This window comes from Heptranchias perlo, chromosome 10 (assembly GCF_035084215.1).
Source record: "Heptranchias perlo isolate sHepPer1 chromosome 10, sHepPer1.hap1, whole genome shotgun sequence".
Classification (NCBI taxonomy): Eukaryota; Metazoa; Chordata; class Chondrichthyes; order Hexanchiformes; family Hexanchidae; genus Heptranchias; species Heptranchias perlo.
This window is the reverse complement of record NC_090334.1, coordinates 72,784,489-72,856,577: the sequence shown is the minus strand read 5'-3', so window position 1 is coordinate 72,856,577 and position 72,089 is coordinate 72,784,489. Positions and strand designations below refer to the sequence as shown.

At 47.0% G+C, this 72,089-nt stretch overlaps 2 protein-coding genes across 2 annotated transcripts in view; one reads left to right on the top strand and one right to left on the bottom strand.

The window, feature by feature from the left end:
- Positions 1 to 13,462, bottom strand: part of abcd4 (ATP-binding cassette, sub-family D (ALD), member 4) — a 30,293-nt gene extending 16,831 nt beyond the window's left edge. The window contains exons 1-8 of the mRNA XM_067992184.1: positions 13,389 to 13,462; positions 11,640 to 11,758; positions 10,705 to 10,832; positions 7,687 to 7,826; positions 5,370 to 5,486; positions 4,967 to 5,092; positions 3,427 to 3,477; positions 386 to 480 (exon numbers count right to left, since the gene is read on the bottom strand). Coding sequence (XP_067848285.1) covers positions 386 to 480; positions 3,427 to 3,477; positions 4,967 to 5,092; positions 5,370 to 5,486; positions 7,687 to 7,826; positions 10,705 to 10,832; positions 11,640 to 11,758; positions 13,389 to 13,438 — 826 coding nt within the window. The 5' untranslated portion in view covers positions 13,439 to 13,462. The remainder of the gene's footprint in view (positions 1 to 385; positions 481 to 3,426; positions 3,478 to 4,966; positions 5,093 to 5,369; positions 5,487 to 7,686; positions 7,827 to 10,704; positions 10,833 to 11,639; positions 11,759 to 13,388) is intronic.
- A 17,437-nt stretch (positions 13,463 to 30,899) lies between these two features.
- Positions 30,900 to 32,936, top strand: vrtn (vertebrae development associated). Its single transcript, XM_067992183.1, has one exon. The coding sequence runs from the start codon at positions 30,900 to 30,902 to the stop codon at positions 32,934 to 32,936; it is 2,037 nt and encodes a 678-aa protein (XP_067848284.1).
- Positions 32,937 to 72,089: the final 39,153 nt, after the last annotated feature.

Genomic DNA, 72,089 nt, shown 5'->3' with positions numbered 1-72,089 from the left:
ACGGTGCAATTCCGCACCTAGACTTTCTTCAGCATGACCCCGGATAGCGCCCCGTGTACTCAATATAAAACTACCGCGCCCCGTGCCCTCACCGCGGACCCGCGCGCCCCGCGCCCTCACCCCGGACCCCCGCGCCCTCACCCCGGACCCCCGCGCCCTCACCCCGGACCCCCGCGCCCTCACCCCGGACCCCCGCGCCCTCACCCCGGACCCCCGCGCCCTCACCCCGGACCCCCGCGCCCTCACCCCGGACCCCCGCGCCCTCACCCCGGACCCCCGCGCCCTCACCCCGGACCCCCGCGCCCTCACCCCGGACCCCCGCGCCCTCACCCCGGACCCCCGCGCCCTCACCCCGGACCCCCGCGCCCTCACCCCGTGTACTCACTGTACAGCCACAGCTCCCGGTTCATTAGCTCTCTCTGTGTTTGCAACAGGTCCTGCAGTCTCCAGTTGGTCCTCATGTGCTCCACTCTCCCTGCTCTGTAACCACACACACATCACAACAAATCATTTCAGAAGATATAACTTAAGGAGCCTCCTTCTCACATCTCAAGGGTTCGTAATCATCACCCCTCTCCCACACACCCCCTCCCCGTCCACACCCTCTCCCCATTTACACCTCCGACAGTGATGCTCCTCACTATGGTAAGATCAGCCGATCGTCCCTCTCACATGAAAACATTTTACCAGTTCCCGTGGAACTTCACAACAGGACAAGATCTAATTGGGGAATATGCGAACTCTAACAGCCCAGTCCAGGGGCAGAACCTGGACCTCCTGATCTGTGTGGCTCAGTTCCACACTGGTTGGCACATTTACCATGACAGCAATAGGGAGCCCTGCTGTCAGCCCCCCTTCATAAGGAGAGAACCCTTTGATCAGCCCCCTTTAAATGGGGAGAGCACTCCCATCTGCCCTCCTTTAAAAGGGGAGCCCTTCCATCCGCCCCCCCCCCTTTAAAACACTTAGAATGACATTATCTGCTAATTTTTAAAAATATTTTTGACTTTAGACCACTTAGGAGGGATGGGATAGTGTGAGGAGTTGATCTAACACTATATAAATGGTCTCACACTACGGACATTCCCCCCATGCATTCCCTTTAATCTCTCCACATCTCCTAACATATGCACATCTGCACTTGTACCACTAGAGGACAGTAGGCAGCCTCTCTGATCTCAGTACCAGTCGCTGCCACTGTTAAAGATACATCTCTGGTTATAAAATGTAATAGTCATTTTAAATAAATTCCCTATTGGATGCTCCCTCTCTGCTACAAAACACAAACCTAATAACTGACCAGGGTGTTCCCACCCCTAGATTTACTGTGCAAACTCAGTCACCTCACCCACAGCAACCGTCGTCCTATAAACAATGCCTCTGTGCACACACTCCCAAACTCCCCACTGCTGGACTATAAGATCAGATTAATAGGCAACAGAACAACGTACACCCCAAAAAACAATCCTCCTCGTCTAAATCGACAGAGAGTCAATACAGAGAAGCTTTGTTGCATAAACTTGGCTTCTATACCCTTGGAGTAGAGGAGATTGAGAGGTGATCTGATCGAGGTGTTTAAAATGTTAAAAAGATTCGATAGGGTCGATATAGAGAAACTATTTCCTCTGATGGGGGAAATCAAGAACGAGGGGGACATAATCTTAAAATTAGAGCCAGGCAGTTTAGGAAAGAAATCAGGAAGCATTTTTTTCCCACACAAAGGGAAGTGGAGATCTGGAAAACTCTCCCCCAAAAGGCTGTGGATGTTGGGACAGTCGGAGCTTTCAAGACTGGGAATGATAGACTTTTGTTGGGTGAGGGTATCAAGGGAAGCGGAGCTACGGCGGGTAAATGGAGTTGAGGTACAGACCAGCCATGATCTCACTGAATGGGGGAGCAGGCTCGAGGGGCTGAATGGCCTACCCCTGTTCCCATCTTCTTCAGCTAAACACTGCGACCAAAGTCCCTGCACTTCCAGAGTAATCCAGTGTGTGTGAAGTGCCGATGTTTGAGAGATGTGCTGTGGTGCTACCTCAGACGGTTTCATTTTTTAAATGGGCAATAAACGATTAGCACAGGAGATGGTGCAGCCAGAGCTGGGTGGGCACTGGCCCCAGTGAACGATAATGTGCCCACCATGGATACAAACAAGAGTTTTTCCGATTTCACAACTTTTTTCTTTTTGATATATAATTTGTTCTCGGGACACGGGTAACTGGAAAGGCCGCATTTATTCCCCACCGCTAGTTGTTCTGACCTAGGTGCTACCCACCGTGTACTTCACCCCCTCTGAAGATTTCAGCCCCCTCCCCCATTCCGATGAGGCAGATTTCTGCTCGTGCCCCCCCCCCCCAACCCCGCCCAAAAGAGCACTAAGCAGCAAGTCATGGATAGCATTCAATTCCACCCTCACCCACCCCCTCCGCCTTCCCTCCTCCCCACCAGCTGCAGTTCACCCACTGACTGCCGATCCCTTCTTTCCCAATCCCCCCCACCCACTGGCTGCATATCCCTCTCGTAGGCAACCCCTACCCTGCGTCAGTCCCCTTTTTAACAGTAATGTATTCCCCCCCCCACACAATGGCTGGCTGACCCATGCCTCAATTACCCCACCCCCATTGATCGGAATTCCCTTTCCTCAGTACTCCCTTCCTTTTTCCCCCCTCCCCTCCCCCACACGCCTTCCCACCCACCCTTATTTGCCTCCTCCTCTCGCTCGACCTGAAAATTTCACATTGGTCTCGACTACCCAAGTGCACTGCCAGAGGAGGTCGGCTAGTGCAAGTAAAAAAAAAACCTGCTCTTTGAGTGTGAGCCCACAGCAGCCACCTTCATCAGAAGAAAACGATGGTACTGCTGGTAGCACTCGCGCCTCTGGAGGTCATGGGTTCAAATCCCACTTCAGGGACTGGAGCCCAAAATCCAGGCTGACACTTCCAGTGCAGTACTGAGGGAGTGCTGCACTGTCAGAGGTGCCGTCTTCTGGATGAGACGTTAAACCGAGACCCCGCCTGCCCTCTCAGGTGGATGTAAAAGATCCCATGGCGCTATTCGAAGAAGAGCAGGGGAGTTCTCCCCGGTGTGGCGGCCGATATTTAATTGCTCAACCAACATCACTGAAACAGATTACCCGGTCATTTATCTCATTGCTGTTTGTGGGATCTTGCTGTGCGCAAATTGGCTGCCGCGTTTCCTACATTACAACCGTGACCACACTTCAACAAAGTACTTCATTGGCTGTAAAGCGCTTTGGAACGTCCTGAGGTGGTGAAAAGCCCGATATAAATGCAAGCTCTTTCTTTCTAACATCTCGTGTTTTCAAAACAGCATCCAAGCTCTTAAATACGCGCTGCAGGATGGAGTGACAGTGTACTTTTAAGGATAATGACTACAGAAACCCGCTGACTTACGGCCCTGTGCCCTTACCTGTAGAAAGCTGCTGACTCGGCATTAACGCGGATCTGCATGTGCTTGAACCTGTACGGGAGAGAGGCAGGAAGAGGTTAGAATGCTCCGTCCGTAGCCAGTTGCAAAATCCCCTCATTTGGAGACTCAAAACACCCATAGAAAACTCCCACTTCTTTTGGGCCATGTCCCATCCCCGACCAGAACGATGGGTGGGTTACCAGCTACATCTCCGATATCGCTGCATTTCTGCCAGCCTGAGCAGGGTATTAAAGGGGAAGTGCATTCCACCGTCAACTGAGGCAAAATCATTTACTATTAAAGGGGAAGTGCATTCCACTGTCAACTGAGGCCAAATCATTTACTATTAAAGGGGAAGTGCATTCCACTGTCAACTGAGGCCAAATCATTTACTATTAAAGGGGACGTGCATTCCACCGTCAACTGAGGCCAAATCATTTACTATTAAAGGGGAAGTGCATTCCACCGTCAACTGAGGCAAAATCATTTACTATTAAAGGGGAAGTGCATTCCACCGTCAACTGAGGCAAAATCATTTACTATTAAGGGGAAGTGCATTCCACCGTCAACTGAGGCAAAATCATTTACTATTAAAGGGGAAGTGCATTCCACCATCAACTGAGGCAAAATCATTTATTATTAAAGGGGAAGTGCATTCCACCATCAAATGAGGTAAAATCATTTACTATTAAAGGGTAAGTAAGACCAGCTAACTCAGCACAAACTGGGGCTTGAACCTGGGACTTCCTGTTCTGTAAGGTTCAGTACTAATCCGGCCTACGCCTTTACCCACTAGGTCATTAAGGAGCTCATGTTTTGTTTTTAATATCTTTTTTTTAAAAACAGGAACCATTGGCCTAAAGTTGAGTTATTTATGAACTACCCAGAAAAGGTCCAACTCAGATCCTTCATGCAACATCAACAACTGTAGCACCTTTAACGTAGTGAAAATTCCCAAGGCGCTTCACAGGAGCGGTTATCAAACAAAATTTAACACCAAGCCACATAAGGAGATATTAAGACAGGTGACCAAAAGCTTGGCCAGAGGTAGGTTTTAAGGAGCGTCTTATAGGAGGAGAGAGGTAGAGAGGCGGAGGGGTTTAGGGATGGAATTCCTGAGCTTAGGGCCTAGGCAGCTGGAAGCACGGCCACCAATAGTGGGGTGATGAAAATCAGGGATGCGCAAGAGGCCAAAACTGGAGGAGTGCAGAGGTCTTGGAGGGTCGTAGGGCTGGAGGAGGTCACGGAGATAGATCAGTGTTCAAGCCCATTAACTGAATTACACCAATTGAAAAAATCTCTCATTTTTATCACTAAGCGCTGGTGATTTTGTCTGGGGGGTTGGGGGGGGGGGGGGTGAGACACATTTCCCCTCCCCCGTCAACTCAGTCACAGGGCAGACTGGAAACATCCACTGAAAGTTTCTTAGTCTGCTCTGCCCTTTCCTCTCCCCACTGCCCCCAGCAGAGTTGGTAGCCGGGTTTGGGGGAGGGGGTAAGAAACCGAATGAGGGACAAAAGCAGAATTTTAAAATTCTCACCTGAAGTCTCCCTCCAGCTTCTCCTGTTGAACGAGGGTTGACACAATTGGCCCCATCAGAATCTTGTTGACTATGGAGCCGATTATGAAGTAAATGAAGATGCTGGTGGGGCCCAGCCAGCCTGTACTGAAAACAGACAAGACATTTCATTGGCTCAAAACCAGTGGCATTGAAAGAACTTCATAAAGAGGACCTGACACAAAACCTAGGAATAGAATAGGCCCAGGGCAAGAACTAAAAACCCATTTAAACACAGGGAGTCGAGCTTTACTTTCCCCAGAGCGAGTCATCTTAAGATAAGTTTTAAAGTCTCATTTGCAACGAGCGAGAATGGACAGGTCTGCCCAGTCCTGAAGGAGCCAAGACACAACTCTCTCATTCAGGCCCCCTCTCCCTGCGTTACCTGTAAAAACACTGGTAAGTGTAATAGGCCACGGTGAACGGTGAGATGATGAGGTTACTGGCCATTGTGCTCAACCCTCTGCAGAACCGCTCCACATCCTGGCTGATACGCTGGTCCCTGTAAAACACACCAACAGCTTCATGCAGGTAGGTCACAGCCAGCCCACTCAGGCTGTCATCCAAAGTCAGGGTTCGGAGGAGTGTTTAAACCCATTCATCGTTCTCTCATGGGTCGTGGAGTCCTTTGAACCCCTTGGTCAGATTCCAGCCTGTAATTCACTCACAGGTAACCATTATTCTATATATAAACAATCTGAACCCCTCGATTAGGTTCTAAACTCTAACTCACTGCTTGGTATCCATTATATTCGCTGTGTAAACCATTCACAAACTGGCTTCCTACCACAGTGAGACTTAAAACAGAAAGTATTCAATTGGCTGTAAACGCTTAGGGACGTCCAGACGTCATGAATGGTGCTATATAAATGCAAGTTCTTTCTTTCATCCCAAGTTGTTCCCCTGCTCCCCCCAAAAGGTACTGACTGCTGGGTGGAGCAATGGTTCAATTGGCACCAATTCAGTCATTTGCTCAAGTGGCCATTCTGCATTTGGGCCTGGCCACCCGAGCCAGCCAAGCTTGACATGGTCCCCACCCAATGTCTCGTACCCACCTTCCATCAGCCATGGGGAACCATGGGTGGTCGACACCCAAAACCAGGATAATTTATCTGTAACTATTCCATTTGTTAGTGCGGGGCAGCAGGTCAAAATATCAAATGACATTAAAAAGGATTAAATAAAATTGCTGTTTGAACAGACATGTGACCTCGTGAAGTCACAAGTCATTAAGCATTACTCTGGATTTATGAATTAACTTATTCCGGGGGGGGGGGGAGCAGGAGGGAGGCAAGAGACAGGATGTCACCACATGGGATTCTGATACATGTCACTTCAGAATTGGCCGATGTGGAGCCCAGAACAGACTGTCTACCAACAGGGAAGTGATGGATGGAACCCAGACACCCAGGGAGTGGGAGACCAAGCAGCTCATTTCTGCCAATTTATTCCTTTGTTCTGGCCAATATTTATCCCTCAATCAACATCACTAAAACAGATTATCTAGTCATTATCATGTTTCTGTTTGTGGGACGTTGCTGTGTGCAAATTGGTTGCTGCATTTCCTACATTACAACAATGGCTAAGCTTCAAAAGTACTTCATTGTCTGTAAAGCGTTTGGGAGTCCCGAGGTCCTGAAAGGCACGATATAAATGCCAATTCTTTCTTTTTTTCCCATCCGAGTGCAAAGAATGTACAGCACAGAAACAGGCCATTCGGCCCAACAGGTCCACGCTGGCATTTATGCTCCACGTGAGACCCCCCACTCTTCTTCATCTAACCCTATCAGCATATCCTTCAATTCCCTTCTCCCTCGTGTGTTTATCTAGCTTCCCCTTAAATGTATTTGTGCTAGTCGCCTCAACTACTCCTAGTGGTAGTGAGTTCCAAATTCTAACCACTCTTTGGGTAAAGAAGTTTCTCCTGAATTCCCTATTGGATTTATTAGTGACTATCTTATATTTATGGCCCCGAGCTCTGGTCTCTCCCGCAAGTGGAAACACCTTCTCCACGTCTACCCTATCAAACCCTTTCATAATCTTAAAGACCTCTATCAGGTCACCCCTCAGTCTTCGCTTTTCTAGAGAAAAGAGCCCCAGCCTGCTCAATCTTTCCTGGTAGGTATAACCTCTCAGATCTGGTATCAACCTGGTAAATCTCTTTTTTGGACTTTCTCCACTTGCTGGGATTAGAGTTCCACAAATGTCAAGCACCCTCCAGTACTTTGCCTAAGTGGTTATCCTTCACTTGAACCTAGACAGCGAGTCGTGGTCCCCAAATAGGGGAGGGGGTTGGGAAAAAAAGGAATAAATCACAGCCAATCCTGATTCACTCAACTGAGCCACTGGAGCAAACCCCCCCGCCGGCACCATCACCACCCGCCCGCCCCATCTCCCCCCGCAACATCACCACCCGCCCGCCCCATCTCCCCCCGCACCATCACCATCTCCCCCCGCGGCCCCCCCATCTCCCCCCGCACCATCACCATCACCATCTCCCCCCGCGGCCCCCCCATCTCCCCCCGCGACCCCACCACCCCGTTCCCCCCCGCACATCACCCCATACCCCATCCCTCCCTGAACCCCACCACCCCATCTCCCATGCATCCCCACATCCCCACCCCCCCCAGCGCTCCCACCCCCCCTTAAAATGAAAAATCTTGAAATTAGGGAAGAGCTAACACCAGGCTGATGCCACCTACGGGTTATCCAGGTCGTCGCGGAACACGTTTAGAGTGTAGTAAACTTTCCTCTTGAAGTAGGACTTGTGCAGGTCCATGGTCAGACTCTGCCTCCACCTTACGTACATCAAACTCGAGATGAACTGGTCAAAGCTCTTCAACTGAAAGAGAAAACCCATCACTGGAGTTTAAAAAAAAACCAAACAAACCTGTAACAGTCACTCCCTGACATCACAAGATGCACAGCCAAGGAACCATTTTCCTTGCACTTCCATTTTGTTCTGATGTTGTTGCCCACCCCGGTTGTCCCCTTGAAACCAGGAGGTGCACAGCTTCGGTAGGGGGTTGGGATGGGGGCGGCAGACAGGAGCTATATTTGTCAGCAACCAACCTGAAAGGAAATAGGTCTGAAAAATGATTGGGTAGTTGGAAAGGGGCAAGAAGAGAGCAGGTTGGACCTCTTGTACTTTGTGTCATTCACTCATAACGCAGCTTCGACACTGACTGTGCAAACACCTACAGCCAAGAACATCCCATCCTGATACATTAAAGAAGGAAGCAAGAGACGGCGGTAAAGAAAAAGCAGAACAAATAAAATATAGATATCGGCTGTTAAATGCCCTTTTGGCTGTCAGTGTGATGGATTTGGGCTCCATCCACAATCAAGTTATTTTGATCTCAGAAAAATGGTTTGAGTACTAGTAAAAAGTTAAGCACTGCATTTTCTTGTTCTGTTGATTTACTCTGCTTCTATACAAATTTATGTCTAGCAATAAATTTTACTTGTAGTTTTAGTCTGAACCACATTCTGTCAGCATGGTGTTTTACCATCTATCAGAGGGAACAGTTGGCATCCCAATAAATTTCCCAGTGTGTAACTCAAGGGTGGGGTGATAGTCAGTACTGTGGCACATTAACCCATTTACTCCACACGAAGTTCCATATTTTGTCCACGGAAACTGCCTTATTCCTAAAAGCATGAGTAAATGCAAGAAGCCTAAATTATAACCATCAATTCCTGATCCTTGTAGACTCTAAAACAATGTGACCTTAAGTATCAGTTTGGCTCAGTTGGGAGCACTTTGGTCCAAGTCAAAATGTTGTAGATTCAAGACCCACTCCAGGACTTGAACACGTAATCTGGGTGAACACTTCAGTGCAGTACTGAGGGAGTGCTGACTTGTTGGAGGTGACGTCTTTCAAGTGAAACGTTAAACCAAGGTCCCGTCTGTCTCTTCAGGGGGATGTAAAAGATCCCAAGGCATTATTTGAAGAGCACAGAGTTCTCCCGGTGACTTGGCCAAAAACTAACACGAGCAAAGTAGATCATCTCGTCTTCTATCTCACTTGCTGCTCATGGGACCTTGCTGTGCCTAAAATGGCTACCATGTTTACATTGCAAACACATTTGATTGGTTGTGAAGCACTTTCGGGTACCCTGAGGACATGAAAGGCACAATGTAAATATAAGTCCTTTCTTACAAAGAATATAAGTTGCGAAGGAATGTGATAGTTTAACAGAATAGGAGGAAGAATATATATTTTTTTCCCCTTCTCTTCTCCTCAAGGCGTTGACTCATTGCCGGGGTACAATTTCAGAGCACTGGGAGCCATCTGGTACCTAGCCCAAGTGGCCATTCTTCATGTATGAGTCTAGATAATCTGTGTCATCTCACTATTTGACCATGTGGAGAGGCGTAACAGAGGGTTGTTAAGATCTGGAATGCATTACCTGAAAGGGTGGTGGAAGCAGATTCAATAGGAACTTTCAAAAGGCAATTGGGCATGTACTTGAAGAGGGCTAATTTGCAGGGTTTGGGAAAAAAGCTGGTACGTGGGACTAAATTGGACAGCTCTTTCAAAGAGCTGGCACCAGGCATGACGGGCCGAATGGCCTCCTTCTGTGCTGTAAGACTCTATGATTATGGACAAGTGACCAGGTCAGCAGTGGGACCCTTGTCTGATTTTTCCCTTCTCTCACTCGAGCATATTGACACCAATTATAGCTCTGCTAATATTGTCCCAGCTGAGATTAGCAGTACAATGTGGATAAATGTGAAGTTATCCACTTCGGAAGGAAAAACAGAAAGGCAGAGTATTATTTAAATGGTGATAGATTGGGGAACGTTGATGTACAAAGGCACCTGGGTGTCCTTGTACACCAGTCACTGAAAGCAAACATGCAGGTGCAGCAAGCAGTTAGGAAGGCAAATGGTATGTTGGCCTTCATTGCAAGAGGATTTGAGTACAGGAGCAAGGATGTCTTACTGCAGTTATACAGGGCCTTGGTGAGACCTGGAATATTGTGCACAGTTTTGGTCTCCTTACCTAAGAAAGGATATACTTGCCATCGAGGGAGTGCAGCGAAGGTTCACCAGACTGATTCCTGAGATCGCAGGACTGTGGTATAAGGAGAGATTGGGTTGACTCGGCCTGTATTCACTCGAGTTTAGAAGAATGAGAGGGGATCTCATTGAAACGTATAAAATTCTGACAGGGCAAGACAGACTGGATGCAGGGAGGATGATTCTCTTGGCTGGGGGGGGTCCAGAACGAGGGATCACAGTCTCAGGATACGGGGTAGGACATTTAGAACTGAGATGAGGAGAAATTTCTTCACTCAGAGGGTGGTGAACCTGTGGAATTCTCTACCACAGAAGGCTGTGGAGGCCTAGTCACTAAATACATTTAAGAAGGAGCTAGATAGATTTCTAGACACAAAAGGCATCAAGGGGTATGGGGAGAGAGCGGGAATATGGTATTGAGATAGAGGATCAGCCATAATCATATTGAATGGGGGAGCAGGCTCAAAGGGCCGAATGGCCCACTCCTGCTCCTATTTTCTATGTTTCTAATAGCAGAGAGAAATGTGGGGCCTTTCTGGTCTGCATTGGTGTCGTTGCCACAAAGGGTGTGCATTAGCCACTGAGCCATCAGGGTCACCCCACAATGACCTTATATTTATTTATCGGGCCTCCCTGCTCTCTTTCAGGGTGGGTATGTCGCTTCACTTAGAAAATACCGACTTCAATCACTTACCACAGAGTTGGCCACGATCAGGCAGATGGCCACGATGGTGAGCTCTCTAAAACCAACCAGGTCTTTGTTACCCAGAACTTTGAAGAAGTGGCTTGGAACAATTCCCACCTGATAAATCACCAGCTGCTCTGTAAAGGAATAAACAAAACATTTATACCAGGTCCGCTCAGCCTACCCTCATCAGTCCGCTTGGCTGGATGACTCACCTCCAAAACTCGGTGATGAGACCACTCGGTCCATCGTGCCTGTGCCAGCTCTTTGAAAGAGCATTCCAATTAGTCCCATGGCCCTGCAAATTTTTCCGTTTCAAGTGAGTATCCAATTCCCTTTTGGGCTGGGCATTCAGACCAGGAAGGTACCAGCTATGATCCCAGGTCTGTCCTGAGTTAGCTGATCGGAGCCTGGACACGCTCAGGGCACCACAGCTTCCTACAGTTTACCTGGGTTAACAAAGAGGGAAACTGGATAGGGTCCCTACACCTGATCACTATCCAACGACCCTGATGGAAGAGAGTGGGTGAGAGTGTGGACATCACTCACTATCAAGGCTCAGTCATTAACAATAACGGTTTGAGGTACTGGAGACTACGTCAGTGTGAGGGAGGGGGAGAAAGTCGGAGGAAGAAAGTAAATGAGAAATATCACAGATCAGGCATTCCATACAACTGGAGGGCTGTGGAGGCGATTCTACAAACACAAACAGAATTACAGAAGCGAGGAAGCTTTGAAAAGCTTGTCGTAGTTTTACCGTCGTTCAGTCCCTGCGGGTGTGACCAGGATAAAATGCAGCCAACGATTCAGCCACACCCACATGACAGACTGCCAGCTTTGAAAGTTGGACTTCACGTGCTGCACTGACACGGGAAAACAGTTAGAAGTTAGCGATTGATTGCGACTCCCTGAAGTCAAGTGGGGCTGGGGCAGATCAGACTCACCAAGGAGGACGACAGATAGCAGCGTGGCGAACATCAGCACGCTCTGCGACGACCAGGAGGGGAAGAGGATCGCCTGGATGCGGCAGAATCGTCTCACGAACAGAAGGTCTAGCTTCGGCCTGCAAGCACAGAACGCTCTGCTCACAATCGCTGCCCATTAGCTTCTTTGGGTGCAGTTTCCTCCCTCCCGTGGCTCCCTGCACCTTTCCCACCTGCGAGGACAGGCTGGAGGCCTATTGCCAGGCTCCACCGACGTCACTCAGCAGCCACCTGCTGAGCCGGGAGGTTACACAGGGTGTCCGGCCCTCCACTCACTCCCTTCCCACCGCAGCACAGCAGAGATGAGGAAGTGAATGGGAGGTGACCAACCTGACCCGGCTTCTCGTTACTCCATGGGGCAGGGTATTGGGAGTGCCATCATCACCATGCCAGTCTAATTGGCATTTCTTTCTTCTAGATACAGCTGATTGCCTAAACCACACAGGAAATAAACAAGGGGATTTAAAAAAAAAAATCAACATACACCTTGCTTGACTGATTCCCTAAGGCCTCAGGGGGTGAACGCATCTCATGGTTTGGTACTGAGCCATACAGATCAGCAAAGACTAGAACACAAGAACATAAGAAATAGGAGCAGGAGTCGACCATACGGCCCCTCGAGCCTGCTCCGCCATTCAATCAGATCACGGCTGATCTTCGACCTCAACTCCACTTTCCTGCCCGATCCCCATAAACCATGACTCTCCTAATGTCCAAAAATCTATCAATCTCAATCTTGAACATACTCAATGACCGAGCATCCACGGCCCTCTGGGGTAGAGAATTCCAAAGATTCACAACCCTCTGAGGGAAGAAATGTTTCCTCATCTCAGTCCTAAATGACCGACCCCTTATCCTGAGACTATGCCCTATAGTTCTAGACTCTCCAGCCAGGGGAAACAGCCTCTCAGCATCTACCCTGTTAAGCCCTCTAAGAATGTTATACATTTCAATGAGGTCACCTCTCACTCTTCTAAACTCCAGAGAATATAGGTCCATTCTATTCAATCTCTCCTCATAGGGCAACCCTCTCATCCCAGGAATTACTCCACTGACCCTTTGTTGGACCCCCTCTAAGGCAAGTATATCCTTCCTTAGATAACGAGACCAAAACTGTATGCAGTACTCCAGCTGTGGTCTCACCAGAGCCCTGTATAATTGCAGCAAGACCTGCAACCTCCTTGTAATAAAGGCTAACACACCACTTGCTGTCCTAATTGCTTGCTGTACCTGCATGTTAACTTTCTGTGATTCCTGAGTGCTGACTGAGCTGATCTCAGCCAGGGGCAGTGGAAGAGATGCTTCAACTGGTTTCAATGTCCTCAGGTTAAAGGTCAGGGCAAACCAACCAAGCCTGATCGAACCCAGCATCTCCTGCTGGCTTGCGTGCATCGGCAGGGGCAGGATCAGGCTGGTCTGTGACGTCTCCCACAGTCGAATAGCACATTGACACTCACTGATAAAGAATTACCCCTTTGGTCTGCGGGTGCCGGTGGAACTTCATCCTGGCACAGGGGAGGGGAGGGGAGGGGGGGCAGTGGGGAGAATGGATGCAAGAGAGAAAAAGGGGGTCAATTGGTTGAATGTGGCAACATCAGCAGAGGTGGTATATTCACCAAGAGTCAGCTGGCAACACCCCGGTGGGGGGGAGCTGTCCCTGGTTTAATGCTGGCTGCACCATGACATTCATTAAATCGCCGCCTGTCCTACCTGTTGCATTTCTGTTCCTCTTTCCTGCCCGGCCGCCTACACCCTGCCATTGCACCCAGCCCCCGCCGCCCCCCCCGCCCCGCTCCGACCAGCCTGTCGGTCACATGCAGCAAAGGCAGAGTCCCGGGCCTGCGTCTGACGTCACGCGTGGCGCCGGTAGGTTCGGCGCCGCGATGACGCAACACGCAGGGTGCTGGCAGACCGGCGCCATGTTGAAGCCAAGTACTGGCAGAGTGACTGAACATCCCATTGAAAAGGGACAAATGCCCCTGATCCAAGGCCTTACCCCCAGGCCTCAGCTATTATTTCAATTCAAGAGCGAGCTCTTAAATGCTGCTCTCTTTTCCACTTGAATGTACAAATCTTTATGTTCCCCCCCCCCCCCATAATTTACTCCCAGTTTCCTCTGTCTCTTCCCTGACTGTGTTGACATTGGGTGTTGTGGCCCCTCCAGTACCTCATCCATGTGACTGTTTTTTAGGGGTGTGGTGGAGCATCCCATGGTCGAATAGCCCGCAGTTCAAAAACATTCCTTCTCCCCTTTCCCTGGTTTTTCCAGTGAGAATCAGTGATCTGTCTCCTTGTTCCCCATTTGCCCAAACAATTCTTCACTGTTTACCTACAGTAAAGACCGCCAAGTTTTACTCACCTCTTTACCGGCTGCTCTGCTCTAATCGCCACGAACACGTTGCTGCTGCTGCTGCTTCCGGCTCTACAGAAAATGCCAGTCCCCACATCGGTCCCATTCCCCAATCACCCCCTCCCCCAGCTCGAGCCCCAGTTCCCCATTCGTCCCACCCAAGCTCCAGTTTCCCTCCCCGTCGCCCTCTCTCCCCCAAACCCACAGCACCCTCTCTGTCGGCTAAAAGGGGTCGGAGGATGAGGATGGTTCAGGAGTCAGGGGGTTCTCGGGAGTCAGGGAGAGAGTGGGAGACTGTCGAATGGAGGGCGGGAGAGAGGGAAGGGAATGGGTGTCAGGGGAGAGAGGCAGGGGGAGAGAGGGAGTCTCGGGGATGGGGGTTCGGGCCATTTCACAACCTCAGGACAGCCCAAAGCGCTTTACAGCCAATGAAGTATTTTTGAAGTGTAATCACTGTTGTAATGTAGGAAATGTAGCAGCCAAATTGGGCACAGGAAGGTTCCACAAACAGCAATGATATAGTGACCAGATAATCTGTTCTGGTAACGTTGGCCAGGATGCTGGCCTGTTAGAATTCCCCGGCTTTTGTTCGAAATAGTGCCATGGGACTTTTTACATAGAAACATAGAAAATAGGAACAGGAGTAGGCCCTTCGAGCCTGCTCCGCCATTCAATATGATCATGGCTGATCCTCTATCTCAATACCATATTCCCGCTCTCTCCCCAATCCCCTTGATGCCTTTTGTGTCCAGAAATCTATCTAGCTCCTTAAATATATTCAGTGACTTGGCCTCCACAGCCTTCTGTGGTAGAGAATTCCACAGGTTCACCACCCTCTGAGTGAATAAATTTCTCCTCATCTCAGTCCTAAATGTCCTACCCTGTATCCTGAGACTGTGACCCCTCGTTCTGGACCCCCCAGCCAGGGGAAAAATCCTCCCTGCATCCAGTCTGTCTAGCCCTGTCAGAATTTTATATGTTTCAATGAGATCCCCTCTCATTCTTCTAAACTCGAGTGAACACAGACCGAGTCGGCCCAATCTCTCCTCATACGACAGTCCTGCCATCCCAGGAATCAGTCTGGTCCACCTGAGAGGGCAGATGGGCCCTCAGTTTAACGTCTCAACTGAAAGACGGCACCTCTGACAGTGCAGCACTCCCTCGATACTGCACTGGGAGTGTCAGCCTAGATTTTGTGCTTAAGTCCTTGGACAGCAACACCCAGCACAGTATTAAGCAGTCAGAGACCACCTTCAGAAGGAATGTATAAACAGGGGAGAGAGGTGCATGATAATCACGGTTTCCGAGATGAGCTGTTTTGTAAGTGGTGTAAAGCATGTCCCCAGGCTTTTGCAGCCTAAAGCAGCACCAAAGTAAACCTGCCAGATTCACTAAGGCCCAGCAAAGCTAAATGGATCATCACTGCCGCTGGCCTTAACAAGTTTACTTTGACATTGCCGCTGGCTTACAGCTGGCTGCAGCATGACATTAAACAACAACAGCAACTTGCATTTGTATAGCACTTTTAACGTAGTAAAACATCCCAAGGCACTTCACAGGAGCGATTATCAGACAAAATTTGACACCGAGCCACATAAGGAGATATTAGGACAGGTGACCAAAAGCTTGGTCAAAGAGGTAGGTTTTAAGGAGCGTCTTAAAGTCCCATTCACCCATCACCCCTGCGCTCGCTGACCTACATTGGCTCCCAGTCCGGGAACCCTTTGATTTTAAAATTCTCATCCTTGTTTTCAAATCCCTCCATGGCCTCGCCCCTCCCTATCTCTGCAACCTCCTCCAGCCCCACAACCCTCCGAGATCTCTGCGCTCCTCCAATTCTAGCCTCTTGCGCATCCCCGATTTTAATCGCTCCACCATTGGCGGCCGTGCCTTCAGCTGCCTAGGTCCTGAGCTCTGGAATTCCCTCCCTAAACCTCTCCGCCTCTCTACCTCTCTTCTCTTTTAAGACGCTCCTTAAGTCCTACCTCACCTGTTCTAATATCTCTTTATGTTGCTCGGTGTCAACTTTTGTTTGATAATCGCTCCTGTGAGGCGCCCTGGGGATGTTTTACTACATTAAAGATGTGGAGATGCCGGTGATGGACTGGGGTTGACAATTGTAAACAATTTTACAACACCAAGTTATAGTCCAGCAATTTTATTTTAAATTCACAAGCTTCCTCTCCTTCTCGCCTCCCCCCCCGCCCCCGATCTCCTACAAGATTCCCCTTCGCTGGCATTATCCCAACCCCTCTCCCCACCTCCCCACAGCGGTTGGGGGTCTATGAATGATACATTTTGCTTAATTTATTTTTGGAGGTTGCAGTAGCTATTGTAACGAGAGACAAAAGGAACATTTTTGTGGAAGTAAAAAGCAAACGCCTGCTGTGAAAATCCATCAAGTGTATAATAGCTGCCTGTTTGTCCAGGCCTCACACTGCCAAGATCACGAACAAAGCTGCATATCATCACACTGGGGCTGGGGCCTTTCTCAATTCTAAACCCCTGCCTCAGCCCTTTGAAGCACTCCATGTGCTAGACTCTCGGAGCCGGCCCAAACTGCCAACAATCTGCATCTTTTATGACCCGTCCTTGCACATCAAAAAAAAATGATCTCCTCGGTCCAAGTCTTGTGTACTTCAGAAGCTGAATGGGTCTAGGGTTGTGGGGGTGGGAGGGGGGGGGGGGGTGTCTGAGGAAGGGGGAGGTGTATGTGGTGTCTAGGTGACAATGTGAGGACAGGAAATCTTTGATCTTGACTCTCTGCATTGAGAAGACTCTGGGCCAAGGTGTAAACCTTGATAAGGGCTGAATTGCCCAAATTCCTGACACAATCCAAACAGCCATTATTCAGGGATTACTGGAAAGTGTGTGAGTGTGTGTCTTTGTGTGAATACAAACACTACCAACAAAAAGGAGCAAATTAAAACGCACCCAAGTTTTTTTAAAAATCAAAACTAATTCTCTCCACAAACATTTAGACCACGGCAGGCCATCGATTTTGAAGCATTTTTTCATAATGTCAATCTAAGTCATTGCAGATACCACAGTCTCCCTCCTTCGTCGGGAGCAAACCAGCCCGAATTCGAGGAACTAACAGCATTGTAAGCTGTTTTTATACTTGCCGTGTTCATGCCATCAGCTCCCACTGTGCGGGCGGGACTCCCCAGTGGCTGAGCCTTAGCAAATGCAGCAAGTTTATTATGGGGCTGGTGGTGACCTGGTTTCATTAACCCAGGACAAAGTCGATATAAAAATCAATGTTTGTTATTTTTAAAAAATGTGTCTTTGGGATTTCTGAAGCAGTTGTTACAGTCGCGCCTCGATTATCTATCCGCAAGAATTCTTGATTATCTGCAAGAATTTTAAAGGGAGTCAGGGATTTGTTTCGCAAATCAGCTAAAATGAAAGAAGATTTAAACATTTTTTTAAATATATAGACAAGGTTCTTGACTCAAGAGGTAAGTAGTTGCTGGATGTATGGTACCTAGTACCACCCAGCTCTGATACTAAAGTAATGCTACACCAATACAAAGCATTGGTTAAGCTGCAGTTAGAATCCAGTTTTGGGCACCCTACTATAGGAAGGATATCAAGGCCATGGAGAGGGTGCAGAAGAGATTCACTAAGATGATCTCAGGGATGAGGGGCTGTGGTTACGAGGAGAGACTAGAGAAACTGGGGCTTTTCTCATTACAATGAAGGTTAAGCGGAGATTGGCCGAGAGCTGTTTAAATTATGAGGGGAATATGATAAAGTAAATTGGGGAAATCTATTTCCCATTGGTCAGTGAGCTGGTAACTGGAGGGCATAAATGTAAGATCGTCAGCAAGTGAACGAAGGGAGAGGTTTGAAGACATTTTTTTATGCAGAGGGTTGTCAGGACGAGGGATGCCCGACCAGAAACAGTGATGGAAGCAGAATCCATAACAATCTTTAAAAGGCAAGTGGATAAATATTTGAAAAATAGAAATTTAAAAGGATATGGGGAAAGGACAGGGGAATGGGACTAAAGGGGTAGCTCTTTCATAGAGATGGCACAGGCACAATGAGCTCAATGGTCTCCTGCTGTGTTGTAGAATTCCATGATTCTGTTAGCCGTGGCTCAGTTGGCAGCACTCTTGCCTTCTGAGTCAGAAGATTGTGGGTTCAAGTCCCACTCCAGAGACTTTCAGCACAAAATCCAGGTTGACAAGCCAGTACAGTTCTGAGGGAGTGCTCCACCATCAGAGGTGCAGTCTTTCAGATGAGACATTAAACTGAGGCCCCATCTGCCCTCTTGTGTGGATGTAAAAGATCCCATGGCACTATTTTGAAGAGCAGGTGAGTTCTCTCCAGTGTCCTGGGCAATAATCCCTCAACCAACATCATTAAAACAGATTATCTGGTCATTATCACATTGGTATTTGTGGGACCTTGCTGTGCACAAATTGGCTGCTGCATTTCCTACATTACAACAGTGACTACACTTCAAAACTACTTTGTTGACTGTGAAGCGCTTTGGGATGTCTTGAGGTTGTGAAAGGCGCTATATAAATACAAGTCTTTCTTTATTTTATAAATCTTCCTTTAACCTCCTCCGCTCTAAGAAGAACAATCCCAACTTCTCTAGTCTCTCCACATAGCCGAAGTCCCTCGTCCCTGGTATCATTCAATTAAATTCTGGACGAGCTCTTGTTTGAAATTCAACGTAGAGAAGTGTGAAGTGATACATTTTGGTAGGAAGAATAAGGAGAGGCAATATAAACTAAATGGTACAAATTTAAAGGGAGTGCAGGATCTGAGAGACCTGGGGGTGTATGTACACAAATCTTTGAAGGTGGCAGGACAAGTTGAGAAGGCTGTTAAAAAAGCATATGGGATCCTGGGCTTTATTAATAGAGGCATAGGGTACAAAAGCAAGGAAGTTATGCTAAACCTTTATAGAACACTGATTAGGCCTCAGCTGGAGTAGTGTGTTCAACTCTGGGCACCACACTTTAGGGAGGATGTCAAGGCCTTAGAGAGGGTGCAGAGGAGATTTATTAGAATGGTACCAGGGATGAGGGACTTCAGTTATGTGGAGAGACTGGAGAAGCTGGGGTTGTTCTCCTTAGAACAGAGAAGGTTAAGGGGAGATTTGATAGAGGTGTTCAAGATCATGAACGGTTTTGATAGAGTAAATAAGGAGAAACTGTTTCCAGTGGCAGAAGGGTCGGTAACCACAGAACACAGATTTAAGGTGATCGGCAGAAGAACCAGAGGTGACATGAGGAAACATTTTTTTATGCAGCAAGTTGTTATGATCTGGAATGCACTGCCTGAAAGGGCGGTGGAAGCAGATTCAATACCTTGCAAAAGGGAATTGGATAAATACTTGAAGTGGAAAAATTTGCGGGGCTATGGGGAAAGAGCAGGGGAGTGGGACTAATTGGGATAGCTCCTTCAAAGAGCCGGCACAGGCATGATGGGCTGAATGGCTTCCTTGTGTGCTGTTGCATGCTATGATACTACTGTGATAAATCTCCTCTGCATCCCTTCCAAGGCCTCGACATCCTTCCTGAAGTGTGGACAGTTGCACAAAAAATACTACACCTCTTTGTTATGCACAACACTGGTCATCTTCCTGATGTTACCTCTAATCTGCTGAAGAATGTTGCAACTGGTTCTAACAGCTGCATTCTGTGGGACTCACTTTACATCGTTTTACAATGGGTTGGTTACTATTCAATAGCAGCAATAGGCCCGAGCTCTCTCCAAACTCATAACAAGTGATCACCATTAGTCCAAGGTTTCAGCTCAAGTGGGTAGAAAGTTTGGATTGGTTTTGGATTGAAACAGTAGCAACAATGATTAAAATGATTGTGGAACGCTAGCGTCAGCGGGACGTGTTGAAAGGCTTGAGGTTTACTTACGTTTTCTGGGCAGAAATTAGTCAGGGTTCCCACGGTTGATCATTACTCACTAAGCCCCTGCTGGAAAGTGCGCAAGTGTGGATGACCGGTGAAGACAGGATTGGCTGTGATGCCTCCAGTGGCCAAATAGGCTGCCAGCACACACTGTCAAGGGTTCACACATGAAGAATGGCTACGAGAGCTAGAGCCATTGAACTGTAGCCCAGCTAAGAGTCAAAGTCCTCAGGAGAGGAAGAGGGAAGAAACTCGGTTAAAAAAAAAGATTGCATGTCTGGAAAAGGTATGCGACAGAGAGAGAGAGAGAATGCGAGACAGAGACAGAGAGGGCTCTTCACAGCTGGATAGATCTCCACAGACCTCTGGTAAGCCTGGGTCTTGGCCCCAGGGCATGCAGCAATTTGCTTTCATCTCCACCTCACACTCTGAGATTCAGCTCAAGAACTCAAGAGTTCATTGTCAGAGAGAGAGAGAGAGAAAAATAGTGGGCGTGAGTTTTGACAGCTGAGACATGCCAGGGGAAATAAAACGTTAAATCGAAGCAGTCCTGTGTAGGTGCCTTTACAGTGCCGATTCCCCACTACCCCTCTCTAGGGAGAGGGTCTTGCGTGCACCAGTCACCCCCTTCTAGTATGCAGTCGGGTGCTGGGCGTCACTGCTCCACTATGTGTTGTTTAATAGAATGTGAATGCAGGGACAGGCTCCTCACATTTACTTTAGTGAACCAGCTTCCTTAGTTTGATGCTACTTTTGCAGACTCACATTTTCACTGGTTCTACAATCCAATTGGATGCCTGAGCATTGGAGCATTTATGCTTTAGAGTGAAGCCACTTACCATATAGAGTGGTTGGAGCAGATCGTATTGATGCATTTAAAGGGAGGCTTGATGCTCACACAGGGGAGAAAGGAATAGCGGGATATGGGAAGCAGGGTGCGAAAAGCTAATTAGAGTGGGAGGAGGCTCGTGTGGAGTATAAATACTGGCATAGATGGTATTTATGGGCCAAATGGCCTGTTTTTGTGCTGTAATCCTATGGAGGGAGATCCACGAGTCTGTAACATAAATGTGCCTTGTACATGTTGGTTTCCAGTGGTAGACACTGACCTGTGCCTTAAGAGCAATGGCAGCAATAGATAACCAACTGTGCACGGGCGAGGCCTCCAGAAATCTAGGTCAAATTCCTACGAGACCTTGACAGAAAGAAAGACTTCCCTTTCATGACCTCAGGACATCCCAAACAGCATTACAGCCAATTATCTACTTTTTTGATGTGTAGTCACTGTTGTAATGTAGGAAACGAGGCAGCCAATTTGCACACAGCAAGCTCCCACAAACAGCAATGCGATAATGACCAGATAATCTGTAGTTAGGTGTTGGTTGAGGGATAAATGTTGGCCCAGGAAACTTCCCTAAAATACAGGACCTTGTTCTAAAATCCATGGAAATCCACAACTTCCAATTGAAACGCATACACGAAAGATATGAATATGTGTCAGAAGCAGGCCAGAGGGCAGGTCCAGTACAGCTGCTTTTGTATTGCTTGAGAACTATGCTAATGTTGTTGGCTCCCGACGCTCAGGTCTCACGCAGCTGGCTGCAACCTGGAAGTAATGATTGCCGTGATCCACTAACACCGGTGGCCAGGTGACATGTTTCTAATCGCCCACCCCGGCCAATCCCGGCGAGTTTACTTGCAATTAGCAGCAGCCGGCTGGGCGCGATCTTGGGCGTTGAAAGCCAGCGTGAGTAGCAGGGGTCTGAGTGCAATATAAAAACAGCTTTAGCCCACTGGGTGAGGGAAGGGAAAGGACACAGGTTGGGGGGAGTGAGCCTACCTGCGACCATAGCGTGGTGGGTAGCCGTGCTCGGTGGGAAGCACTCTCGCCTCTGAGTCAGAAGCTTGTGGGTTCAAGTCCCACTCCAGGGACATCAGCCCATAATCTAGGCTGCCATTTCAGTCTAATACTGAGGGAGTGCTGCACTATCAGAGGTGCTGTCTTTCAGATGAGCTGTTAAACTGAGGTCCCGTCTAGTCTCTCAGGCGGACATAAAAGATCCCATGGCACTACCCAAAGAAGAGCAGTGAGGTGTCCTGGTCAATATTTATCCCTCAACCAACATCACTAAAACAGATTATCTGGTCATTATCACATTGCTGTTCATGGGATCTTGCTGTGTGAAAATTGGCTGCCCCGTTTCCTACTTTACAAAAGTGACTACACTTGAAAAGTACTTTATTGGCTGTAAAGCACTGAGACGTCGTGAAAGGTGCTATATAAATGCAAATCTTTCTTTTTGTGTAGTCATCAAGAAGTCTCTTTCAAAAAAAAATTTATTCCAGAGAAGTCTTTTAAATTCTGTTAGTGCATGATATTTTATATGATCAAGTTCATTTTTTTGTGATAGACTTTGTGTTTTAAGACTGAAAATAAAAAAAGTACAAAAATTAATTTTCTAGTCATAAAAATTCCAGCACCGAAGGAAATTCTTCCTATGGTGCCTGAGCTAGTACTGGTTCCATATCAGAACTACCTACTCGAATTCCATCTCACTGCTCTTCCGATGTGCTCTTTAATATTTTTCTTCTCAAATATTTAATTAATATTCTCTTAAATGTTAGCTTCGAGACTTGTCTTCAAGAGCCCTTTGTGAGAACGGATCCTATTATAACCCTTTGAGTGAAGACAATTCTTCTGACCTTTCTCTTAATGCTCCTTGTACTAATCCTAAATTTACAATTTATGAATTTATAAAATGTTTGGCTCTTATTTTGATTTCAAGCTACACATCCCATATCAGAGGTGCTGTCTTTCAGATGAGCTGTTAAACTGAGGTCCCGTCTAGTCTCTCAGGCGGACGTAAAAGATCCCATGGCACTACCCAAAGAAGAGCAGTGAGGTGTCCTGGTCAATATTTATCCCTCAACCAACATCACTAAAACAGATTATCTGGTCATTATCACATTGCTGTTTGTGGGATCTTGCTGTGCGAAAAAGTTTGCCACTGCCCATATACACATCCAGGTGAGCTGCCACTGCCCATATACACATCCAGGTGAGCTGCCACTGCCCATATACACATCCAGGTGAGCTGCCACTGCCCATATACACATCCAGGTGAACTGCCACTGCCCATATACACATCCAGGTGAGCTGCCACTGCCCATATACACATCCAGGTGAGCTGCCACTGCCCATATACACATCCAGGTGAGCTGCCACTGCCCATATACACATCCAGGTGAGCTGCCACTGCCCATATACACATCCAGGTGAACTGCCACTGCCCATATACACATCCAGGTGAGCTGCCACTGCCCATATACACATCCAGGTGAACTGCCACTGCCCATATACACATCTAGGTGAGCTGCCACTGCCTGTATACACATCAAGGTGAGCTGTCACTGACCATATACACATCCAGCTGAGCTGCCACTGCCCATATACACATCCAGGTGAGCTGCCACTGCCTGTATACACGTCAAGGTGAGCTGCACTGCCTGTATGCACATCAAGGTGAGCTGCCACTGCCCGTATACACATCCAGGTGAGCTGCCACTGCCCATATACACATCCAGGTGAGCTGCCACTGCCCATATACACATCCAGGTGAGCTGCCACTGCCCATATACACATCCAGGTGAGCTGCCACTGCCTGTATGCACATCAAGGTGAGCTGCCACTGCCCGTATACACATCCAGGTGAGCTACCACTGCCCGTATACACATCCAGGTGAGCTACCACTGCCCGTATACACATCCAGGTGAGCTGCCACTGCCCGTATACACATCCAGGTGAGCTGCCACTGCCCGTATACACATCCAGTAGAGTTCTCCCCGGTGTCCTGGCCAATAATTATCCTTCAACCAAAATCACTAAAAACAGATTATCTGGTCATTAACACATTGCTGTTTGTGGGACCTTGCTGTGTGCAAATTGGCTGCTACATTTCCTACATTACAACAGTGACTACACTTCAAAAGTACCTCATTGGCTGAAAAGTGCTTTGGGCTGCGATGAGGTTGTGCAAGGGGCTATATAAATGCAAGTCTTTCTTTCTTAAAAGAAAAGAGAACTCGAATCTGTGTAGTGATTCGTCACACAGTCAAAACATCACAAACCACATCACACTTTAGTTTGGAGTAGTGGCTGTTATGTAGGCAAAAAGGGCAGTGATTCCTGTGCCAGCAATAACAAATGACCAGGCCATCTCTTTTTGGCTGATATTAGTTAAAGGTATGTGCCATGGGATTTTCAAAATCCATCTATTAAAGAAAGAAAGACTTTCATTTATATAGCGCCTTTCACGACCTTAGGACATCCCAAAACCCTTCACAGTCAACAAAATAGTTTTGAAGTGTAGTCACTGTTGTAATGTAGGAAACGCAGCATCCAATTTGCACACAGCAAGGTCCCACAAACAGCAACGTGATAATGACCAGATAATCTGTTTTTTAGTGATGTTGGTTGAGGGATAAATATTGGCCGGGACACCAGGGGAGAACTCCCCTGCCTATTCAGGATCTCTCCTGCCAGTTTCAAAATCTGAAGGGTTTATTTTTCACTCGAATTGTGAACATGTCCTCTCTTTTTACAGGTGCTGATGGACCTGCTGCTTCTCGCCACATCATTTTCTGTTATTACAACAGATTTTATTTTTTATTAACGCAGGGACTTAGTTTAATGTCTTGTCTGAAGGAAAGCACCTCTAAGAATGGAGCACCCTTTGAGTACACAAATGCAATGGGTTGTCAGCCTGGTTTATGAGCTCAAACCCTGTTGTGGGCCTTGCTGCTGACTCTGAGACTAGAATACTTGTAAACTGAGCCAAGCTCCACCATCTGACCAACTACATCACTGCACAGTCCACTTCCATAAGTCTTATATAATGTCAAAACCCTCAAAAAAAGTGTGGGTAGGGCTGTAATGCAAAAAGAAAAGCAAATAAACAGTTACTGATCCCTTCAGTTCTAAGATTTCCACCCTGCAAACCCTGAGAATCTCTTCCTCCCCCCCCAAGCTTGCGAGGAATCATTGCAGAGAGCTGGAACAGAGGAAGAGAAACCACTTGGCCCTGACTGATGTAATCAGGGACAATCCTCATTATCACCTACCATTGGAATTGACCTATCATCAGACTGTCGAGCCTCTCTGGTCCTTTCATCCCAAGGACAGGGAGGGGGCAGATTGACCATTTCCTTGGGGGGTGGGGTTTGACACCGCTCTGATCCGCTTCTCATTCCCTCATTAGACTGGCAGGCTCCAGAATTGGGAATCTTCACACTGAAGTCTCAATTTGGTACTGGCCGGGGCCAGGAACTTCCAACAACTACACGAGATAATAGACGGGGGGAAACAAGTAAACATTCACTTAATCCGCTTTAAGTTTATGTGGGAGCTGACTTATCTGAGGTGAGTATAATTATTTTTTTTTATAAAGAGACCATGGGCTGGAGGAACAAAAATCTTAAGTTTTGGTGATGGGAAGGCGGTTGGAGAATTCAAACATTGTTTTTTTAAACAAAGAGGCAGAGTGCGGAGTGTTTGGTAAACTCTTCCTTGTGAACGGTTCACATTTGGGTTTTCTTAAAGCATTATATACGGTTCCCTTGTTTTCCGGAATCTCAAAAGAGATGGGTTTGTGTCTCTGGAATGTTTTTTAACTTCAGAAAACTGATGACTCTATCGGGACAGATCAGCCCGAGAACGATGCTTGTGTGTCCGGGAGGGGGGAAATCGATGGAGAGCCAGTTTCCCCGGTCCCTTTTAAAAATATCACATCCATTTCCCAAATTGTAACGTTTTGTTCTTATTGTCCCAGTGTGGGTTTCCAGGGCCGGTCGTGACCTCAATGATCTCGCACTCCGAATCCCAACTTTTTTTAAAAAACAAAATTGAACAGATCCACTTGTTTAACTTTTTTTTTTAATTTTTAAAACCCCAATGTAAATTACAATATCTCGTTCCTCTCTCAACTTTACAACTGGACCAAGTCGGAGCTGCTGTAACCGTCGGATTGCAGCAATTGGGGAGATTGCAGAGAGTGGCCGCAGTTGCGTCCCATGCGGATCGGGGTTTACTTTATGTTTTCTTTTAACTCTTAAGTTTCCGGAACTCTTGAGACTGGGAAGGGGGAGGAAGAGAGATAAACCTGTCCTAGGAGCTATAGCAACAAATCGCACCTAACAACAGCATGATTGAGCTCCTCCACGTTTTTACAAGTCTTCCTTTAAACTTGTACTTTTAAAAAAACAATCCCTCTCTGCTCCTGCTAAATTGAAACCCGAATCTCGCGTTTTGCTTTGAGTTTCCCTGAGGCAAATTTAAACCCAGAAATGGTCAGTTTACAACTCCTTCATAACACCTTTTTAATATAATAATAATTTTTAAAAAAGGTCCCAAAGCGCTCCTCGAGGGTGGGGGAAGAATTGGGACGCACCGAGCAGGGATTGGAAGAAGAGATGGGGGTGGTGGTTGAATGTACAGGTTTTGAGCAGGCTTCTGAAGAAGGAGAGATGAAATAAGGTGGAAAGATTCATGAAGAGAGTTCCTTGAAGGCTTTGGCAGGGTGGGACACAGGAGAGGAGAGTGTGAGCTGGGATGTGGGGCTGGAAGATATTACGGAGGTAGAGCAAGAACATAAGAAATAGGAGCAGGTGTAGGCCATCCAGACCCTCGAGCCTGCTCCGCCATTCAACAAGATCATGGCTGATCATCTACCTCAACACCATTTTCCTGCACTATCCCCATATCCCTTGATGTCTTTAATATCCAGAAATCTATTGGTCTCTGTTTTGAATGTACTCAATGACTGAACCTCCACAGCCCTCTGGGGTAGAGAATTCCAAAGATTCACCACCCTCTCAGTGAAGAAATTTCTCCTCATCTCAGTCCTAAATGGCCTACCTCTTATTCTGAGACTGTGACCCCTGGTTCTGGATTCCCCAGCCAGGAGAAACATCTTCCTTACATCTACCCTGTCGAGCCCTGTAAGAATTTTGTATGTTTCAATGAGATCACCTCTTATTCTTCTAAACTCTAGAGAATACAGGCCTAGTCTACTCAATCTCTCCTCACACGACAATCCAACCATCACAGGAATCGGTCTGGTGAACCTTCCTTGCACTCCCTCTATGGCAAGTATATCCTTTCGTAGGTTGTGTGGGGTGAGGCCATGGATGGATCTCTCAATGAGGATGGCTTAAATGAGTGTGCCTCTGCGCTCACTGAACCACATTGGTTCCTGATCCACTAACCTCCGTGGCCTCATGCTATCTATTGTTCATTGACTGCCCTCCCTCAGCAACTCTATGGATAAACTTGGAGAGGCATCGAGAAAGCCAGGACAACTCATTCTGAATGCAAGTCTTGAATCCCAGTATGCCATTATTGGCTGCCAATGATGGAGTGAAGGGAGGGGGAGGGGGAATTCACAAGAGACCCAGAGAGAGAGAGGAATGGAGGGCTGGGGTTGTAGAGCAGGGTGGAAGATGGGAGGCCAGCTAGGAGTCATGATGGAACCGCTGACCCCTGACGTATAGATCTCTTGCAGCCAGTGGATACATAAAAGGAAAGTTGGCAGAATCAGTAAGAGTGGATGGCACTAGAGCAAAATAAAAGCAGCTTCTCACTGAAGGACAGATACTCGGGTGAGGTATAAATGGGCGCCAGTAGAACAGCACCTCAAAGTGAGTCATCACCTTCAGGAGAGATGGGGAGAAAAAAGATCCTTCTTCACAGATATAGGAGTGAAAGCTAAAGCCACCCAAATTGCCTGGACTGGGTGATTCACGGAATCTACTGTCCAATTATTTCAGGGCAAAACAGATGTAAGTAAACAGAACTGCAGCTTTCTATTGTTCCAGTTCTGGATACTTATACCATACAACAGAGACTGCATTTTGACCAAATTAAGAGTGTTCACTGTACAGTATAATTGGGATTTGAGTGATAGTGGAGATAAATTATGGGTGGTTTGTGTTTTAGCCGAGGAATCTTACACAGGATGAGAGAGGAGACTTCTACCCCGTTAGTCTGGGTTGGGTTATTACTCAAATTGCAAAGCTAAAGACAATGTACTAACCGACTCTATCACCCAGTCCAGGCAATTTGGGTAGCTTTAGCTTTCACTCCCTATATCTGTGAAGAAGGATTTTTTTTTTCTCCCCATCTCTCCTGAAGGTGATGACTCACTTTGAGGTGCTGTTCTACTGGTGCCCATTTATACCTCACCCGAGTATCTGTCCGTCAGGTATAAACCCGGACAGTGAGAAGCTGCTTTTATTTTACTCTAGTGCCATCCAATCTTACTGATTCTGCCAAGTTTACTTTATGTATCCACTGGCTGCATGAGATCTGTACGTCAGGGGCTACATCATGACTCCTGGCCGGCCTCCCATCTTCCACCCTCCATAAACTTGAACTCATCAAAAACTCTGCTGCCCGTATCCTAACTCGCACCAAGTCCCCTTCATCCATCACCCCTGTGCTCGCTGACCTACATTGGCTCCCAGTCCGCCATGCCTCGATTTTAAAATTCTTATCCTTGTTTTCAAATTCCTCCATGGCCTCGCCCCTCCCTATCCCTGTAACCTCCTCCAGCCCTACAATCCTCTGAGATCTCTGCCCCCTCCAATTCTGGCCTCTTGTGCATCCCCGATTTTAATCGCTCCACCGTTGGCGGCTGTGCCTTTAGCTAATTAGGTCCTAAGTTCTGGAAGTCCCTCCCTAAACATCTCCATCACTCTACCTCTCTTCCTTTTAAGATACTCCTTAAAACTTTCCTCTTTGAACAAGCTTTTGGTCACCTGTCCTAATATCTCCTTATGTGGCTCGGTGTCAAATTTTGTTTGATAACGCTCCTGTGAAGCGCCTTGGGATGATTTACTATGTTATAAAAGGTGCTGTATAAATGCAAGTTGTTGTTGTTGAATTTTAATATAAAAGCAACTTGATTTAGCAGACTGTGGGGGAGTATCACCGCTGTGCCCGACCCTGATCTGCCCATTGTCATTTTCTAGTGGGGTGTAAAAGTCTGCAATGGATAGCGATCGGGGGTGGGAAGTTTATCTGCCATGGGATCTTTTACATCCACCTGAGAGGGCAGATAGGGCCTCGGTTTAACATCTCATCTGAAAGACGGCACCTGACAGTGCAGCACTCCCTCAGTATAGCACTTCGGCTTGGCTGTGATGCTCCCCCATTACGAATAGCCTGCCAACACTCACTGCCCAAGGTTCACCCACGAATAATACAAAATACCGGAAGGAGACTCGGGACCATGGAGACATACTGCAGCAAGCAGTCAGGAGCGAAGAGCAGATAACTGGCTTTAATTTAAAAAAAAGTCGTCACCCAGTTCCCCTTTGTCAATACTGCAGCTACTTATTTGCAGTACCTCAGGTTGGACAGAGAATCACCCTGTGGCTTTTTTGAAGTGGTGTCACCCAGGTGTGGAACTAAACCATTCGGACCAGGAAGGGTCCAAGTCTGATTTCAAGTCTGTGCTGGGGTAGCAGAAGGGTGCTAGTGTGGGCCTCCGGGTCCTCGAATTAGGGAAGGAAGAGGGGAATAAAACAAATCGGCTACGGATCTCGGTCCTGATCCAGTGACTTCTGTTGGAAAGTGTGGGTGTGCAGACATTAAGCAAGGGCAGGAAAGGATGCCTCATTTCTGACACTCTGTTTGTCTGGGCTCCTACGTACCCCACGAGCAATGTAAACAGAGGCCAGCTGCTGCTCGTGGAACTGTAGCTCGGCCATCAGGGGAGACCGGTTTTTAGCAGTGGAGGTGGAGGAAAGAAACAAACTAGGTTCAGTCAGAGAAATCCAGAGCCCAGTGAAGACTTCGGAGTGCGGATGGCTCACTGTAAAATCCAGTAGTCTGGAGCATGGGTCACAGCTAAAAGGTCTACACTGACCAACCCGGGATTACACAGTGAATGTTGCAATAACTCCCTATTCCCTTGCCCAGAAGTGCTGCAGTATGAGTGCTGGTTTTCATTCAGCTCTGCTAGCTCAACACAGACCAGAGATCGAACCTGGGACATTCTTGGTCTGTGTGGCTCAGTATTGCACCATGTGATGGATTTGCTCGAGGAGCCATCAGTTGGGGCTTAGTCAACCTAGGAACAGGAGTAGGCCATTCAGCCCCTCGTGCCTGCTCCGCCATTCGATAAGATCATGGCTGATCTGTGATCTAGCTCCATATACCTGCCTTTGGCCCAAATCCCTTAATACCTTTGGTTGCCAAAAAGCTATCTATCTCACATTTAAATTCAACAATTGAGCTAGTATCAATTGCCGTTTGTGGAAGAGAGTTCCAAACTTCTACCACCCTTTGTGTGTAGAAATGTTTTCTAATCTCGCTCCTGAAACGTCTGGCTCTAATTTTTAGACTGTGCCCCCTACTCCTAGAATCCCCAACCAGCGGAAATAGTTTCTCTCTATCCACCCTATCTGTTCCCCTTAATATCTTATAAACTTCGATCAGGTCACCCCTTAACCTTCGAAACTCCAGAGAATACAACCCCAATTTGTGTAATCTCTCCTCGTAACTTAACCCTTGAAGTCCGGGTATCATTCTAGTAAACCTACGCTGCACTCCCTCCAAGGCCAATATGTCCTTCCGAAGGTGCGGTGCCCAGAACTGCTCACAGTACTCCAGGTGCGGTCTAACCAGGGTTTTGTATAGCTGCAGCATAACTTCTGCCCCCTTGTACTCCAGTCCTCTAGATATAAAGGCCAGCGTTCCATTAGCCTTATTGATTATTTTCTGCACCTGTTCATGACACTTCAATGATCTATGTACCTGAACCCCTAAGTCCCTTTGGACATCCACAACCTAATGGATCAGGTCATTGGATTTGGATTGTTTTGGGACATTTCATAGAACTGAGACTTTTCTAGCTAATGATTTCACTGAATATTCCAACTAGAGTTTTGTTTTATTTCCCCCCCGCCCCCCCACCACAGGGATGCCACAAAGGACTGAATTAGTAGAAGCCTTGCGCCGTAAACTTCAGGAAGCCACGGAATGTGCAGAGTCTGACTTCCTGCGAGCCGTGACGTTCGATGTGGATAAGCTGCTGTCCAGCCTGTCCGTACCCCTGGTCTCCAGGAGAATCTTCCCCGTAGAAGCTGAGGTGGACTCCAAGGCCAGAGCTCTCTACCCTGAAGATGCCCCCGTGGACATGGTTCCGTTGATCTGCAAGGGTGAGGGCAACCATCTGTTTGAAGCGGCCAGCACGCTGCTGGTGGGGGACATCAGCCTCAGCATGGAGCTGCAGCTGAGGACCATGGTGGAGATGCTCCTCCACAAGCAGTATTACCTGAAGGGCATGATTGACTCCAAGATCATGCTGCAGGCAGCCAGGTATTCCCTCTGCACTGAGGAGTCGGCCGAAAAGATGAACCTGCCCATGACCATCCTGGAAGCCATTTTCGACGCGGACGTCAAGGCGACCTGCTTTCCGGGGACCTTCACCAACATGTGGCACGTCTACGCGCTGGCCTCGGTGTTGCAGAGCAACGTCTACTCCATCTACCCCATGAGCAACCTAAAGATCCGCCCGTACTTCAACCGACTCATTCGCCCCAGGACCCGGTCTCCGGGGACGGAACTGCAGACGCTGCACATCATGTGGGCGGGCGAGCGGCTGTCCCAGTCCGTCTTCAAACCCCAGTATTTCGCGCCCATCGTCCCCGTCCCGGACCTTCGGCGCCAAAGCTTGGACGGAGCCGAGTCCGTCCTGCCGCTGAAGACCCTGGAGCTTCTCAACGCGGACCCAGACATCTCCTACTCTGTGCTCCGGGAGAAGTACAGCATCACCAAGAGTACCTTCTACCGCTGGAAAAGGCAGTCGCGCGAGCACCGGCAGAAAGCGGCCACCCGGTACGAGGCCAAGCACTACCTGCAGGAATGCTTCGCCGGCGGCAACTTTCTGCCCTTGCAGCAGTTTCGCAATCGATTCCCCGAAATCTCCCGCTCCACCTACTACGCCTGGAAGCACGAGATGCTGGTGACGGGCAACGGGGCAGCAGGCCGCAAACCCACTGCCGACCAGGAATTTGACCTGAGGCGCGGCAGCTGGTCACCGCTGTCGGGAGGCTCCGAGAACGGAATCACAGACCTTTCTAAGGTGGCCTGCGGTAGTGGCTTTAAGCCTTTCAATGGTCAGCGGTCACCTTCGATGCAGCTGGCCAAGAACTTCCTCAGGGAATGCGTCCATCTCAACATGTGCCCTCCTTACAAAAGCTTCAGGAAAAGTTACCCCTGGATCTCGAGATCCACTTATTACAACTGGAGGAGGGAGGCGATGAACCGGGCGGGTCTAAATGTCCACGTGGCTAGTTCCGGTTTCGGCGATGCGTCGGGGGCTCATTGCGATGTAGACGTGCCCAACCCGGTCCCTAATGCGATGGGTCAGCTTGCACTCGGTGGCAGGACAAGAAATGGCCCCTGGGGCCGTAATGATTTCCTTCGTGGTAAGATCACCTCCTCCTCCTCCTCCTCCTCCTACCAGCAGAAGGTGAGGCAAGAGGAAGCCAGGAGGCGAGCGCAAAAATGGCAGATTCCCCTGTCCACGTTCCGCGTGAGGTACCCGTCCATCTCCTCCTCGACCTTTTTGTGGTGGAAGAGTTCGGCTGCATCCAAGAGGGCAGAGAAGGTGGTGAGACGGCTCAAAGGGAGCCGAGAGGAGATCTCTGTGAAACCCACCGAGTGTATACCATGGCCACAGGTACAATTGGATGATGAGCCCTCAAGCCCCAGCGGTGCGACAATATCTAACTGCGCAACTCCCAGGGAGCCGGCCAAACAGCCGTTGGTTGTAGCCACTTTCCACGCGACGTCCTCTAAAGCCAAGGCCAAGCTTTTTCTTCAACGGCGTTATGAGTCGAAGAACTTTCCAACATTTCGAGAGTTCAGCAGCTACTTCCCCCTGACCCCCCGTTCAACCTATTACATGTGGAAGCGAGCACTGAGTAATGGGATGATGTTGATGGACTGTTGAGAAGGGACTGAAATCCACCGGTCAATCTCGAGTGGGAGGGACAATCAATCATGTGATGTCACTTTTGTGTACAGCTCAAGATGTCCCTTTTTTAAAAAAAAAAGTTAGCAAAATCCCAAAGAACTCAAGGTGTGTTTGAACTGCTGAATTGTCACAAATAAGATCTGGTGTATTTTCACTGAATTTCTGACACCTCTCCATTTCCTCATGGCCTTGCTCTTAAGTGACACTGAAATATTTCTGAACTATATTCAGTTACGTGTTGAGGATTTATACCTGCAAGGTACCAGTCAAGATGGCCTCTCTATTCGTTTAGGAACCTCACAGTTGGCAGAGGGACAGAGTCTTTCCTTCCATCAGGCTGGTCTGGTTTGAATCTGGTGTTTCATTATGCCACTTGCACTAGAAGCTAGAACTTGCTGTCAGCAATGTTGCGGGCGAAAGCTTAACATGCTCATTGTGGGGGGGGGGGGGGAAGAGATCAGAGAGGGTGTTGCTGCGGGCTGCTCTGGTGTACCTCTCATTCGCTGCTTACAGGCCAGGGCATGGGTCGTCTCCACAGGCAATGGGCCTGGTGCAGACAGGGTAAATGCTGAGAGGATGTTTCCCCTCACAGGGGAATCTAGAGCTAGGGGGCATAGTCTCAGAATAAGGGGTCGCCCATTTAAGATGGAAACGAGGAGAAATTTCTTCTGAGGGTTGTGAACCGCTGGAATTCTTTGCCTCAAAGGAGGCTGAGTCATTGAATATATTCAAGGCTGAGTTAGACAAATTTTTGATCAGCAAGGTAGTCAAAGGATATGGGGAACAGGTAGGAAAGTGGAGTTGAGACCAGAATCAGATCAGCCATGATCTCATTGAATGGCGGAGCAGGCTCGAAGGGCCAAATGGCCTCCTCCTGCTCCTATCTCTTATGTTCTTATAATGCTTTCTTTATTTTCTCTCATACCAGAACAAAACAAAAATCTGAAGCATGTTTCATACCTGTACCTCCTGTGTTCACTCAAGTACGGAGTTTGTAACTTAATAAACAGGAGATCCTCTTCAAGGTTTGGTGGCTACCCACATGATGTGGTGTGAACCATAGATAATAAATTTAATAAAAACTGGTCATTTATGGGCTGGAATCAAAAACTGACAGAGAATCACCGAATTGTTGTAAAAACCCGAATGATTCACTGCCCTTCCGGGAAGGGAATCTGCCATCCCACCTGACCTATATGTGACTTTTTTTTATTCGTTCATGGGATGTGGGCGTCGCATTTATCGCCCATCCCTAATTGCCCTTGAGAAGGTGGTGGTGAGCCGCCTTCTTGAACCGCTGCAGTCCGTGCGGTGAAGGTTCTCCCACAGTGCTGTTAGGAAGGGAGTTCCAGGATTTTGACCCAGCGATGATGAAGGAACGGCGATATATTTCCAAGTCGGGATGGTGTGTGACTTGGAGGGGAACGTGCAGGTGGTGTTGTTCCCATGTGCCTGCTGCCCTTGTCCTTCTAGGTGGTAGAGGTCGCGGGTTTGGGAGGTGCTGTTGAAGAAGCCTTGGCGAGTTGCTGCAGTGCATCCTGTGCATGGTACACACTGCAGCCACTGTGCGCCGGTGGTGAAGGGAGTGAATGTTTAGGGTGGTGGATGGGGTGCCAATCAAGCGGGCTGCTTTGTCTTGGATGGTGTCGAGCCTCTTGAGTGTTGTTGGAGCTGCACTCATCCAGGCAAGTGGAGAGTATTGCATCACACTCCTGACTTGTGCCTTGTAGATGGTGGAAAGGCTTTGGGGAGTCAGGAGGTGAGTCACTCGCTGCAGAATACCCAGCCTCTGACCTGCTCTTGTGGCCACAGCATTTATGTGGCTGGTCCCCACACTATATGGTTGACTCTTACTGCCCTCGGCAACTAGGGATGGTCAATAAATGCGGCCTTGGCAGTGTCAGCCACATCCCAAGACCAAATAAAGGCCATATCGTCCCGGCGCGGGGATTCGCGTCTCGCCGTGTCCCGGCGCGGGGATTCGCGTCTCGCCGTCCCACGGCGCCTTTATAGCGTGGCACCAGAACACTTACTGCCCAGTCACACAGATACTATGTGTTGAATTATTCTGGTGAGTGGAGGGGTATTGTCTGAATTATTCTAGATTTACAAAGCCACATATTGCCCTCTGCTGAAGAAACAGCTTTCTGGCGGAATCTACACGTAAAATTTCTTTATATTTTTGTACCTCCACTGACCTGCAAATTGTATTTTTGCACTGCCCACATTCATTGTATATGCCTGTAGCTTTCATTACCAGCTGTCAACTCAACAATCTGGTCCAATCGAGTAGGAGTTAGGTGATGGCGGCATCTTTATTTAATTAAAAACAATAAAAGTCTGTATCATCAAAAGAGCACGCACACATGCAAAATACATCTGTGTGATCTATAAGGTGTGAATGAGATATGAGTGCATGCAGATTAAGGCATGTTTATAGTGTGATTATATATGTGTGCACTGTGGTTTTTTTTAAAATCCGTTCACGGGATGTGGGCATCGCTGGCAAGGCCGGCATTTATTGCCCATCCCTAATTGACCTCGAGAAGGTGGTGGTGAGCCGCCTTCTTGAACCGCTGCAGTCCGTGTGGTGACGGTTCTCCCACAGTGCTGTTAGGAAGGGAGTTCCAGGATTTTGACCCAGCGACAATGAAGGAACGGCGATATATTTCCAAGTCGGGATCGTGTGTGACTTGGAGGGGAACGTGCAGGTGGTGTTGTTCCCATGGGCCTGCTGCCCTTGTCCTTCTAGGTGGTAGAGGTCGCGGGTTTGGGAGGTGCTGTCGAAGAAGCCTTGGCGAGTTGCTGCAGTGCATCCTGTGGATGGTGCACACTGCAGCCACAGTGCGCCGGTGATGAAGGGAGTGAATGTTTAGGGTGGTGGATGGGGTGCCAATCAAGCGGGCTGCTTTATCTTGGATGGTGTCGAGCTTCTTGAGTGTTGTTGGAGCTGCACTCATCCAGGCAAGTGGAGAGTATTCCATCACACTCCTGACTTGTGCCTTGTAGATGGTGGAAAGGCTTTAGGGAGTCAGGAGGTGAGTCACTCGCCGCAGAATACCCAGCCTCTGACCTGCTCTCGTAGCCACAGTATTTATATGGCTGGTCCAGTTAAGTTTCTGGTCAATGGTGACCCCCAGGATGTTGATGGTGGGGGATTCGGCGATGGTAATGCCGTTGAATGTCAAGGGGAGGTGGTTAGACTCTCTCTTGTTGGAGATTGTCATTGCCTGGCACTTATCTGGCGCGAATGTTACTTGCCACTTATCAGCCCAAGCCTGGATGTTGTCCAGGTCTTGCTGCATGCAGGCTCGGACTGCTTCATTATCTGAGGGGTTGCGAATGGAACTGAACACTGTGCAGTCATCAGCGAACATCCCCATTTCTGACCTTATGATGGAGGGAAGGTCATTGATGAAGCAGCTGAAGATGGTTGGGCCTAGGACACTGCCCTGAGGAACTCCTGCAGCAATGCCCTGGGGCTGAGATGATTTGCCTCCAACAACCACTACCATCTTCCTTTGTGCTAGGTATGACTCCAGCCACTGGAGAGTTTTCCCCCTGATTCCCATTGACTTCAATTTTACTAGGGCTCCTTGGTGCCACACTCGGTCAAATGCTGCCTTGATGTCAAGGGCAGTCACTCTCACCTCACCTCTGGAATTCAGCTCTTTTGTCCATGGTTGGACCAAGGCTGTAATGAGGTCTGGAGCCGAGTGGTCCTGGCGGAACCCAAACTGAGCATCGGTGAGCAGGTTATTGGTGAGTAAGTGCCGCTTGATAGCACTGTCGACGACACCTTCCATCACTTTGCTGATGATTGAGAGTAGACTGATGGGGCGGTAATTGGCCGGATTGGATTTGTCCTGCTTTTTGTGGAAAGGACATACCTGGGCAATTTTCCACATTGTCGGGTGGATGCCAGTGTTGTAGCTGTGCTGGAACAGCTTGGCTAGAGGCGCAGCTAGTTCTGGAGCACAAGTCTTCAGCACTACAGCTGGGATGTTGTCGGGGCCCATAGCCTTTGCTGTATCCAGTGCACTCAGCCGTTTCTTGATATCACGTGGAGTGAATCGAATTGGCCGAAGACTGGCTTCCGTGATGGTGGGGATATCGGGAGGAGGCTGAGATGGATTATCCACTCGGCACTTCTGGCTGAAGATGGTTGCAAACGCTTCAGCCTTGTCTTTTGCACTCACGTGCTGGACTCCGCCATCATTGAGAATGGGGATGTTTGCAGAGCCTCCTCCTCCCGTTAGTTGTTTAATTGTCCACCCCCATTCACGACTGGATGTGGCAGGACTGCAGAGCTTTGATCTGATCCGTTGGTTGTGGAATCGCTTAGCTCTGTCTATAGCATGTTGCTTCCGCTGTTTAGCATGCATGTAGTCCTGAGTTGTAGCTTCACCAGGTTGGCACCTCATTTTTAGGTACGCCTGGTGCTGCTCCTGGCATGCTCTTCTACACTCCTCATTGAACCAGGGTTGATCCCCTGGCTTGTTGGTAATGGTAGAGTGAGGAATATGCCGGGCCATGAGGTTACAGATTGCGCTGGAATACAATTCTGCTGCTGCTGATGGCCCACAGCGCCTCATGGATGCCCAGTTTTGAGCTGCTAGATCTGTTCTGAATCTATCCGATTTAGCACGGTGTGCATGATATGTATGTATGCTCTATAAGGTTTATGTAATGTGTGCAGTTTAATATATTTATATATAGTTGTGCTCTATACAGCGTGTGCATTGTGTTTTTGTACATATGTGCATGCTGTATAAGGTGTGTGCGATTATATATACGTGCTCTATAAGGTGTGTATTGTGTTTGGATGTATATGGGATATAAGGTGTGTGATATGTGTGTGCTCTGAGGTGTGCGTGATATATACACGCTCCTGAAAATCCACAACCCTTGTGTCATATACCTGGTGTGCACTGGAAGAGCCGGACACTGGGCCAGCACCCGGATACGGGAACTGCCAAGCATCGAATTATCTGTTGGGTGCACAACCTTCAACCAATCATGGCCATCGAATGTGAACGGTGTGGGGGGGAGGTGGGGGAAGGGCGATGACACCCTATGGCGGGAGTTCCCATCACCTCGGCCCTGACACGGACCCAGTGCGGGTACGCCTGGTAAAATCAAAGGGCGCAACTTTAGCAGGGGATGGGAAAAATGGCGAGATTGGCTGGGCTGACTGATTTTTTTTTTACCTTTCCATAAGCCTTGATGGACCCAGTGGTTGGGAGTCCAAGCCAGGAATGAAGAGGAGGCAAGCTGCTTAGTGCGGTTACCTACCACGAAGGTTCTGGCGGAGGGAGCTCTGACAGCACCTCATTTCCACCCCTCAAACCCCCGGCAGGACAAGGAACCTAAGCTGTACCCTAGACGCACCCCTAGTGGCAGCAGCATCTGCCAATGGCTTTGTAGATTACTTTGGTGGGGGTCAGAGGCAGAGGTCACCGGTGGTTGATTTTCTGGAGCCATAGTGTGTACGATAGAGGGTGGGCTTGTGTAATGTATATGGTGTGTGTGATATATAGTGTGTAACATGGTGTGTACATGTGATACATGGTGTGCGATACACATGGTGGATTAAAGGAAATTCAGCGGATAGTGTGGATATCGATTTTTGAAAAGGAATTTGATAAGGTGCCATATAGGAGGCTTGTTTAGAAAATTAACAAATTAAAAGGGAGTGTGGCAGTATGGATAAGTAGTTTGTTAAAGGACAGAAAATCGAGAGTAGTGGTTCAAGGATGTTTGTCACATTAGATGGATGTAAACAGTGGTGTCCCCCAGGGTTCAGTGTTGGGACCATTGATGTTCTCAATGTATAAATGATCCTGCATTTGGGTATATGGGAGAAATAATGAGAGATGTGCAGTCTAAATGGTAAAACTGTAAGATGAGTAGAGGAGCAGAGACAATTAGGGGTTCAGATACACAAATCTTTAAAGATGGGAGAACAAGTTGGAAAAAGTATATGGGGTCCCAGGTGTTTATAACTAGTGATAGAGAGTACAATAGCAAAGAGATAATATTAATCCCACACAAATCATTGGTTAGGCCGCAACTAGAACATTGTATCCAGTTTTGGGCACCACGCATAGGAAGGATCGCAAGGCCATGGTGTGGGTGTAGAAGAGACTCTCTAAGAAGATCCCAGGGATGAGAGGTTGTAGTTATCAGGAGAGACTAGCGAAACTGGGGCTTTTTCCATTAGAATAAAGGAGATTTGATAAAGATGTTCAAAATTAGGAACGGTTTTGATCAAGTAAAGTGGGAAAAACTGTTTCCAGTGAGTCAGTAACTAGAGAGTAAATTTAAGTTCATCAGTAAATGAACAAAAGGAGAGGTTAGGGGAAATTGTTTTTTACACTGAGTGTTCTTGGCACATGGAATGTCCTAGATGAAACTATAGCGGAAACAGAATGTATAATCCCTTTTAAAGGCAACTGGATAAATACTTGAAAATTAAAATTCTAAAAGGGCAGAAGAATGGGACTAAGTGAATAGTTCTTTGAGAGCTGACACAGACAGATGGGCCAAATAGCCTCCTGGGTTGTACAATTCTAGCTGTATGTGATGTAGTATGTGTATGATTATGTATGGTGTATTTGTGATATATAGCACGTGTACATGTATGTCTGATATGTGGTGTGATGTATGCTGTTTGAGTGTGATATACACATATATAGTGTGTATGATAAAAGATTATGTGCTTGTGTGACTTGTGGTTTGAGTGATAGTGTGTCTGATGTATATTGTGTGCATGTTGTGTGATATAGGGTATGCAGGTGTCTGATATATATATTGTGATATGGTATGTGCATGTGTAATATCCATGTGTGCTGTATGGTGTGTACATATATCTGGGATATATTGTGTGTGATACAGATGTGTACATGTGTGTGATGTATATTGTGTGTATGTACTATATACACCCCAAGTGATACGTGGTGTATGAAATATGGCATATTTGTGGTGCAACATATGTGCTGTATCTCTGTGATATGTATGATAAACGTGTGTGATATATATGGTTTACACACAAGGGAGTGTGGCAGTATGGAGAGGTAGTTGGTTAAAGGAAAGAAAAGAGAGTAGTGGTTAAAGGAGGTTTTTCACTCTGGATGGATGTAAAATGTAAGGAATCTTTTTGGATATCCTCTCCACTGTGAGCCGGCAGTTTGTGGTGTCGATAGTAGCCATGATGTGGAGATGCCGCTGATGGACTGGGATTGACAAATGTAAGAAATTTGTCAACCCCAATCCATCACCGGCATCTCCACATCATGGATGGATGTAAACAGTGGTGTCCCCCAGAGTTCAGTGTTGGGATCATCGATGTTCTCAATGTATAAATAAATGATCCTGCACTTGGGTAGATGGGGGAGAGAATAAGGAGAGATGGACCGTCTAAATGGTAAAACTATAAGATGAGTAGAGGGGCAGAGAATCAGGGGCTCAGATACACAAATCTTTAAAGGTGGGAGGATAAGTGTGAGAGATGTACTGTGCATGTGATACTTATGTCACATGTGTGATATATAAGGTGTTCATGTGTGCCATAATGGTGCGTGTATGTAATGTGTAATATCTATAATAGGCTCAGTGGTAGCATTCTCGCCTCTGAGTCAGAAGTTTGTGGGTTCAAGTCTCACTCCAGAAACTTGAGTATAAAATCTAGGCTGACACTCCCAGTGTAGTACTGAGGGAGTGCTGCACTATTGGAGGTGCTGTCTTTTGGATGAGACGTTAAACCAAGGCCTCGTCTGCCCTCTTGGTTGGACATAAAAGATCTTATGGCAATATTTCGAAGATGGGCAGGGGAGTTCTCTCGCGTGTCCTGACCGCTATTTATCCCTCAACAAACACCTAAAAAAACAGATTCTGATCATTCACACTACTGTTTGCGGGATCTTGCTGTGCGCAAATTGGCTACTGCGTTTCCTACGTTACAACAGCGACTACACTTCAAATGTACTTCATTGAACGTAAAGCGCTTTGCTACGTCGCGAGGTCATGAAAGGTGTGATTATAAATGCAAGATATGATAAAAATGCTGTATCTGTGATGTGTGTGCTGATGCAGACTCCTTTGATGGATATAAGCACCACCATGTGCTACTGGGCTGTACAACTCTCCTCTGCTAGAAGGTTTCTGTCTTGTAACGCACATGGTTATGGAACTGATGAAACACGATGAACACAGCAGAAAAAAACACTCTAAATCAGACTCTGCTGCTTAGTAAGGTGGAGTGCCACTAAGTGCTTGCTGGTGGCAATACCGAGTGTGGTCAGTCATACACAGGTTGAGCAGTGCCACCTGTGGGGAAAACAGCTGCTCTGCGGTGATTTGCAAGTGGCCAGAGGGTAGAAATTCCTCTGCAGGAGATTCCTTTGTGTGTTATTTAACGGGCGTCAACCTGTTTCTTTTGAACAAGTTAACAATTACTATGAAATAGCACGCACAAGAATCCCAAGTCCGATGCACCAACAGAGCAAATCAAAGCCACCTGCCATCTTAAAGTGAAAACGTTTTTTAAAATTGTAAATGTCAACTTTGGACAGACTCTGCACCGAGCTCAGTGAACCAGATTCAGTGGGCTGTTCCGCTCGGTAGCTGAGCCATAAAAGGTCAAGAAGACTTCAGGTTTGGTCCTCAGTTTCTGCTGAGTTAGCCGATCTCGGCCCAGGCAACTAGTAAGGGTGCAACATTTAGCCTGGGCGAAACTACTGGGCTCAGTGGCCTAGAAACTGGGCCCATTTCTCAGGTGTTGAGCAGCTGACTAAGTCCCCAATATGGTGAGCAGGAAGCATGCCCACACACCTGACTGGAAGTGCACTGCCCACGAAATTGGTACTTGTGGTGGAGTCCAAAACTAGAGGTCATAAATATAAAATAGTCGCTAGTAACTCCAATAGAGAATTCAGGAGAAGGTTCTTTACCCAGAGAGTGGTAAGAACTCGCTACCACAAACCAGGGCATAGACAGCATTGACTGTGGCTGTCAAGGTCACCGTGCCCCTCAACCTTTATGCCACGGGCTCCCTTCAGGCTCCAACAGGTGTCTACACTAGGAGAAACACATCTCCTTCCCTATTGACAGAGCAATGCAGGGCGAGAGGGCACTGGGTTTCAGCTGCATGACAAGTTTCCACATGGTGCAAGGTGCCATTGACTGCACACACATTGCCCTGTGTGCTCTCTCTAACCAGCCTGGCACCTTCACCAATCAAAAGGGAATTCCTGAGCTTGGGCCCTAGATGGCTGAAGGCACGGCCGTCAATGGTGGGGCGAAAGGAGGTGGGGGATGCACAAGTGGCCAGAGTTGGAGGAACGCAGCGTTCACAGAGGATTGAACGGCTGTAAGAGATTAGAGATTAGAGATTGGGAGGGGGCAAGGATGAGAATTTTAAATTTGAGGCATTGTGGACACAGAAACCAATGTAAGTCAGTGAGGACAGAGATGAGGGGCATGCGGATAATCGCAAGTGGGGTGAGTAACTGCATCACTATGAGGAAATATAGCAGGTTTAGATGGGGGGAAAAAACTGAGGTGGGGGGGGGGGGACAAACTGCTATCTTTCTATGGAAATAAAAGAAGAACAGGATGAGATCAAGGATGGCATCATGAGGCATGCTGCAGGTTTCCTTGTGGGGCCGGAAAGAGGAGACATTGCAGGAGGCGTACTGCCTATGTAGGAAAAGAAAGAACTTGAATTTATATAGCGCCTTTCACGACCTCAGGATGTCCCGAAGCACTTTACAGCCAATAAAGTACTTTTGAAGTGTAGTCACTGTTGTAATGTAGGAAACGGGGCAGCCAATTTGCGCACAGCAAGATCCCACCAACAGCAATGTGATAAATGACCTGATAATCTGTTTTAGTGATGTTGGTTGAGGGATAAATATTGGCCAGGACACCAGGGAGAACTCCCCTGCTCTTCTTCGAAATAGTGCCATGGGATCTTTTAGATCCACCTGCGAGGGCAGACAGGGCCTGGGTTTAACCTCTCATCTGAAAGACGGCATCTTCAACAGTGCAGCACTCCCTCAGTACTGCACTGGGGTGCCAGCCTAGATTTTGCACTCAAGTCTCTGAAGTGGGACTTGAACGCACTGTCTTCTGACTCAACGGTAAGAGTGGTACCAACTGAGCCACGGCAAACAAGAGACTGGTATGAACGGAATCATGAGAGAACAGTGGCACGAAAGCAATGCGCAGAAATAGAGACGATGGGGGGAGGGTGGAACGGTCGACTATTGAGGTCAACCTGGCCTAGTTGTAGGAGATAGAACCAGCCTTGTTTACAAATCAGTAAAACTTGCCCCCCCCCCACGACGAAAGAGAGTTGGAGGTGAGATGAAGGAGAACGATTCCCAGGGCTGCTGCACACTAATGTTATTTTTCACCAGAGGACTTTGTCTGATATGGGAATGTGTTGTCCATTGAGTTTGCTCTGAATCAGGCTAAAGGAAGATGGGGAAGTTGACAAGGTGCCAGTCTCTGTCAGTGTGTGTATCAGTCTGCCTCCCCTTGAATGACTCCTACCTCCTTATCATTATCATCATTATAATCACTTCCCTTTCTTGCAGTGCAAGTTCATCTCTCGCAATAGTTCTAATAGCTGTTACAAGATGTAATTACATGCTATTTCAATTACTTCAAGGTAAAGTAACAGATTACAGTACGCAGTGAATTCTCATCTTAAAACCATTTAACAATCTGTGAAATTGCAGTGCTCTGCGCAGCCAGAGGATTAAAGGTGTCTTTTAACACAGCATTGGAACAAAAAGTACTCGAGGTGCTCTTTAAAGGTATAAACAAACCGAGTGTTCGTCCAACAGAAGTTTATACAGTTAAGAAACTTGGCAAGTGCCCAACCATAGCGAGTCCCCGCGGGTGACACCACTTAGGAACAGGAGTCGGCCGTTCTGCCCCTCGTGCCTGTTCTGCCTTTCAATTAGATCATGGCTGATTTGTATGGTAACTCCTGTCTTCGATTCATATCCCTTTATACCCTTACCCCAAAAGAATCTATCGATCTCCGTCTTGAAAATTTCAATTGGCCCCCAGTAACCACAGCCTTTTGGGGCGGGGGGGGGAGGGGGGGCGAGTTCCAGATTTTCACTACCCTTTGTGTGAAGAAGTGCTTCCTGATTTCCCTCCTAGATGGTCTGTCTTTAAATTTAAGAAAAGACCCCTTGTTCTGGATTCCCTCACTAGAGGGAATAGTTTCTCTGTATCTACCCTATCGAATCGCTTTATCATTTTAAACACCTCAAATAGATCACCTCTCAACCTTCTAAACTCAAGGGATTACAAACCAAGTTTAACCTTTTAAGCCCTGGTATCATTCTGGTGAATCTGCATTGTACGCCCCCCAAGGCCAGTATATCTTTCCTGAAGTTCAGTGCCCAAAACTGAACACAGTAGTTCAGAGGGGGTCTGACCAAGGCTCTGTACAACTGAAGCATCACTTCCTCACTTTTAAATTTCAACCCCCTCATAAGAGAAAGGCCAACATTCCAGTAGCCTTTTCTGATTAATTTTTGGACCTGTGCACTAGTTTTTAGTAATTTGTGTACACGGATACCTAAATCCCATTGCTCCTCCAGAGCTCCTCGTATCTCTCACCATTAAGAAAATTTTCCACTTTGGATCTGAGAAAGATAAATTGGATGACCTCACATTGAACTCAATCTGCCATTATTTTGCCCGCTCACTTAGTCTGTCTATGTCCCTTTGTAACTTCCTCCTTCCATCTACACAACTTACTGTGCCTCCAAACATCGTGCCATCTGCAAACTGGGATATACAACTCTCCATTCCTTCATCCACGTCATTAACATATATGGTGAAAAGCTGAGGCCCCAGTACCGATCCCTGGGGAACGACACTCGTCACATCCTGCCAATCAGAGAATGAACCCTCCATCCCCACTCTCTGTCTCCTACCCACCCCCCAACCAATTACCAACCCACGTCACACGGTTACCTCCAATTCCATGTGCCCTCATAATCTCTTGTACAGAACTTTATCAAATACCTCCTGGAAGTCCATATGGACAACACCCATATACACTCCCTTATCCATCATGCCTTATTGACCTTGTGCTGAGTCTGAGCCTCATGTCCTTACACTTGTCCCCGCCATCAGTAAGTCAAATATTCAGGTAGTAAATCAAACAATTGAGCAAATATTCCAGTGTCAGGATTCTTACTTCCCTCCATCTTTCCTTCCTCCATCTTTCCTCCCTCCAACAATCGTCAGGCTTTTAAACCTAAAGGTTGGTGTCACAAGCCACTCATTCCTGCCTCACCTCATCTTCTCTCCTGCTCCTTTCAACCTGGACTGTGTCCCGCACTCGATGGGCCTTGGCCCTTCACCCAGGTCTGTCAGTGAGAACAACAACTTGTGACAGCTCTGTGCACTTTATCACTGGCAGCTGAATCAAGTCTGGACGTGAGCCGATTCCAGGCTGTTCCATGGTGAAAGGCAGATTGAATGCAGCCTTGACCTTGTTGGGTGAGTTTCTGTTGGCAATTAGGCTGCCTGTCTTATCTTGTCCACTGGATGGCAGTATTTATACATCTAATAACAGACCTGTAAAGATCCACAGCAGCATCTCTGCATCGTATCCCGAAGAAAATATGAGTTAATTTACTGCAGCTGGCTGGATCTACACACCCTGCTACACACTCTGCTCTTATCTTCAACGATAAATTTAAGTGGAGTAGCATTGAAGAACTCACATTGCTACCAGAGTGAGCTCTCGATCACTGGCGAGGCCATTTCTGATCACCTCCTTGTCTTCCTCACCATCCACATCTCTCTGCCTGCATCCAATTCCTTTAGCCTCACCCTCCACCCCATGGGAAATAAAACTGTCACCCCAGCTCCCTCACTAGCACCTTCTCTAACGTCCAACTCCTCGTCTGGTCCCTCACCTATCACAACATCGCCGTGTGTGTTCACCTGCTCAACAGCTCCCTGGCTCCAACTTTCAAAGTCCTTGTTCCTGCCAAGACCCTCACGGTCTTCTAGCCTCAGCCGTGACCCTCCAAGTCCCTCACGGTCTTCTAGCCTCAGCCGTGACCCTCCAAGACCCTCACGGTCTTCTAGCCTCAGCCGTGACCCTCCAAGACCCTCACGGTCTTCTAGCCTCAGCCGTGACCCTCCAAGTCCCTCACGGTCTTCTAGCCTCAGCCGTGACCCTCCAAGTCCCTCACGGTCTTCTAGCCTCAGCCGTGACCCTCCAAGACCCTCACGGTCTTCTAGCCTCAGCCGTGACCCTCCAAGTCCCTCACGGTCTTCTAGCCTCAGCCGTGACCCTCCAAGTCCCTCACGGTCTTCTAGCCTCAGCCGTGACCCTCCAAGTCCCTCACGGTCTTCTAGCCTCAGCCGTGACCCTCCAAGACCCTCACGGTCTTCTAGCCTCAGCCGTGACCCTCCAAGACCCTCACGGTCTTCTAGCCTCAGCCGTGACCCTCCAAGACCCTCACGTTCAAGGGCAGCAAGTGCACGTCTTGCCTGTTCATCCAGCGGCGGATCTAATAAACAAGTAGTATCAGCTCTCCCTCTCCCCAACCAAATCCTCTCACTATCCTAGGATCCTACTGGCGACTAAGGACAATGCCAAACTCTTCATCTCCACCACAAATCACCTCTCTCCATCTTCGCCTCTAACTCCAGGTGTGAGGAGCTCTTGGATTTCATCTCCAAAATTTGAGCTGCAGGACGGTAGAGAAGCAGATGTTGGTTTGGTTCAAGTGGCAGCGGTCCCGCCTCTGGGTCGGAAAGTTGTGGGTTTTGAGCCCTGCTCCAGCAGCCAGAGCTCACAATGGGATAAAGCCTTAAACCAAAGTCCCTTACCCAATACCACCACCAGATTCATCTCATTGCTCCCTGTGGGATCCTGCAGTGCACCAACTTCCTCCCACCACTGCCTAAAACATAGTGACGGTCGCTGCACTTCAAAGTAATTTATTGGACGTGAGGGGCTATGAGATGTTTCTGAAGCGATGTGATAAGGTGCTGAGTAAATGCAAGACTGTTCTTTCAGGATCTTCATAACAGCTGCAGCAGGATTTTAGACTGTCAGCTTCTTAATCTCTTTTGAGTGTTTGGGATTTGCTTTTATTAAAATTCTTCCAGGGACAAGGACAAGCAATAGCGGGGGGGGGGGCCAGATGATGAGTGTGTGCAGCCTTGGCACCTCTTCAGATTGCAGTTACATGTTCTTCATCGGCGCTCTGGTTTACAATTCTAATCATTTCTCTTTCGAAACCCCTCCCCCCAACACCACCGTACCCTTTCCCATGTCTGCCCAGGTACACCGGTAGCCTCGTCTATGTGACCACCTGTGAGTTAGTGCCAACACCCGGAAGAGTGGGACGGTGGGGGCTGCATAGAAAACCCATCTGGGTGGGGGTGAGGGGGGTGGAGGAGTAAAAATATTCAGTTACCAGATAACGGACCTGTCCCCTGGGAATGTCCACAGGTTGTCTCCCCACTGCACCGCCATAACGTTGGAGGGAACCCCGCTTACGACAGATAGAGCGGGGGAAATCCCCGAGGAAGTTCGCCGATCTTTGCTTTCTTTCTCGCCATCTGTCTCCCTCTCCCCTCCGCTGATGAAGGTGTTGGCTCCTGACGAAGACACGGTTAAAGAAGGAAAATACTTGCATTTATATAGCGCCTTTCACGACCTCAGGACGTCCCAAAGCGCTTTACAGCCAACGAAGTACTTTTGAAATGTAGTCACTGTTGTAATGTAGGAAACACGGCTGCCAATTTGTGCACAGCAAGATCCCACAAACAGCAATGAGATAATGACCAGATAATCTACTTTTTAGTGATGTTGTTTGAGGCATAAATATTAGCCAGGACACCGGGGAGAACGCCCCTGCTCTGCCATGAGATCTTTTATGTCCACCTGAGAGGGCAGCCGAGGCCTCGGTTTAACGTCTCGTCCACAAGACGGCACCTCCAACAGTGCAGCACTCCCTCAGTACTGCACTGGGAGTGTCAGCCTGGATTATGTGCTCAAGCCTCTCGAATGGGGCTTGAACCTACAATCTTCTGATTCAGAGGTGAGCGCCACAGCTGACAATTGCACTGCTCGCTCTTTGGCGCAATGATTCCTGTGCGACCCTTGATAGCGAATGTGGAGAGCATCACTGGGGAGGGGGGGTGGGGGAGGCATCACTGCAGAACCCAATCCAACATCTGGATGCACTGAGGTCGATTGTAGCAACCCTACCACTGGCCCCGCTAACTCAGGGTTTGAACCTATCACCTGCCTGATCTGTGTGTGTCAGACACCTCACTGGATAAGTTTATTGAGGGCAAATGACCATATTTTCAGGGAGAGGATAGACAGTGGAATAAAAAAGAAACAAAAGCAAAATACTGCGGATGCTGGAATTCTGAAATAAAAACAGAAAATGCTGGAAACACTCAGCAGGTCGGGCAGCGTATGCGGAGAGAGAAACAGAGTTAATGTTTCAGGTCGATGACCTTTCATCAGAACTGGGAGATGTTGGAGATGAGCAGCTTTTAAGCAAGTACAGAGACTAACGGGAAAAGAGGGCAGGGAAAGAATAAAGGGGAAGGTCTGTGATAGGGTGGAGGGCAGGACTGATTAAATGACAAAAGGGATGAATGTGCAAGGCAAGGAAGGTGGTAATGGGACAAGTAAAACAACAGAAGATTTCTTTATCCCAAAATGTTATAGATAGTGGAAAGTTGCATCATTCCCAGGAATTGTAGTTAGAAATACAGACACAGAAAATAGGAGCAGGAGTAGGCCATTCGGCCCTTCGAGCCTGCTCCGCCATTCAATATGATCATGGCTGATCCTCTATCTCAATACCAGATTCCTGCTCTCTCCCCAGACCCCTATTTTTGTTTGCGGAGTTTACTTACGAACCAAAGCATAAACTGCGGAAAAAGCTGTCATTTTTTGGTTTTGATGTGATGTGGTGCCGATTGTGAATCCTGGCTATCATGATATCAACACAAGTGGAGTCTGGAGAGCTGTGATAAGCAGTTCTAATGACTTAAATACTGAAAGTTAAATTAGCAGAATGATTCCATTTCAGATTACAGCGGGATCTTTCTTTTTTAGATTAAATTCTTTAAAAAAAAATACTACATGAGACCAGCGGTGTTGATAGAGACCAGCAGAGCAGTAACATCTGTGATTGCTCTTTATCGCTGGTGAGTAGAGAGTGCCTCTCATCATCAGTTCCCAGCTCTGCTGTCCGGTTTACGTCAGTATGATTCTCCCAGCAGTTCACTCATACTTCGTTTAAACACATATAGAATTGGCCCACATTGATGTGTCCCAATGGATCCAGAGTCAATGACCTGCTGCTATTATTGATTGCCGCAGAATCTACATTGCTCCACAGAAATTAAATATATATTCAATTCTCTATCAAACCATCCCCCGCCTCCCCCACCCCCTGAAAATGCTGGCGGGGGGTGGGGGGGGGTGCAGGCGGGTTAATTCAAAACTAATGTGTGGAAACAGTGGTCAATCTATGGAACAGGCTCCCTAGGCGGACGGTGGAACCAGTTAGTATCGGTTCATTCAAATGCAAATTAGATAGATTTCTTTCAGAAAAGAACATTTTGGGATACGATACATGAGTAATTTGAGACATGACATAGAATCATTGAATGATACAGCACAGAAAGGGTCCATTTGGCCCATCGTGCCTGTGCCGGCTCTTTGAAAGAGCTATCCAATTAATGGTATGTGGTAAGTGTAACATGCTTGGGAGGAGCAGGTGACTTTAGACCTATGGTTCCCAAAGCTCTCCACCACTGGAGGTTTCCTCATCTCATGTCTGAGTCTGTTGCAGACTAATTGATAGAGATTGATTGCTATGATTAGTCAACAACTCCATTATCCTTGTATCATGCGACCACCACGATGGTAAAAGGCGAACTAGATGGACCTTGGTCTTTTTTCATCTGGCAATTCCTATGTTCCTATCCAAGGACTTGTTTTCATTGCTCTGGCAGCCCTCCAGTGAACAAGTGACCATTCTTCATTGTGTGATCCTGGACAACATGTGTGGACAGGCTAATCAACTGTAAAGGCCATCACACGTGAGCCTGATCCTGCCCTCACTTGATGTTCCTCTGTGCATTTTACAGCAGGGAACCACTGGACAGAAATCAGAGCAGAACCCTTGTCTGGTTTTGCCTTCCTTTGACCTGGGGGGCACATGCTGAGGCTGAGACAGTATCCCTACTGTAGTCTTTAAGGCTATATTATGTAATTACATACATATCCAGTACAGGGTACCTAGCATTGGAGGTAATGCTGTTAATCATTCATTCGCCAATTCAGCAACTCGCCAAGGCTTCTTCGGCAGCACCTCCCAAACCAGTGACCTCCACCACCTAGAAGGACATGGGCAGCAGGTGCATGGGAACAACATCACCTCCAAGTTCCCCTCCAAATCACACACCATCCTAACTTGGACATATATCGCCACTGTTGCTTCATTGTGGCTGGGTCAGAATCCTGGAACTCCCTACCTAACGGTATTGTGGGAGTACCATCAACACACGGACTGCAGCGGTTCAAGAAGATGGCTCACCACCACCTTCTCAAGGGAAACTAGGGATGGGCAATAAATGCTGGCCTTGTCAGCGACGCCCGCATCCTGAGAATGAATAAAAAAATAAATTCCTGGCTGAGAGTTAGAGGCTCATCACACTGGAGCATGGCTGTTGAACAGTTTCCCTTCAATTCTGTTCAAACCCAGATCCATCTCACCTACCACCACCCCAGCTGAGATCAGCGAACTCAGCACAGAACAGACATCAAACCTGGGATTTTCTATCCCGTCTGGTTTAATGCTACACCAGATGGTGCATTAACTCACTAAGACCTTTTTATTTAAATGTTTTTAAAATAGCAGGATATTAAGTAGCACTGGAGTGCTGCACTGTCGGAGGTGCTGTCTTTCGGGTGAGATGTTAAACTGAGGCCATGTCTGTTCTCTCAGGGTGGACGTAAAAGATCCCACGGCACAATTTCGAAGTGGAGCAGGGGAGTTCTCCTCGGTGTCCTGGCCAATATTTATCCCTCACCCAACACCTAAAAAACATGATTATCTGGTTATTAGCATATTGCTGTTTGTGGGATCTTGCTGTGCCCAAATTGGCTGCCGCTTTTCCTACGTTAAAACAGTGACTACACTTCGCATTGGTTGTAAAGCGCTTTGGGACATCCTGAGGTCATGAAAGGCGCTATATAAATGCAAGTCTTTTTTCAAAATTAAAGTAGAATTGATTCAAAGAGAAGCAGGGGCTTCCTCGTGAAAAGGGGAGGGAAAATGGCTGATCAGAGTCACTGTGCAGGCTACTTTCATATACATCTGCTACTGGTCCAGTGGCAGAATGGCACTGGCAGAAGCCTCGGAGTAGGGTGCCAACATGCTGTGTCTGTTGGCATATGGCAAATGGCAGCAGTGATAGCAGCAACAAGGACAATAACAACTGCAACAACTTGCATTTATATAGCACTTCTGATGTAGAAAATGTCCCAAGACACTTCACAGAGTAAGGCTGCCAACCCTCCAGGATTGTCCTGGAGTTTCCAGAAATTAAAGAGTAATTTCCTGGACACTTCTGCGAGCAATCCAAGAGCAAAATCATAGTGACATTCAAAAAATTGTGTGTTCTTTTCATTTTCTTTGAACACTCTTGTTTATTAATTATAAAAAATGTTTGAGAATGGAGAAAAAAAATGGCGGGGCAGGTGGAGATGGAGGGTCATGTGATGAAACCTCCAGGAATACGTCCAACCACAGTTGGCAACTCTGTCACACGGGTGCGTGAAAAAAATAAATGCTGAGCCAAAGAGTGTTTTAAGGAAGGTCTTAAAGGGGGAGGGAGGCAGAGCAGGGTTAGGGAGGGAATTCCAGAGTGTGGGGCCTAGGTGGACAAAGGTAGGATGCAGAGTGGGGGGAATGCACAAGAGACCCGATGTAAGAGGAATGGAGAGTTTGGGAGAGTTGTAGAGTATGTGGAGATAAGAGGTTTGTAGAAGTTCACATAACTGTAGAGCTTCTTCCCTTTCCCCTCAATCTACAGACCTTCAAGAACCAAAACTTACGCTGTCAACCGATCAATATTTCCCAATTTATCTCTTACTCTCTTCACCCCCAAAGTGATGCCCTGCACTGTTAGTCTTGGTCCTTTACCTCAATATGATGAAAAACAAAACTGACCAACATAACAACTGCAAATTGTAGATATATCAGGCAAAAACTTCAGAAAGAAGACATAATCAGGTGTCAGCCTTGGCTCAGTGGCAGCACTCTTGCTTTTGAGTCAAATCTCACTCCAGAGCATATTATCTAGGCTGCCGCCTCAGTGCAGTACTCTTTCAGAGATTTAAGGGCCAATTTTATGAATATGTACTTCTAGCAGAGAGTCATGATCGCCAGAAACACATATTGGGAAATTGTAGAAATGTTCCTCATGATTTTCCATTCATTCTATCTTTGCAGAATGATGGTTGCTCATCAATCGTTCTCGCCCGTAACTTTGCTTGTTTCCCTCTTGCGGCCTGTGCTAATACTTCTTAAATATCCTCATTGTCTTTCACTTGTGCTGCATTTTCAATATGTTACTGGATATAACAATATTCTTTGGTGAAACTGTTCAGGCAAACGTGTCTGACATCAGTAAACTCCGTGGATACCCATCTTTAGCAGTGTAAGAGAATTAACAATCATCCTCATTGCTCACTGTGACACTTTTCTTCAAGTAACTCACCTGCTTCTGCCCTGTGTTTGGAGGGCGGTAGACACTGCATCATACGTGCCATCACTTCTCATGTCTGCTGGAGCTGGTGTTTATTGGCGACTTATCTGAGTTCTTTACGGGAGATTATGTGATTTAAAAAAATATATTCCCCCAAATAAGAACATAAGAAATAGGAGCAGGAGTAGGCCAATTGGCCCCTTGAGCCTGCTCCGCCATTCAATAAGATCATGGCTGATCTGATCCTAACCTCAAATCTAAATTCATGTCCAATTTCCTGCCCGTTCCCCGTAACCCCTAATTCCCTTTACTTCTAGGAAACTGTCTATTTCTGTTTTAAATTTATTTAATGATGTAGCTTCCACAGCTTCCTGGCACAGACCTACTACCCTCTGAGTGAAGAAGTTTCTCCTCATCTCAGTTTTGAAAGAGCAGCCCCTTATTCTAAGATTATGCCCCCTAGTTCTAGTTTCACACATCCTTGGGAACATCCTTACCACATCCACCCGATCAAGCCCCTTCACAATCTTATATGTTTCAATAAGATCGCCTCTCATTCTTCTGAACTCCAATGAGTAGAGTCCCAATCTACTTAACCTCTCCTCATATGTCTGCCCCCTCATCCCCGGGATTAACCGAGTGAACCTTCTTTGTACTGCCTCGAGAGAAAGTATGGAGACCAAAACTGTATGCAGTATTCCAGGTGTGGTCTCACCAATACCTTATATAACTGCCATGATGTGGAGATGCCGGTGATGGACTGGGGTTGACAATTGTAAACAATTTTACAACACCAAGTTATAGTCCAGCAATTTTATTTTAAATTCACAAGCTTTCGGAGATTTTCTCCTTCCTCAGGCAAATGTTTCAAGAACTCCTTGAAGCCTACGCATTTATACATATAGAACAATACATGGTGTTTACAGACTGCCCCTGCAACTGCCCGTTGCCAAGGCAATCACCGTGTTCAGACAGAGAGGTGTCACCTGCAGAACCCCCGAATACACATTCAACAAAAAAACAAACAGGGAAAAAAAACAGAGAAAAAAACACAGAGAGAGGCAGAAACATCCGGAAGGCAGAGAGAGCCAGCACATGACCCATTATATTAAAAACAGATAACATTTGTTCGCTGGTGGGGTAACGTGTAGCGTGACATGAACCCAAGATCCCGGTTGAGGCCGTCCTCATGGGTGCGGAACTTGGCTATCAATTTCTGCTCGACGATTTTGCGTTGTCGTGTGTCTCGAAGGCCGCCTTGGAGTACGCTTACCCGAAGGTCGGTGGATGAATGTCCATGACTGCTGAAGTGTTCCCCGACTGGGAGGGAACCCTCCTGTTTGGCGATTGTTGCGCGGTGTCCGTTCATCCGTTGTCGCAGCGTCTGCATGGTCTCGCCAATGTACCATGCTCTGGGGCATCCTTTCCTGCAACGTATGAGGTAGACAACGTTGGCCGAGTCACAGGAGTATGAACCATGCACCTGGTGGGTGGTGTCCTCTCGTGTGATGGTGGTATCTGTGTCGATGATCTGGCATGTCTTGCAGAGGTTACCGTGGCAGGGTTGTGTGGCGTCGTGGACGCTGTTCTCTTGAAAGCTAGGTAATTTGCTGCGAACGATGGTCTGTTTGAGGTTGGGTGGCTGTTTAAAGGCGAGTAGTGGAGGTGTGGGGATGGCCATAGCGAGGTGTTTGTCCTCATTGATGACATGTTGAAGGCTGCGGAGAACATGGCGTAGTTTCTCCGCTCCGGGGAAGTACTGGACGACAAAGGGTACTCTGTTGGTTGCGTCCCGTGTTAGTCTCCTGAGGAGGTCTATGCGATTTTTTGCTGTGGCCCGTCGGAACTGTCGATCGATGAGTCGAGCGTCATATCCCGTTCTTACTAGGGCGTCTTTCAGCGTCTGTAGGTGTCCATCGCGTTCCTCCTCGTCTGAGCAGACCCTGTGTATTCGCAGGGCCTGTCCATAGGGGATGGCCTCTTTGACGTGGTTAGGGTGGAAGCTGGAAAAGTGGAGCATCGTGAGGTTGTCCGTGGGCTTGCGGTAGAGTGAGGTGCTGAGGTGCCCGTCTTTGATGGAGATTCGTGTGTCCAAGAAAGAAACTGATTCTGAGGAGTAGTCCATGGTGAGCTTGATGGTGGGATGGAACTTGTTGATGTTATCGTGTAGTCTCTTTAGTGATTCCTTGCCGTGGGTCCATAGAAAGAAAATGTCGTCGATGTATCTGGTGTATAGTGTTGGTTGGAGGTCTTGTGCAGTGAAGAAGTCCTGCTCGAACTTGTGCATGAAAATGTTGGCGTATTGGGGTGCGAATTTGGTCCCCATGGCTGTTCCGTGTGTTTGGGTAAAGAACTGGTTATCGAAGGTGAAGACATTGTGATCCAGGATGTTTGGTCCCCATGGCTGTTCCGTGTGTTTGGGTAAAGAACTGGTTATCGAAGGTGAAGACATTGTGATCCATGATCTCAGTACCCACGGACCAGTTGAACCAGGAACACTTCTCACCACGATGGACGTCTCGGCACTATACACCAGTATCCCCCACGATGACGGCATCGCTGCGACAGCATCAATACTCAACACCAACAACAGCCAATCTCCGGAAGCCATCCTACAACTCATCCGCTTCATCCTGGATCACAATGTCTTCACCTTCGATAACCAGTTCTTTACCCAAACACACGGAACAGCCATGGGGACCAAATTCGCACCCCAATACGCCAACATTTTCATGCACAAGTTCGAGCAGGACTTCTTCACTGCACAAGACCTCCAACCAACACTATACACCAGATACATCGACGACATTTTCTTTCTATGGACCCACGGCAAGGAATCACTAAAGAGACTACACGATAACATCAACAAGTTCCATCCCACCATCAAGCTCACCATGGACTACTCCTCAGAATCAGTTTCTTTCTTGGACACACGAATCTCCATCAAAGACGGGCACCTCAGCACCTCACTCTACCGCAAGCCCACGGACAACCTCACGATGCTCCACTTTTCCAGCTTCCACCCTAACCACGTCAAAGAGGCCATCCCCTATGGACAGGCCCTGCGAATACACAGGGTCTGCTCAGACGAGGAGGAACGCGATGGACACCTACAGACGCTGAAAGACGCCCTAGTAAGAACGGGATATGACGCTCGACTCATCGATCGACAGTTCCGACGGGCCACAGCAAAAAATCGCATAGACCTCCTCAGGAGACTAACACGGGACGCAACCAACAGAGTACCCTTTGTCGTCCAGTACTTCCCCGGAGCGGAGAAACTACGCCATGTTCTCCGCAGCCTTCAACATGTCATCAATGAGGACAAACACCTCGCTATGGCCATCCCCACACCTCCACTACTCGCCTTTAAACAGCCACCCAACCTCAAACAGACCATCGTTCGCAGCAAACTACCTAGCTTTCAAGAGAACAGCGTCCACGACGCCACACAACCCTGCCACGGTAACCTCTGCAAGACATGCCAGATCATCGACACAGATACCACCATCACACGAGAGGACACCACCCACCAGGTGCATGGTTCATACTCCTGTGACTCGGCCAACGTTGTCTACCTCATACGTTGCAGGAAAGGATGCCCCAGAGCATGGTACATTGGCGAGACCATGCAGACACTGCGACAACGGATGAACGGACACCGCGCAACAATCGCCAAACAGGAGGGTTCCCTCCCAGTCGGGGAACACTTCAGCAGTCATGGACATTCATCCACCGACCTTCGGGTAAGCGTACTCCAAGGCGGCCTTCGAGACACACGACAACGCAAAATCGTCGAGCAGAAATTGATAGCCAAGTTCCGCACCCATGAGGACGGCCTCAACCGGGATCTTGGGTTCATGTCACGCTACACGTTACCCCACCAGCGAACAAATGTTATCTGTTTTTAATATAATGGGTCATGTGCTGGCTCTCTCTGCCTTCCGGATGTTTCTGCCTCTCTCTGTGTTTTTTTTCTCTGTTTTTTTTCCCTGTTTGTTTTTTTGTTGAATGTGTATTCGGGGGTTCTGCAGGTGACACCTCTCTGTCTGAACACGGTGATTGCCTTGGCAACGGGCAGTTGCAGGGGCAGTCTGTAAACACCATGTATTGTTCTATATGTATAAATGCGTAGGCTTCAAGGAGTTCTTGAAACATTTGCCTGAGGAAGGAGAAAATCTCCGAAAGCTTGTGAATTTAAAATAAAATTGCTGGACTATAACTTGGTGTTGTAAAATTGTTTACAATTATATAACTGCAGCAATACCTCCCTGTTTTTACATTCTATCCCCCTAGCAATAAAGCCAACATTCCGTTGGCCTTCTTGATCACCTGTTGCACCTGCATACTAACTTTTTGATTTTCTTGCACTAGGACCCCCAGATCCCTTTGTACTGCAGTACTTTCCAGTTTCTCGCCATTAAGATAATAACTTGCTCTCCGATTTTTCCTGCCAAAGTGCATAACCTCACATTTTCCAATATTGTATTGCATCTGCCAAATCTCCGCCCACTCACTCAGCCTGTCTATATCCCCCTGTAGGTTTTTTATGTCCTCCTCACTCTCCACTTTCCCTCCCATCTTTGTATCATCTGCAAACATTGATATGTTACACTCGGTCCCCTCCTCCAAATCGTTAATATAGATTGTAAAGAGTTGGGGACCCAGCACTGACCCCTGCGGAACACCACTGGCTACTGGTTGCCAGTCCGAGAATGAACCATTTATCCCAACTCTCTGCTTCCTGTTAGATAACCAATCCTCCACCCATGCCAGAATATTACCCCCAATCCAGTGATTCTTTATCTTGAGCAATAATCTTTTATGTGGCACCTTGTAGAATGCCTTCTGGAAGTCTAAATACACTACGTCCACTGGTTCCCCTTTATCCACCCAGTACGTTATGTCCTCAAAGAACTCAAGCAAATTTGTCAGACATGACAAAAATGTCTCCCCTTCTCTTCTGATGGCGCTGACTCCTTTCTGGGCTATAGAAACAATGGCTCTCTGCAGTCCTCAGCCCTCTGGTACCTCTCTCAAGTGCCCATTCTTCATATGTCTTGTGAACGAACCTCTCTATAAATAAAGATGGAAATTGAAGATAACATTTCTGGTCACATCCCAGTGAAAGCACTATACTAAGAGACTGATTTTCCAGCTGTGTTCCAATCTACTGCTTAAATTATGCACTGTCAAGAATTTTTATCCAAGTGTAAAGACCCCAGGAGGTAGAGTAAAACAGGCAGAAGCTATAAAGACATGTCCTGGTCTCAGAATATCTGCAACAATGCGGGTGATTATGAATTGAATATGAATCCAATCCAATCATGTTATGTGCAGCATTACGTCCTTGAAACAAGACATGAAGCAGAGATGAGATGTGAAATCAAATTAACTCTTTAACCACCGGTAGTCATTGCAGAGATTGGCTTGCCTATAGAACAACGCTATGACAATTTGGGGAGTGGGGGTGGGAGGGAGTATGGCACATTGTGACAATAACGATGAAAGACTGCTGGAGGACAGAGGCTACCAAGATAGCTAGGTAGGTGGCAGATGAAGTTCGTGTAGAGAAATGTGAAGTAATAGATGTTGGAATTGAGAACAGGGAAAGGAAATTCCCCTTAAACGGTAAGAAGTCAAATGGAGTAGAAGAGCAGGGGGATCTTGATGTGGAGTGACACAGGTCATTAAATGTGGTAATGTAAGTGGATAAGGCTATTAAAAAGCAGATAGAATCCTTGGTTTTATATTTAGGATAATAGAATACAAAAGCAAGGAAATAATGTTGAACTTGCAAGATCTTTGTTAGGCTGCAGTTGGAGTTTGCCTGCAATTTTGGAACCTCATTATAGCAATGGCGAAAGTGCAGCATAGAGTTACTCAGATATTACCAGGGATGAGGGGTTACGGTTATGAAGAGAGACTTGATAAATTAAAGCTTTTTTCAGTGGAGCCGAGTAGGTTAAGTGGTATTGTGAAGGGCTATTGTTGTGGGAAATCACCACTCAGAGTCAGACCTAAAGATTCAACATGCAGTTTATTAGACAAAGCTTTGGGAGAAGGGCTTGACACTCCGCAGTGTACGCAGTCACCTTCTCAACTTTAAAATGGTCGTCGCGCTTCTTTTATACTTTACAAGTACAGACATTCAGCAGTTTATTACATTATCAGCCTTGGTTAGTTACACGTAAGCTAATTAGGCCCCGACAGCAACAATTGACCTCCAATCACATTAAAACAACTGTTATCAACTTAAGACAGTCTGGTCTTTGTCTGTCCTGTAGTTTTTATCAGTTCGTTGTGCTAAGTCAGCATTTTTTAAATGTCTTTTCACAGGGTCCATCTTGTTTAGCAGAGTCCATTTTGTTTAGCAGTACATTAATTTGTTAATCATCATTTGTTATGTTTAAGCTTTAATTATGGTTAGTCTGGTCTGCGCAAGGCGCATTTCAGTGTGGTCTCGGGGCAGTGACCGAGTCGCCAAAGGTCTTTTTTACCTTTAACCCAACAGCTTAAATTTTACTTTAACACTATGATAAAATAAATAGTGATGAATTGTTTCTGGTTGGTGAGACAGTAATGAGACAACACAAGTTTAAGATAATCACAGGGGAGGTGAGAAAACAATTCTTTACACTAAAGATGGTTAGAGTGGGGAATTCTCTGCCACAAACCATTGTTGAATCAGACTCCACAATTTCCTTTAAAAGGGAATTAGATAGTTGCTTGAAAAAGAGGAATATTAAAAGGAATGGGGAGCAAGGAGAAGATTGGGTTTAGACTTGGTAGTTCAGGCTAGGGGAGGTGGTGAGACTCTCTCTTGTTGGAGATGGTCATTGCCTGGCACTTGTGTGGCATGAATGTTACTTGGCACTTATCAGCTCAAGCCTGGGTGTTGTCCAGGTCTTGATGCCTGCGGGCACGGACTGTTTCATTACGTGAGGGGTTGCGAATGGAGCTGAACACTGAAATCATCAGCGAGCAGCCCCACTTCTGACCTTATGATGGAGGGAGGTCATTGATGAAGCAGCCGAAGATAGTTGGGTCTAAGACGCTGTCCTGAGGACCTCCTGCAGTGATGTCCTGGGGCTGAGGCAATTGGCCTCCAACAACCACTACCATCTTCCTTTGTGCCAAATATGACTCCAACCACTGGACAGTTTTCCCCCCTGATCCCCATAGATTTCAGATTTATTAGAGCTCCTTGATCACTTGGTCAAATGCTGCCTTGATATCAAGGGAAGTCACTCTTACCTTACATCTGGAATTCAGCTCTTTTGTCCATATTTGGACCAAGGCTGTCATGAGGTCTGGAGCCGAGTAGTCCTGGAGAACCCAAACTGAGCATTGATGAGCAGGTTATTGGTGAGTAAATACTTCTTACCTTGTTGCGCTGGCACGAAGCCACCAAGCTCTCCCTCACCCACTGCCTAGAGGGTTTCCACTGCAATTATTTGGAGTGGCTGAGATGTTCCAGATTGGCTGGTCCACCACCAGTACGGGTTCACTGCTGATATTATGAGCCATCCTTTCCTTTGGAAAGAGATTAGAGACCCTTTTGAGCAAACTACACTCCAACTAGTGTGGAACAATGAGCAGAGAGCATGCTAGTAGTTCTAGGAGCCATATAGTTAGTTGTGTGAGTGAAAGGAGACCAATCCATTAGAGAGCTGCCAAGTTGGGGGGGCAGCTTCAGATAATTAGGGGGGGTTTAAGGTGGGGACATTGCTTTGCAGGCTGCATTGCAGACATAGCATCATCTTGTGGGTTGAGTACTTTGTAAATGCACAGTATAGCCATCCCTATGTTTTTAGTGGGCGCCCATTACTGTTCCTTCCCTTAGTAATCTTCCTGAATCTGAAGAACTTCTTTTTCGTTTCCTCCCACGAGCGAAGCATAGAGGAGACAGCAGTTAGATGGTTGGCCATCTCCTGCCATGCGTGCTGTACATTATTTAGAGTATTTCTTTATGTCCCAAAAAATTGACACAGTCCTTAGGGCCACTCCTCCAATAAAACTCTAGGCTCTACTCGGTGAAAGGGGCAGTTCTGGGATCTCCTTCAGCCATGCCTCCCATTAAGATAGCCGAGATTGGAATCAACACTAATATCTCAGCAAGGAGCCACCGTATTCGGGAGAGGAGAAGATTTGGGGTAAAAACACAGAGCTAAGTGACACAATGATGACATTGCCCGGCTGACAATGCTAACACCACCCCATCCGTTATTTGTAAACAACGTAAAACATCCAACAAGGCGGGATGTGGTCCCTTTAAGGACAGCCAAGGCTCCAGCCCGGTGCGTGCCAGACACTGACTCCCCGGAGCTCATAGTTTTTTTGGGTTTTTTTGCAGCTGTTACCTTGCAGAAATCATGGCTGGAGTTTTTGAAAACTCCAGTAAAGGACATTCAGCACTTGGATGGGATGACTGCCATTGCTTGTAGATGGTAATTGTTATTTGTTCTGTAATTACATTTCTCTCAATGTTTCAATCAATGATCTGTGAGTTGTCTTCCTGGATTGGACACCAGAGCTAAACATAAGGCGAAATGAAAAGAAACTGCTTGGGAAAAAAAAGAAATCCCATTAGTCTGGGCTGGCTGCCACGAAACCCATTAACAAGCTGAGGCTTGGCTTAAATTGACACTCCATTTACAGAAATAATTTTTCATTCTCTCTTCCACCCTCCCCCCCCCTCACCGATTCCCATCTCTCTTCATTTTTCTTCTTATCCCTTTCTCTCCTTGAGAAGAGTTCCTGTAAATCGAAAATTGATGTAACTTAGAAAGAACTGCCAGAGCCTAGTATCTCCCTGGCTGTGGTCTCTCTGTCTCACAATGGCCCTCTGCCTACCTCTCATGATGGTCTCTTTCTCACACACACAGAGCTTCCATGTTTCCCTAGTAGAGCAACATTAGATTGCCCCGGCTTCTGGGGTGGGTACCGCTGATGCACGCTTACAGATACTGGCCGGCCACCCCTATTTGGGACAGGATCTAAGTCCTTCCTTGGACAGGTGGGATTTCTGCTCTGCTGTACTTGCCCCATCAAAATTGGACTTCCAGGAATTGCAGGCACATCGAATTTTACAGCACAGAAAGAAGTCATTCAGCAACATGTCAAGGTACTCTTCGTGAAAAACGAACCCAACCAACCAATCAATGTATTTTCAACAGAAATAAATCCAAACAATCAGTGTACTCTCCACACGAGCAGATCCAACACGTCAATGTTCTCTCTGCATAAACCCAACATGTCAATGTACTCTCTGCATAAACCCAACACGTCAATGTTCTCTCTGCATAAACCCAACATGTCATTGTTCTCTCTGCATAAACCCAACACGTCAATGTTCTCTCTGCATAAACCCAACATGTCAATGTTCTCTCTGCATAAACCCAACATGTCAATGTACTCTCTGCATAAACCCAACACGTCAATGTTCTCTCTGCATAAACCCAACATGTCATTGTTCTCTCTGCATAAACCCAACACGTCAATGTTCTCTCTGCATAAACCCAACACGTCAATGTTCTCTCTGCATAAACCCAACATGTCATTGTTCTCTCTGCATAAACCCAACATGTCAATGTACTCTCTGCATAAACCCAACATGTCAATGTTCTCTCTGCATAAACCCAACATGTCAATGTACTCTCTGCATAAACCCAACCTGTCAATGTTCTCTCTGCATAAACCCAACATGTCAATGTACTCTCTGCATAAACCCAACATGTCAATGTTCTCTCTGCATAAACCCAACATGTCAATGTTCTCTCTGCATAAACCCAACATGTCAATGTACTCTCTGCATAAACCCAACATGTCAATGTACTCTCTGCATAAACCCAACCTGTCAATGCTCTCTCTGCATAAACCCAACATGTCAATGTTCTCTCTGCATAAACCCAACATGTCAATGTACTCTCTGCATAAACCCAACATGTCAATGTACTCTTACCAAAAATACCACTGAAGTTTTATTGCGTGCTACTTCTTAGCACACTAATTAACATATGCATGTAAGTTTCCTGTATCTTTTATTTTAACAAAACGCTTTAACATTTCTGATCTTGTCTCTTTTGCAATATTACAAAACATGATTGGAATGTAGTATATAGACTGACATAGAGGACATGCTGATGGCAACTAAATGACTTGTGTAATTGACGCCCAAATGGATGGGACCAGGTTGAAGTATCAGGTACCACTTAGTAGAGGCTGCTCGTCTCTTACCCACTTAAATAAAGCATTGCCCTGACACGGTGTGACTAACAAGTGTGAGAAACTCTGCGCCCCTTTTGGAATGTACATTATACTGTCAACAAAGGCTGATTTAACCATAAAAATATTAGGCTCAAAACCATGAATTGAAATCTATTTATTAGCTTGTGTTTTTAAGGATTCAGTGTCCCCCAGGGGCTCAAACAATGATAGTGATCTGATATCGGCTGTTTTCACTGTGGGGAAGATTGAGTCGATCCTCCACCCAGTGGACACTGAAATCTCTCAGTTACCTTTTAGGATTGGCCCAGTTACCTAAAAGATTTCAATCTTCCTGAGTGTGGGTGGGATGCACCTCATTATTTGCTCTAATTCCTATTTTTGTATCATCAGCAAGCTTGGAGACTTTGCTTATCTTCATATACGTTAGCTGTGGCGCTGTATTATCACTTTTACCTCTGAGTCAGAAGGTTGTGGGTTCAAGTCCCACTCCAGAGGCTTGAGCACATAACCCAGACTGCTACTTCAGTGCAGTACAGAGGGAGTGCTATACGGTTTTTGCCCACGATCGAGAGGGATCATCGGTCCCACAGTCCCAGTTTCTGCTTCACCTTGGAAATACGCTCCTTCCAGTTTTTGGTGCACGCCCCAGCCCCCCCTCCCCGCCCCCCCCACCGAACTAGATCCCCAGCACCTTCAGGTAATCCGACCTGACGGTGAAGGGGACAAAGGATCGGTCGGTCCAGTTCCCAAAGAACATGGCCTCGCTCTTGGTACGATTTACCCTGGCCCCTGAGGCCAGTTCAAACTGGTCGCAGATGCTCATCAATCTGCGGACCGAGAGCTGATCCGAGCAAAAGACGGCGACGTCGTCCATGTACAGGGAGGCCTTGACCTGAGTGCCTCCGCTGCCTGGGATCGTCACCCCTCTTATGCCCGCATCCCTCCTGATGGACTTGGCAAAGGGTTCGATGCAGCACACAAACAAGACGGAGGAGAGAGGACAGCCCTACCTGACTCCAGATTTGATCGGGAAGCTTTCTGATTCCCACCCGTTGATTGAAACTGCGCTACTGATGTTTGTGTAGAGCAGTTGGATCCAATTGCGGATTCCCTCCCCAAACCCCATTTTGGAAAGCATGTCCATCATGTACGTGTGGGATATTCTGTCAAAGGCCTTCTCCTGGTCCAGGCTGATCAGGCAGGTGTTCACCCCCCTGTCCTGTACGTAGGCGATCGTATCCCTGAGTAGCACCAGGCTATCAGAGATCTTCCTGCCGGGTACGGTGCAGGTCTGATCGGGGTGGATCACCACCTCCAGGGCTGACTTGACCCGATTGGCGATGACATTGGACAGAATTTTGTAGTCCACGTTAAGTAGTGAGATGGGTCGCTAATTTTTGATTTCTTCCCTCTCCCCCTTCCGTTTGTAGATGAGGGTGATGATGCCTTTCCTCATGGAGTCTGACATGCTGCCTGCCAGAAGCATACCCCCGTACACTTCCAGCAGGTCTGGGCCTATCCAGTCCCACAGAGCCGAGTACAACTCCATCGGTAAGCTGTCGCTTCCGGGAGTGCCACTCTTCTCAAAGGAATGGACGGCCTTTGTCAGTTCGTCCAGAGTTAGCGGGTGATCCAGACTCTCCCGCTTGCTGATGTCTAGAACCTCTGGCACAGGTCTGGCCCATACCTCGCTCCTACGCCGTGAAAGTCACCCGAGCCATCTTCCGCTTTATCTGGAGATCAAAAATGGACCGTGTCCGCAGGGACACGATGTACAAATCTCTGGAGAAAAGGGGAAAAGGCGTGCCCAACGTGGCCCTCATCCTGAAGGCCACTTTCGTGTGCGGCTGCATCAAGCTTTGCGTGGACCCTTGGTACGAAAACACAAAATGTCACTACGTGCTGAGGTTCTACCTATCCCCGGTGTTGCGAAGGATGGGCCTGGCCACGCTGCCATGGAACACTCCATCCAGTTGGACCGTTCCGCCCCACCTGTCCTTCGTCGAAATGTTTATGCAAAAAAACACCTTTGACCACAAGGCAATCAGTAAGTGGTCCGCACATAACGTCCTCGAGACCCTGCGGGAAAAGGAGATGGTGGATCCTGTCGGTTGGTTCCCCGAGCAGACTGTCAATGTCATTTGGCAGAACGCCTCATCGCCAGAACTTTCAAACAAACACCAAGACATGGCTTGGCTGGTGGTGAGAAGGGCCCTTCCTGTCAGATCCTTCATGCACTCCCGGACTCTCAGCGCCACCGCGCGCTGTCCCCGAGGAGGCTGTGGTGGAGACGAGACCGTCTGCCATCTCCTTCTGGAATGCGCCTTTGCAAAGAAGGTCTGGAGAGAGATGCAGTGGTATCTGTCCAGGTTCGTCCCGAGCAGTTCCGTAACACAGGACTCTGTGCTCTACGGGCTGTTCCTGGGGATGCACACTGAGACGGACATCAGCTGCTGCTGGAAGACCATTAACTCGGTGAAAGACGCCCTTTGGTCTGCCCGAAATTTGCTGGTCTTCCAGTGCACGGAGCTGTCCTCAACCGAGTGTTGCAGACTGGCACGTTGCAAGGTCCAGGACTACGTGCTCAGGGATGCACTGAAGCTAGGTGCGGCCGCCGCAAAGGCTCTGTGGGGAAAGGCAAACATTTAGAGCCTTCCTGCCATTGTATACCGAGGGGCTGCAATCAGGGAAAACCCCCCCCGGGCAGAATGTAAAATTCAAATTGCTGTAATGTACCTGTAATGAATCTGTAATCAATAATCTGTATTGAGTATAATGCAATGAGACACCCCAGAGTGTCATGAACTGTAATTATGTACAATGTGTTCATTGAACTGTACTTGATGTAACCTGCAAATTTTATAATCTGTATTGTGTACGTTTGGAATGTGATATGCCAACTGTATTGTATGTTTTGCTGCAAATTTTATGAATAAAGTATATTTTTTGAAAAAAAAAACGGTCAGAGATGCCATCTTTTGGATGGGATGTTAAACTGACACTCTGTCTGCCCTCTCAGGTGGGTGTAAAAGATCTCATGGCACTATTTTGAAGAAGAGCAGGGGAGTTCTCCCCGGTGTCCCGGCCAATATTTATCCCTCAACCAACATCACTAAAACCAGATTATCTGGTCATTATCACATTGCTGTTTGTGGGACCTTGCTGTGTGCAAATTGGCTGCCACATTTCCTACATTACAACAGTGACTACACTTCAAAAAGTAGGCTGTAACATGCTTTGGGACGTCCTGAGATCGTGAAAGGTGCTATTTCAATGCAAGTTCTTTCTTCTTTACTAAAAATAGGCTGGAAAGTTCCAATCCAGAACCTTAGTTTACCCCCTATTCCATGACTTCTTACCTTCACCATTAATTGTTGATGTGGGATCCTGTCAAAAGTTTTCTGAAAATATATAAAATATCACCTGCATTTGCTCTGCTCTGCTGAGTATCCTCAAACACTTGGTAATTTTAATTTTCCCATTACATTGGAAGAAAATTAGGAAAAACTCCATCAGTGCTCAAATTTCCTGCAGGAATTTGCCAAAATATTTATAGAACTGCTATAGCATGTTCAAGAGAAATAAAAAAAATTACAAGGATAAATTTCTCACCATCTCGCTCTCTCTTGATTTTTCTTTCATCTCTCTCCCTCTGAAGTTCCCATTATTATTTTTTCTCTCTCTGCCGGAGCTCTTACTTTGATGGCTTTAACCTTAATGCCTGGAGGAGAAATGTAAAGTTAATTGTAAATGAGCCGAGTGCGATTGTAGATCACGGAGGGGAGATGAAGCGATGTCTCCAAGGACTTTCAGAGGTAAAATAAGTAAGCACACGCAGGTGTTATCAGGACTGGACTGTGCACAAAAACACAGCAGTAGGTTAAACAAAAAAAGTTTGTATAAAGCAGTGAAAACCCATAAATTTTGATTGGATTTAGATTAAGTCAAAATAGACAGGTGGAAGTGTAGCTGACTGCGATTGAAGACAGGCACGAGATTGAAGAGTGACACCCCAGGTCATGTCATTTAATCACACTGCCTTGTGCTCAATCATAACCCGCCACACTCCCACTTCCCATTATCATTATTGCCATAGGATGATACTTTAATATTTGAACAAAGGGTCTCTAAGGGCATTCACACGCACACACATACAAAAAACAACCTTTTCTGCATGTCTGGTGAATATCAATGGAGTCAAAGAAAGCTTCAGAGACATGCTGTGGTGGCGGGGAGACAGGGCCAGAGATAGGCTGGCAGGGCCAGCAGGGTCAGAGACAGGTTGGCAAGGTTAGAGAGAGGTCAGCAGGGTCAGAGACAGGTTGGCAAGGTTAAAGAGAGGTCAGCAGGGTCAGAGACAGGTTGGCAAGGTCAGAGAAAGGACAGCGCGGTCAGAGACAGGTTGGAGGGAGGTCAAGGGTCGGAGCCAGGTTGATAGGAAGGGAGACTGTTTTTTTTAAGAGGGCTCAGAGACATCTCGGCAGAGTTGTAGATAGCTTGTTGAGTTCCACGGCAGCTCAGCAGGTTCATTAATGATGCTTGGTGAATTTTTAAAAATTTAGTACGTTATTAATTAGTTTGATGTATAAATTATCATCTCATGTTGCTCCTATTCAATCACATTGAGTTTCCACACACCACTCTAAGTACATCTTGAGTGTCACGTAAGGGCTCTTGTACAATGAATCAGATGCCAGGAAGGATTTCACAATTAGTCTCTCTTACCCTCCACCACCGCACCTCCCCCTCCCATTCCCCACCTTCAGCAGGAGTCAGACTGTAGCCGACACTCAGTGACGTAGAGAAACAAATAACTATCTGACATCCTGGCACATATGAGAGCAGCCATCTTGTTCTCAACTGAACTGAGTGTACAATGTTCAGTTAATCAGATTGCTGTTTTTTTTTCAAATGCTATCATTCCTTTTTTCTTCTCTGTGACTGCTTCTGGCCGAATCATTCGAAACAGATACTTGCGCACACTTCTAGCATGATTTTAGCATGGCCATAACTTCCCAAACCCATCCTACTGTCCCCATAGCCCATTGATAAAATCCTGGGTAGCAATCAGGCAGATGACATTGCACCGCTTCACCACCAGGGGGACACAATTCCTTTTGTAACAGTGTATTCTGGGAAGGATGACGTCACGTAGTGGTTTGCAATTGGCCAGTCAAACAAAAAAAATATTTTTTTTCCAGGGAATTTGAATTAATACAATGGAATAACCTGAAGCATGGTGGGAGGCAGTCAGCAGTCCCCGTAGACAGATCTACCCCGGGAGTGCCTTTACCAATTGAGTCATCAGGGCACCTGGCCATCGGCAGGAAATGCCATGTAAGTCGTGGCATGCAGTTTAACTCTAAAGCTCTAAAGCAGGGGTGTCCAGCCCAGCGGAACAACTCAGCCAGTCCTAAAATTAACTTTTACTAATGTGAACCTGTGCCCCTGGACCTGCCCTCGATATTTAATTTACAATAATATTCTGGGTTTATGTTTGCCATTCTTTTAACTATCTCATGTATCGTCTCTCAGATGCCTCCTTTCTAGGCTGAGGAACCCAAGTTTCTCCAGTCTATCCTCATAACTCAGACCCCTGACAATAGGGATCAGCCTCGTGGCTCTGCTCTGCTCCCATAGGAACATAGGAACAGGAGTAGGCCATTCAGTACTTGAACATCTCCCTTGTGCCTCAGACCAGATGCAGCGCTCGATGTTACGTCTGATTAAGCTCAGTGATTGAGGGTGAATCTTGGGAATGGATAGGAAACTGGCAGAAAAGTAAAAACAATAGCTACTTGTTGGAAGAGTTATTTAGCATTGTGGGGAAGTGCTGAGTGCAGTGACCCAGGACTCAAGAACTGGGGCAACTACTGCTTCTAATTTACATCAGTGGATTCAGAAACTCAATACCAAACCAGGAGGGTTGTGGAATCAGAGCAGGCAGTTTAAAAATCACAGCATGAATTGGAATGTAATCTATGTAATCTATGATCACAACTTCCTCTCCCTTGTATTCTATTGTTTTTGGCTGCATAATTTAATATTCTGTTGGCTTTGTTGATTGTTGCTCTGCATTGGTTGAACATGTTAAGCATCGAATCTACTAAGACTCCTCCGTCTCTTTCAATTTCTTCTTTAGCTATTACAACACTGTTCATGGAGTACCCGTGGCATCTAATTTTCTTTCCTACGTGCAACACTCTACACTTGTCTGCATTAAATCTCATCTTCCATTATTCCACCCACATAGGTGTTTTATCCAATTCATGCTGTGATTTTTAAACTGCCTGCTCTGATTCCACAACCCTCCTGGTTTGGTATTGAGTTTCTGAATCCATTGATGTAAATTAGAAGCAGTAGTTGCCCCAATTCTTGAACCCTGGGTCACTGCACTCAGCACTTCCCCACAATGCTAAATAACTCTTCCAACAAGTAGCTATTGTTTTTAACCATCTGCCAATTCCTTATCCATTCCCAAGATTCATCCTCAATCCCTTTGAGCTTAATGAACAGTCTTTCATGTGGAACTTTCCAAATGCCTTTTGGAAGGATAGGTACAATATGTTGTAGGGCTTTCCACGGTCAGCTTAGTTTGTTACTTCCTTATTTGGATGGTCTCTCTCCTGTGTATATTGTAATACGCCCTGTTTTACTGGGACGGTCTCTCTCCTGTGTATATTGTAATACGCCCTGTTTTACTGGGACAGTCTCTCTCCTGTGTATATTGTAATATGCCCTGTTTTACTGGGACGGTCTCTCTCCTGTGTATATTGTAATACGCCCTGTTTTACTGGGACGGTCTCTCTCCAGTGTATATTGTAATACGCCCTGTTTTACTGGGAAGGTTTCTCTCCTGTGTATATTGTAATACGCCCTGTTTTACTGGGACGGTCTCTCTCCTGTGTATATTGTAATACGCCCTGTTTTACTGGGAAGGTTTCTCTCCTGTGTATATTGTAATACGCCCTGTTTTACTGGGAAGGTTTCTCTCCTGTGTATATTGTAATACGCCCTGTTTTACTGGGACAGTCTCTCTCCTGTGTATATTGTAGTATATCTTGTTTTTACTGGGACTTTCTCTCTTCAATGTATATCGTAGTTCCTATTTTTATTGATGCGCTTTTTTTGTTGTTTATGTATTGTATTTGTTTTATTTAAACTATGACATAAATCAACGTATCTGTGTAGCAGCTGAGATTGGAGTTGTGGGCTTGTGTTCTCTTCCACTTGTGAATCTGTAGAGTAATTTTTGGGATCAGGCTGGTGCATCTTCACTGTGACAGATCAATGCCATTACTGTCCCTGAGCGATTCACAGTGAATGTGATTACAAGAGACAGTGGATGAAAAATATTCCATGTGTAATCAAAATTGCCTCGAAGGTCCTTTTTTTTGTGGAATCAGTGATGCTTTGAATTGCATTCAATGTTAGTTAAAGAACTGTTTAATGAGATTTGTCGTGAAGTATTTTGACAGTGGGACACACGTCTAGGAATTCGATGGCTTCCGCGCCCGTTTTTCAGGCGCAAGTCGAGCGCCTAAGCCGGAGCAGCCTGATCCACTATGGCTGCAGGGTGCACGCTCTCATTACAAGCTGGAAGTGCTCCACCCGCCATATTGAATCAGGCTGCTCTGTAGGCGTCCAGGGTACACGGCAGAACTATTTAAAACCCTAACTATAACGTTCCAAAACGTTCTCGATTCAGGAACCGTTCCTTTGGATTAGAAAATTGCACATGTCACTCGCTATTTAAGAAAGATGAGAGAGGGAAACCAGAGAATTATAGACCAGTTAGCCTAACATCTGTTGTCGGGAAATTACTAGAGTCTATAATTAAGGGTAGAGTGACTGAACACCTTGAAAATTTTCAGCTGATCAGAGAGAGCCAGCATGGATTTGTAAAGGGTAGGTCATGCCTGACAAAACCTGATTGAATTTTTTGAAGAGGTGACTAAAGTAGTGGACAGGGGTATGGTCTATGGATATTGTTTATGTGGACTTCCAGAAGGCATTCGATAAAGTCCCTCTTAAGAAACTGTTAGCTAAAATTGAAACTCATGGAATTGAGGGCAAATTATCGACCTGGTTAGGAAGTTGGCTGAGTGGCAGGAGACAGAGTATAGGGATAATGGGCTGGTACTCAAATTGGCAGGATGTGACTAGTGGTGTCCCACAGAGACCTGTGTTCGGGCCTCAATTATTCACTGATGACGGGATAGAGAGTCACATATCCAAGATTGCCGATGACACAAAGATAGGCAGCATTGTAAGCAGTGTAGATGGAAGCATAAAATTACAGAGATATATTAATAGATTAAGTGAATGGGCAAAACTGTGGCAAATGGATTTCAATGTAGGCAAGTGTGAGGTCATCCACTTTGGGCCTAAAAAGGATAGATCAGAGTACTCTCTAAATAGTGAAAAGCTCGAAACAGTGGAGGTCCAAAGAGACTTAGGGGTCCGTGTACACAGATCATTAAAATATCATGGATAAGTACAGAAAATAATCAAAAAGGCTAAAGGAATGCTGGCCTTTATATCTAGAGGATTAGAATACAAGGGGATAGAAGTTATGCTACAGCTATACAAAGCCCTGGTTAGACCACACCTGGAGTACTGTGTTCAGTTCTGAGCACCACACCCTAGGAAGGATATATTGGCCTTGGAGGGAGTGCAGTGTAGATTTACTAGAATGATACCTGGACTCCAAGGGTTAAATTACAAAGAGAGATTACACAAACTAGGGTTGTGTTCCCTTGAATTTAGAAGATTAAGGGGTGATTTGATTGAAGATATTAAGGGGAACTGATAGGGTAGATATGGAGAAACTATTTCCGTTGGTGGGGAATCTAGGACTAGGGGACATAGCCTAAAAATTAGAGCCAGGACTTTGAGGAGTGAAGTTAGGAAATACTTCTACACGCAAAGGGTGGTAGAAGTTTGGAACTCTCTTCCGCAAACAGCAGTTGATGCTAGCTCAATTGTTCATTTTAAATCTGAGATTGATAGATTTTTGTTAACCAATGGTATTAAGGGATAAGGTGGGTAAATGGAGTTAGGTCACAGATCAGCCATGATCTCTTTAAATGGCAG

What these genes read in the sequence shown, in the direction of transcription:
- vrtn (XM_067992183.1), top strand. Translation starts at nt 30,900, where the DNA reads ATGCCACAAAGGACTGAATTAGTAGAAGCCTTGCGCCGTAAACTTCAG.